Source organism: Diadema antillarum, unplaced genomic scaffold (assembly GCF_040938485.1).
Source record: "Diadema antillarum isolate AM-2024a unplaced genomic scaffold, OU_Dant_1.0 seq00001431_RagTag, whole genome shotgun sequence".
In the NCBI taxonomy this organism is placed as follows: Eukaryota; Metazoa; Echinodermata; class Echinoidea; order Diadematoida; family Diadematidae; genus Diadema; species Diadema antillarum.
The window spans coordinates 324,011-396,099 of record NW_027272182.1 but is presented as its reverse complement, the minus strand read 5'-3'; the positions used below and the strand labels follow the sequence as shown (position 1 = coordinate 396,099).

The following is a 72,089-nucleotide window of genomic DNA, read 5'->3' as shown; positions in this document are numbered from 1 at the left end:
TCTATTCTCCACTACTGCATCCACACTGCAAAAAGTCCGGTGTTAAATAGTGAACACCGAGCTGGTGTTAAATTTTCGGTGCTCATTTATGGTGTTAAATTAACACCCCCGGGTGTCATTTCCAAATTTTAAACTGTTTTTTGAAGAGTTTCTTAGTAACTGCACTTCTTATTGATTTTTAATTTAAACAAGACGATCAAGAATTTTACATTAAAATACTAGATTTTTGAAAAAATGTGAAAATAAATTTACACCAAAGTAACACCAGCTGGTGTGGTCCCTTATTGAAGCTGGACGGGTGTTAAACCATTGATATTAACACCAACAACTATCAAATCAACACCATGTGGTGTCATTTTTTAACTAACACCAGTACAGTGTCAAAATAACACCAGGTGCAGTGTCAAATTAACACCACGAAGTGTCAGGTGAACACTTTTCAACACCATCACATTGCATTTTTAACACCTGTGGGTGTGGTCCTTTATTGAAGTTTGATCGGTGTTAGATTTAACACCCGTGGTGTTAAATCTAACACCCATGTTTTTACAGTGCACTAATAATTGTTTGTCTGACAGTCTCAGGGATACCGGGTGACAGAGCTTTGACATCAGAGAATTAGTTTTACAGGGCCGGTGCAACTATAGGGGGCCCGGCCTCCCCCTTTTGTGATGAAACCCGGAAGTAGCACCAGAAAAATCCGTTGACATGGCTAAAAGTCCTTTTTTTCGGTGGAGGGGGGGGGGGGGGGAGAGGGGGGTTGTCAGCTGATGAAACCCGGAAGTGGCATCAGAAATGTAAACTGCCCCCTCTACTTCTTTTAAAAACGCATGCAGCGCTGGCCGTGTTTTAGTATTATACACTGTAAAAACATCGGTGTTAGATTTAACACCACGGGTGTTAAATCTAACACCGATCAAACTTCAATAAAGGACCACAACCACAGGTGTTGAAAATGCACTGTGATGGTGTGGAAAAGTGTTCACCTGACACTTCGTGGTGTTAATTTGACACTGTACCTGGTGTTATTTTGACACTGTACTGGTGTTAATTCAAAAATGACACCACGTTGTGTTGATTTGATATTTGTTGGTGTTAATATCAATGGTTTAACACCCGTCCAGCTTCAATAAGAGACCACACCAGCTGGTGTTACTGTGGTGTAAATTTATTTTCACATTTTTTCAAAAATCTAGTATTTTAATGTAAAATTCTTGATCGTCTTGTTTAAATAAAAAATCAACAAGAAATGCAGTTACTAAGAAACTCTTCAAAAAACAGTTTAAAATTTGGAAATGACACCCGGAGGTGTTAATTTAACACCATAAATGAGCACCGAAAATTTAACACCAGCTCGGTGTTCACTATTTAACACCGGACTTTTTGCAGTGTGAGAAAGAAAGAAAGAAAGAAAGTTAGAAAAGAGATCATCTTCCAGGAAAACGGAAAACGCATCGTCTCTCGGTTGACCGCCAACATAAAGGTCACACGTCTGGAAGCCATTGAGCCATTCTGTCTAGTAATATGCCTTCTCAAGGCAACCCAAGACGCTCCCTATACATGAAAATGATTCATTAACTATATAGTGTGTTGTCAATTCGCGTTATATAACGCACGTTAGTTTAATACCACGACATCGGAGAAGATTCTGAAGGGAACGATTCGTATTACGGCTATGATGATCAACTGCATGGAGGACTGAGAAAAAATAAATGGAGCAGGAAGAGTGATAATAACAATAATACTGACGATTAATATTATATAATATTTACGATTACAATAATTGATTACAAAGTCATGAAAGCTATACTAGTAATCACATTTATGATAATACATGTGATCATAATGGGCACATTAAGAAGAAGAAGAAAGTAAATGATGTATTTAAAGTAAAGGAAAATTTTCTACACTGGATAAAAGGTTCACTGTAAGATTTCAGATGTGTTATTCTGTTGTTCGTTATCATCTTTGACACGGCAAGCAAATCGACCATCAGGCATAGAAGAACATGCATCTTGAATGGTGTAGCTGTAAGACAGACATATTTCTCCTGTATCCTATATACAGAAGAACATGTTATTGTAAATATTGATCACTTCTTTCATTCATAACTTAAAGGTGAATTCAATTCACACCTCGATTCATTTCCCCCCATGAAAATGACATAATGTAATATGATTATGAAAATAACAACTATCTTGAGTACACAATAGTTATGTGTATGATGACAATTAAAGCTAATAAACGAATTGAAAGAATGTGTTCGTAGTAGCTGTCTCACAGTTTCTAAGAACAAAAGAAAAATGAGGGGTTTTACTGAAAAGCAGTGCTTGTATACGTACTGTGGGCAACTCATTCAATCGAACCATCACATTGGTGATATAACAAGTAAGATACGCGTATCTGTATAAGATAATCGCATTTTCTACGGAGAAACACTGGACTGCAATGGAAGACTTACAGTCATGATGTATTCATGATTCATATTCATGTTCTCTTTTGCCTATCCATCATTATACGTCCCAATCAGCTGCTGGCGGGGTATAGTATTGCAAAGACAGACTGCGCTTGCCATATATCATTTCATGCAAGATCACTATGTTGCTACAACCGCCCCCCCCCCTCCATCCGCCACATCCATTCAGCCGATGTATTCAGCATTCAAGGGAACAACTTTGTAGGAATGCGTCAAAAGCATGGCTTCATTGCTCTTTGGAGGTATTAGTCCGTGAAATTCAAAGCATTCTCTTGGTTCTTCATTATCTGTTTGTTTGTTCATTTATTTCAGTTGCCTTTCGCCTGTGTACCTGAGGGAAACGTATGCGAGGGTTGACAGAAGATGTAATCTGCTCATATCTGACACATCCATGCATGCATAACAGCGAACATACATACGCATTAATACACACATAAGCAAGTGGTGCATACACAAATACACGCGCCCACACACCTAATTTATACACTCAGGCACAGCTAGACGGACGTAGCTCACACACAAACGCACAAAAATACATCATCCCCAAGAAAAGCTACATGAGAGTGTCGCATTTCATCTCGAGGCCATTGTAACAATTACTCACGCCCGGGAATACCTAATTCTACACATCATGAAACGGATCTATTACTGCTGCATCAGTCTTTGTTTTGGCATAAACTGAATGTACGCAGTGTAGAACATAACGGCGACAACATCGCGTTTGTTATAGGTTTCTACGTTGTGCTGATGGGTTTCTCATAGTTAAGGTCAAGTAAAACTTGTTTCTTTGCTGCGCAGTTCTGATGCTTGCCCGCTTCTACACCTTTAATACCAACACGCAACTTGCCAACACGTGAGACTCATTGAAACACTGTGTCTTTAAAGCTCGACAAGTTCGATGTTTAGAAACGTTTAGGCCTCGATGGATATTATGGATTATTTCCGCTTTGAGACGGTGATAATGTGCTACATCACTTCTCAGAGTCTGCTAAGTTCTCGCTCTAGGGAATATACTAAAAGAAAACAAAGCTGCAAAGATGCATCATCTATTGCGCATTTATTTTGAATAGAGTGAGTAAAACGTCTTGTACTGAGGGTATTGTATTAAGAATGGTACCTCAGACGATGCAGCGATATAATTTAGACTCAAGACAACACGGTAAGGCGTCTGATGGTTCGAAATCTCCTCATTTGAAGCAAAAACCAACAAACAAATGGTAGACAAAGCAGAAGAAAGTATAACATGCCATTACATGTGCCAGGTTTCTCGACTGTAAAGCAATAACTAACGGTGCAGTGACTTTGAAAATGCCACTGCTAAAATGTAGCCTCAATGTATTCATCTTTTCTTTCAGACTCTTGGAATCCGTTCGTGTTTTGGACCACTCGTGCGTAAACAGGTGCACTAAACCGCATTTTCACCGCTCTGGGCAAAATGCATCACTAAGGCCGCTGTATTCACAAGTCCCCCTTTATGTATGTGTGTGTGTGCGGAGTATTTTGCACCTCGTACATAGCGACGCGAGCGAGAGTGAGAAAGTGAAGTGTGTGGATCGTGGATAATTCTGACGAACGCATTTCTGCCGATTGCGCCTCGGAGGAATAAGCACGTTGTTATTGTGCTGCGAAGGAACCGGAACAGAACCAGGACTTCTGCCCGATCAAGTCCGGCTGGTCTAGGCCCGTTTGCTCCCCTCTGTTTTGTTCTCGAAATTTGAATAAAGATGGAAATGGACAAATTATTCACGGATAGCAGCCCGATGATGACCATGTCAACATCTGACCATGTATGACTTGCCCGAGAATAATCGCGATTCAAACGTCGACAACTGACATTTTCACTCTTTTTTTTAGCTACATCAGGCACTTTGATCTCCACACGACAACCTCAAGAAGTCATTGGACGTTCAATCCGGGTAATTATAATTCACAAATGTTATTTACTTCGTTGAGACGTTACATTCAAGCAACCAGATGTCTCAGCTGGCACAAATTCTCTCTTTGCCCATGTATCTATAGCAGGTCTTTAATCTTCGCAGAGAATGCACCGTGTTCCAGGAGCAAGAATCCTGTCATTGTTTCACGGAGCACACAGCGTCTTCTCTCGTCTCGCGCCGCGACCCGAGGCGCGGGACTGACGGTCCGTGACCCGTTTAGAAAGGTCGGGTGCGTTACATAGATCACGGAATTGTCGTCAGTAAGTGCACCAAGCTTGGCATTTCCATCCTCTGACATTCGATTCGCCCTTCTATAGAGCCTGAACCCTACTCTGTCCGTATCGTACGCACTGAATCACGGCAATATCTCACTTTTTTTGCGATGCATAAAGTAGCCAAACGCAAATACCCTTGCAAGCCTGTGGCAGCCAGAATAGCTCAGAAAGAAGTGATACGTAGGGCCTACTAATGAAATAAGACAGAGCTCATTATCGGACGAATACGATGATAATGGACTAAACAGTGTAGTAAGTATTCTACATCATGCCCGAGTTGGCTTTATTGACGTGAGTGAAATAAAACACACCTAATGGTAGAGGTTTCACCAAATTATGACCAAAAAGAGAGTATCTAAATTTAAACGTTTAACACTTTTCTTTTTGCCGAACAGTAATATCAAAGCAACAATAATATTCAGATGAGATGATGTGATGACGTAGTTTCACATGTCTTCCACTGACCTTTGCCCTCTGTTGTCAATGGTAACGCTCATGCCGTACTTCTCAAAATTAGTTGTACATCTCAAATTATCAAGTGAATTTATTCATCGATCATAGATTACTATCATAAGCTATGAATGATTCACTATCTGTAGACGATAACAGCAGTAAAATCCCTGTCGGAAAATGTGAATTATCTGGAGTCGGAAAGAACTTGCGTATGAGCGCCAAAACATACTCGTAAAATAAATCATACCGGTGAGCACATCCACATTATAAAACAGACAGACAGACAGACATGCACACACACACACACAAACCCAACCACAATGCTCTACAAAACAAAACAACGTTTGCGATCGTCAAAACTATATGGGGTTCGTTTCATAAAGTAATTGGAGTTTTCGTGCATGGTACCACAGATATACTAACAGCTGAATTGTTGTTTATTCTTGCTGCCATGGTAACTGCACACACTGCAATTTACAATGATCACACTCACACACGCACACACACACACACACACACACAAAGCCTTATAAAACAATTTCTAGGTGTTATGTTCATCTGCAGTCCTGTATTATACACACTGGGGGGAGGGGGTTAGAAATGGGTTAGAGGGTGGTGGGAGATTGTGGCTATCATCAGGTGATGAAGCATTACGAATCATGGTAATTATGTGCTGAAGGAAATAATGATTTTCATATCTGTTTTTTTTTAAATCTATACAAATCGTTATCTCACCTTGCAAGCAAGATGTAAAAATCCATGAGTAACAGTGTCTTAAAGCTCTAGAGAACACTGAGCGCGCCTGCCTTCATGCGAAAGAACCCCAAACAAATATCCAAATCAAACAAACAAACAAACAAACAAAAACCATTCGAACGAACGAACGAATGAGCGAACGAACATAATACATGTATCATAGTTTCCTCGACTAATTCGTAGATATAAAGAGTCCGATTTCAAAACGGGTTAAAGTAATACGTGTAGACACCAGAAAGAGCAAAGTAAAACATTTCCAGTGATACTTCTCTTTTTATCATCTTTTTTTTTTTTTTTGCTTTTCGCAGCTTTAATCGCAAATCTCTCAAATCAAGAAGGATGGGCCAATTCGTGATGCGATCAAAGTCTTATTCATAATAATAAGATCAGCAGTTGCGATCAAATTTAATTTGTAGAGGGAGATAAAGTGAAGAAACTCGCACCTGAACCTTTACCCCTGTGAAAAATATCTTTCTTTCATTTAATATGCCTTATCCGCCTTGGACTACTTAACATAAGAATGCCGGAATTTCGGAGCTTGGGTATTTCTTCCATATTCATCGTGTCACTGCCGGCAACCAGGGACAGCCTGGTGGTAGTGTCGCTGCCCGGAAAGCAGTAGATTACAGGTTCGAGTCCCACTGGTTCCTTTTTCCGACATGTTTGTTAATTCACAGATCAGCAGTCGCGATCTTGAAGGGACGCAGTCCTCACGAAATTAAAAAAAAATTGTTGTTGTTGGTACCTCCAATGAACTACTTTCATCAAAAACAAACTTTCAAATCACCAAATAAGCTCGTACATTTCGGTTAAAAAAGTGTGACTCTGCAAATGAGCAAGTCTTGGCGGAGAGTCATACGTCATCGATGCACAGCTCTTTCCAGCGGTGTTCTGCTCGTCATCCCTAGTTATTTATAAATACATGTTTACTGTTTATTTTATATTAATTGTATATATAAATAAGCTTGAAATATTTTGTTTGAAATAATAAAACCACATAATATTGTCACATTTTATGAAAAAATCAGATATGATCACTTTGACCACTTAGATTGGTTTTCTGAGGCACGGCTGTCAACTTGGAGTAGGGCATCAATGACGTTGCACCTTGTGGCAGGCTCTTACACGATCGCTTGCAGGAATTATTTTTTAAAAATCGCGTACGGAGACAACTTTGGATGTCCACGCGTATAAATTGGTGAAAGGTTATATTTTTTACTCTTCTTAATTATCAGTACAGTGAAAATCTCAGGACTGCTTCCCTTTAACAAATTTAATTTGTAGAGGGAGACAAAGTGAAGAAACTCGCACCTGAACCTTCACCCCTCTGAATAAAATCTTTCTTTCCATTATTATTATTCAAATCATTCTGGGGCGACATGACTACAGTTTATTCATACTACAGCTGATAGCGATGACTTTAGTGCTACGGGCTGATTGGTTATTACTTGGCTGTTGCCATGATATGGTAGCTGCATACACTTATTGCAACTTTGAAAAATAACTAGCCATCTCTTTCTAAGATATGCCCTGGACACGTGACTAAGTGGATGGCCGCCATATTCTCTCACCTCGTGCCTGCAAAACGCCTAAAGGAGCGCGAATGGCCGGAGCATCTCGGAGCACGTGTTCAGGTTAAGATGTATAGTTCTCCGCATTGCTGAACATGACATGTACGATCCTTCCGTTTTCCCGCATTTATTTTGGGCTAGCTTGCTGAAAAAAAAAACAACAACAACAAACTATCATCCATCTTCTATTTTTTAACTCTAAAAATCGTCAGTGTCATTATTTCTTGAAAGCGAGATTAATCGGTGATAAAAACAATTATGACACAAAAGATAAGTACATGACGGGCTCTATTTCCAGGGTATAATAACCTTAATATGTTAAGGTTTGAAAATAAAATCATGCGCTTACAGACTAACACACCTGACGGGTGGTTTTGAATGCGGGAGCAAATTCTTATGTGTGTGTGTATATGGTGTGTGTGTGTGTGTGTGTGTGTGTGTGTGTGTGTGTGGATGTGTGTGGGTGTTTATGCGTGTGTGTATGTGCGTGTGTGTGTGTTCATGGGTGTACTTTTACGACGCCATTTTGATTTTCCCGTATAAGAATGAATACATAATAGCTGTTTCTATAAAAACGCATTACCTTGATTTCTTATATCTCTGATTTCATCTCAATGGTCCTCCATAGGGAATTGTAAAGAACAACAGCAGGTGCCGTAAAACTTGGTAAAAATGCACAATGTTTGCAAAGTAGTTGCATTTAGGCCAAATACATTCTAATCTAATCTATTTTATCGACTAAGAAATGCAAATCAAGTTCAGCAAAGCGTGGATTCTTCGGCATTCACATGAATTGAAGTGAAGGGTGGATCGTAATGCTTGATTTTATCTTAGAAAAGAGCATGGAAAGCATAACAGAAGATAACAAAATATACGATAGACAAGAGGAAATATTCCTGTTATAGCAACTGCATGGTTCAGGTGCGGAAAATAAAGGAAGTTTGATAGCGTATAGTAACTAAAATTTGTGTTGTGTTCCTTTAAGTCGATGCTTAGTCTATTAGGCTGCAAGGTAGATCAATCATGCATCCAAAATGTCATAAATGATCAATAAGCCTTAAGTACAGCTTTCTTCGTGCCAAATCAGCAGTAGTTGGATAAACAAACGCAAAGAGAGTATTTGATAATTCATTTTTTTCCCATTTTCATCACAAGAGAATACGGTATACAAAAGATAAATCCATTGTACTCGGGAGTGAACGTGATTAATTTTGTTTTTGTCTGCTGGTTGCGTGACTGTCTTTCAGTCTTTGCTTTGAGAAACAAAGCAAAAACTAACTAATTATATTGTTCATATGTCAGAGTAGGAAAATGTATCTTTGATGGAGCAGTGTTAAAGACACTTGTGCCTTATTCTTTGTCATACATGTCATACATACAGTTCCTATACAGACATTTTAAAAATATATTTTCCATTCTGTTCCACAATCATCTTGTAATCTACCGATCAAAAATGAGCCACGTAACTCTTTTTTAATCCCCACAAAATGCTAATAACTGATGGATAGAGAAACGACTGAGAAGATAGATTACAAATTCTATTCAATAGTAAAGAAATTGCCAGTGCTGTCTCTTTACTGTTTCCAACTCATGAAGAGTGTTTGACATGGGTTGAAGGCGATGCGTGCATTGTAAATTTTGTATTATCTGATTATGTTAGACTTATTTGATATGTACCGTATGTCCCCGAAAAAAAAATCACAACGGGACCCTCCGCAATGATAACTTTAAAAATAGTGAATCAATCCAAGTACACTTGCAGGGTATGAAAGTATAACGTATTACCCACATCTTATGGAAAACCCCATCCAATTTGCTTCAGTGGCCAAAGAGAAATGAGGAGTTTTGTAGAGCAAATCAAGAATCCCTTCCCTCCAAGTTTTATCCATTATGTTCACACATTATGCCGTTCCAAGATCATCCAAGTGCTCAGACTTGGAAGAATCAGACCCATGACATGCGTTACAACGATTCACATTTCTCCGTAACCACTCCACGAAATCGAATTGATTTTTCTGCATAATAAAGCTAAGATGCTATATTCTAAGACACTGAAGTAGCATTTAGACGATTAAATCACATTGGAAGTTATCAATTTGGACAGTTCGATTGTTTGGTTTTTTTTTTTGTGTGTGTTTTTTAGGGGGGGGGGGCATACTGTACAGTGCCCGTAGGGTGGATAGGTTTAGGACAATATGCATGGAATTCATGAAACCTTGCGAATTTCTTCAAATGCTGTGGCTCAGAAGGTAAATTTGTTATTCTCTGTAATTATGCTGCGGTACTATACACCCCCTGAAAGCAAACTTTTTAACTCGTAAAAAAAGACTCAAAGGCTAGTTTTCAATGTCCGTATTTTTCATTTCTTTTCTATCTATTAAAAAAGTCACGATGTTAGCGTTAAAAGAAGAAGAAAGGAAGAACAAAGGAATCGAACATTTAATGTACCCAGAATACTGCCGATAAAACTGGAGAGCCGGTATGTCATTAGTTAGGGAAATGGATTGAAGAATGCAATATATATATATATATATATATATATATATATATATATATATATATATATATATATGTATATATACATATATATATATATATATATATACGTATATATTATATATGCATTCATTTATATCTATTCATTTTGTTGCATTAATAATCATGTACATGACAGACCTTGCGATTCCATGTTATAAAGGTTACCGAGTTATGCATGAGGCATGCATATTACTATGCTTGTGTGTTAGTGTATGTTCCTTTATTCTGTACAATTAAAGGGTTTGTCCTGTAGCATCGAACTTGTAGAACACGATACCCCTTGATGCATAATTATGATCTTTTATGTTTATTTACCGTTCTCTCTCACTTCGTCATTTTCGTAACTTCTGATAATAACAAAATGAGATTTTCTTTTTGTCTTCGGATAGCACTACGTACATAAGATCTACGGTCATGGAGAATTATGTGCTCATTTCAAGCTCGTTTGGAGAGTGTTTTTTTTTTCTTCTCTTCCTATTCAGTGCTGTTCTAGTCATCTTTACCTTTAGCAAGATGTGGTTGTCACGGTAACAGGCAGGTGATGCGCCTCCAGCATCCTCCCTGCCCATGGTGTCAGGTTGTGGCTTTACAACAACACACACAACGTGACCGATCGAGCAATGGGAAGAAGCGAAGTAGCTTTCTGAGCGTACGTGTGTTACAATACATGTTACTGTGAAAACACGGTATGACTTTGAATAGACATGGTTGCCATTACGCTCGATATACGTGATTATGCCCTCGTTCGGGCATCGTGTGTTTGTCCATACTTCTTTGTTCTGCGACAACCGTGGTTCCCTCTAATCACTTACATTAAGCCATTATTTTCTTTACGACTACTTTATAGCTACAGCAAAAAAAGAAAAACGCGAACAAAAAGAAAAGAAAAAAAGGAAGGAGCGCTGCTTGCGTTGTGTGTACGAACGTTCTTTCTCTTAACTTTCAAACCAAATTATTGATCAAACTTTTCTTTTTCCTTCCCCACTTTCCTTAATAAAAAAATCAAGAGCAACAACAAGTGACAACAAAAATGCCTGTATGGTGACACAGGGACTCTGTCCATGCTTGAAACAATTTTCTTTCTTTCTTTCTTTCGTTTTTTTTTTTTTTTTTTTTTTTTGCAGCTCCCTATCGTTTGGAGATCAGCGAAAAGAACTCTTTGTGCAATGTCTGCCAATACACTGCCTTTAATGAGATTACGTTTTGAATATAAGATACTGGTGTATTTTTACAATTTTGTATTATGTTATACACACATTGTGGTAGGGGAATAAAGGCAAAGCTGAGCTAACCTGCTCACTATTGCTTTGAAATGTTCAGAAAGCAACAACAGTTACAAAGCGGTGAAGAGGCGTGTACATGGAGTGGCGCAATTAACGACTCCACGAGGGTATGCTACATTATACCAAGGAGGTTCAAAAGAATGATATGGAGTCACAACTGTTTCATTTCCTTTGTAGTCCATGGGCCAAGACCCGAAAAATGGGTTGTTGGTACCATCTGAGGTGGCACAACCTGTTTGGTGTCAGTTTGTTTGTCGGGCATTATGCTTATCAAGCTATGATAGCATTTCCAAATGAGTAGCTTAGTCATAATAAATGAATTTTTAACCAATTTGGTCTCGTTTTTATATCCCTAAACTTCTGAATCGAAACTAAACCGCTATACAAAGAAGAGCACTGCCTTCTGTATGTCCACAGGTGTTCTGTTGTAAACGCGGTGCGCTAAGTCTTTATTCAAGGCAGCGAAGGGAATATCCAAAGGGTTATGATGTCCACAGCTGTCACGCGGTGCGCTTAGTCTTTATCTAGACCAATGTACCGTTATCATATCTAAAGTTCCTCATAAAAGGGATTATCTATACTGTTTTTATACTACCCTATCAACAAATACATCAGTTTTAAACAAAAATCACTCTGTTCATTTACAATATTATTCATTATAATGTATCGTAGTGTACCGGTACATTGTTTTTGCATTATCGTATATTGTTGGAGGGAAATAAAGCGACATTGGCGTGGTATCAGCGTTTTCACCGTAGCGTTTTCGCCGGAAAATGATAAATAATTGAAAGATACGGAAAATTCACGAGGAATTGCTTTTGTTGTTCTTGTTGTTTTTAGATAAAAGGATATACACTGTATCATACGCTTTGGATATTCCCTTCGTCGTCTAGAATAAAGACTAAGCGCCGTGGACATCATAATCTTTGGATATTCCCTTCGCTGCCTTGAATAAAGACTAAGCGCACCGCGTTTACAATAGAACACCTGTGAACATACCACAGAGCTGCATTTTACAGCTCTAAGGAACATACAGAAGACAGTGCTCTTCTTTGTATAGCGGTTAGTTCCGATTCAGAAGTATAGGGATATAACAACGAGACCAAAATTGGTTAAAAATTCATTTACTACGACTAAGCTACTCATTTGGAAATGCTATCATAGCTTGATAAGCATATCTATGCCCGACAAACAAAATGACACCAAAAAGGTTTTGCCACCTCAGATGGTACCAATATCTGGCCTGGCCCATGGACTATTGCTAGATGTTCGAAGCCGCCGCTCAAAAATATTCGAAGCATGTGCCAAACAGGATCTGCCGCGCAGATACGAAGACGACTGTGTCTCATTGCATAATCACCAGCCACTTTCAAAGGAAGATATGTCTTTGTGATGGTAATTACTTTTCGCTGTCCCTTCTTATAAAAGGTAGGTGGTACAGTCACGAGGATGCACAAACAGAAATTGAGCAAAAAATGCTGAAATAAAGATGAAAATTACTCGACTGGGCATACCCGGGCACTAATCTGTTATATCTATCAACAAAGAATTATACTTGAAGATTATTACATGTTAGTTCAATTTTGGAAATAAAGCGGAAAAATTTTCAGGGAACCATCTGAGTTGAGATCTACTGTAGATCACCTGATGGACCGTGTTATTTGTGTCAGGGATATGTATACATACGATTCCACGATCCGCTACAGATTAGAGAGATATGAAAGAAAATATCGCCCTTCTTTGTACCCTGCGAGGAAATCTCCACTAGTCCAAGTTTGTGGATGGACTAAGACGAATATACAGAAACAATTTAGTCCACTGAGCAGCACGAAGTGAATATCTTTTTCCGTCAAGGAGGTACATGTATGTGTATGATACCTTCTCGATCCATTCGCACATTTGCGCATATATAACACGTAAGCAGGGTGAGTGACTCGTGTTTGGCTACCACATTTTGAAGGCAAATCATCAGAGTCGAGAATTCCTCGTTCGATTTTAATTGAACTTCTGAGAAGAAGCTGCCCTGAGCTATGTAAGCGACTTAAATCTATTCATGGATAAACTGTGCTCTGTTGTGAGTAATTCTCCTGATCTAGATGCGATTAGACTTGGCGTGGGTAGACAGAAAAAAAAAACAACACGAGGTGAATCAGTGGCCTCGATATAGTAATAATTTAATATTCCCTCACTGTTTTTTTTAATATAAGTTGCTATTACATTCCACGACTTGCAAGTACACTGTGATAGTGCATGATTGTATAAAGTAGAGACTAGTTTTGTCCACTTCATCTTGATGCTGGCCTTAATAATTTGAGTATGATTTGAAACAAACCAAATAGCAGAATTTCCATCAGGATTGGACATGACCAACAGTAATAAACTTGTTACATTTTATCGCCGGCACAGTCCTAGAACCGCACGAACTGTAGTTCGCAGCTGCCTCTCCTAATAATCTTGTTTCTTTTCCTACGCTACCTTGCGAGTTCCAGATGACTATAGCATTGTAAGTGTCGCTTGTGTGTATGCTTGGTTTGACATTTCTCTATATACCGAAAGGTTACACTCGTCTTAATTCGCAACCCGAAAGAACATTTGCTGTGTAAGCGTGAAACGTGATTACGTGTTGAAGGGGTGACAAATGAAATTGCTCGGGGCAACTGTATCGTACCTGTCATATTTCTCACCCCTAGATGACGTCCCCGGGTACTGGGCATGCTGCAAGTACCTGTGCTCATTTCCCCTCCATTTTCCCTCACCTCTTCCCATTATGTTGCTCTGTCCAAAGTTTAGCTTGTTTCCATCGGTAATTTCCTCATGGTCAAACGAGCAGATGTTTCGAGTGACAAAATCGCCAGCAGCAAATACAAATGAATACACAGGCTGTCGTTACTGTTGTAAATGGGCAACTGGTTTGTTAGAAGAAAGAAGAAAAAGAGTGTTATATTTATGTAGCACTTATGTAACCAAAAAATGAAGCTCCATTAGTCATGACAAATCATTTGCCATCTGTATGTATAAAGTCCTTGGTTCTCTTTCTCCCTGTCTGTCTGTCTGTTTGTCTTTGGTTTTTTTTTTTCTCTCTCTCTTTCTTCATCCATGCAAAGTTAGGACTTGTTTATCAAAATTGACCAAATCCTTTGTGGGAACTTAATACTCTTAAGGCTCACCTCAAGATATTTCTTGCAGTAAAATTGTAAGGAGAGAAAATAACAGATTGTGCAGATAGTACAACAAATGGAGGTCAAGTTATAGCGAGATGTATTATCCGCTTCTGTAAAATGCAAGACCCTGGATACATATAAGACTTTTTCTTTCGCAAAGCGCACTACATATGCAAAACTAAGATGGTATAAGGCTCGAGGGGACATACTTCTCCATGTTACACCCACAGACATTGCAGTGAGAGAAGTGTATCTGTCATGGCCGCCATCAGACATTGCTGAAGTTGTAGCGATGTGCACGCCCTAGGTATTATTGGTTGATGGATCATTGTGTCAGCAACTAAAGAGAGCTTGATATCCAGTGCTACATTTTAGGGTACGAATCCCACTTTAAACCTTAGCAGTGGCGGATCCAGGGAGGAGCGCATCGGGCGCCACCCTTTATTTTTTGTTAAAACAAAAAAAAAAAAAAAAAAAGAAAAAAGGGGGCGCTTGCGCCCCCTTTAATTTTGTGAAGGCGCCCCCTCTTTACGGAATTCCTGGGTCTGCCCCTGTTAAGGGTACTGTTTACCACTTTGGAGCAGTGATTTGAAAAAAAAAAAAAAACATGTTCGAGTTATCACATTTTGATGCATATTATGTGTAGGTCAGTTTTATCACAAAAGATCCTACTTTATAAAAAAAATTGCAATAAAGCCTACTGGAGATATTATCATTTTTATCAATAAACCATAACTGGAGATCATTATCATAATTATTGCATATAATATAGAAATATCTGTAAAATTGCTACTTTGGGAACACTATAATTCATATCATGTTTTATCATCACCTGTATAATTTGCCATGATAATAATTTCATTTGGGCTATAGTAAATTGTTACTTCCATTTTATAATTTCCCCATCATTATTGCTGTCGTTCTTATCGTAATCGTTTTCGTTGTAGAAAGCTTCAAAAGCTACCATGGTATAATTACTCTTCGTTTTGCTTTTCGTACCAATGAAAATAAAAAGATCTTTAGCGCAAATACCTAAACATCATCATCAACAACAACAACAAAAGCAACAACAACAACAACAACAACAACAACAACAACAACAAGTCTCATTTCTTTTTCCCCTTCTCTCTTCAGTGACCACCATGGCTTCACAATTACATGCAAAGCAATTAGCTTCACACTTTATAGGGAGTATCCGCTCTCATTGTTCCTATAAATGAACGAAGTTAATAACATGAGAGTCATGCTAATTGGTGTCAAACCTGTGGAAAGCAAACTTTACTCCTTCATCTGTTCATTCAAAATCAATGACCAGTAATGAAGTGAATTGATTGCCATGAGGGTACTCCTTGCAAGATGATATTACGAAAAATAAACGATAAAAATCCTTCACGTGTAGGATGTTTTCATGGCAACTTGTCCTGGCATTAGAACCATTAATCGTTTTAGAAGTTATAAAAAAGAAATCTTTTCTGAAAATCATATTCAGCGAATGAATTTCATTCAGTTAGGCAGTGATGCTATGTTGTATAATTATATAAATGTTAGTATTCATCAACGTTTATACACGAGTCTACGTTGTATCATTTCGTTTGAGTATTGATTATTCACAGGTTATTCATACATCCAGCTATCATGTAGAATCTGCTTTATATTTAGTCTTTCCTTATCTTCTCACAGACTGTGATACACAGAGTTGCTGAACCTTGCTGATCTATGTTATTCATGGAACATCAGATCTTATAACTCTGGTGTAACTCTTTGGAATTTTTTGTCATGTTAACATAAGTCATATCTACATACTCCATGACGTTGCCTAAAGAAAACTGATTTTTTTTTAACCTCTGTTTTGAAAAGCGTTCATGAATTGATCCAACGTTTGTTTTTCTTTTTTTGCCAACTTGAAGTTGATCAGATTATTCAAGAGATCGTCAGTCCCTGTTTTACTCGTTTCCGGTTTTCAGCTCGGCTAAGGATTGCTTGAGTGACTCATTGCTTCTCGTTCTGTCTCATTCAAAGATGCTAAACCACACGTCTTCTCTTTCTTTGGGCCTGGCGAACGCAAGCGTGAAAATGGAGTTCGAAATGTAGCGGAAAAGGGTGGAAAACCGCTGCAATTTTATCCCCAGGTCTCCCGGCTGAACGCGAAGTCGACTGAGGTTTCAGACAATGAAGCCATTGTCTGAATTCGCGTTGTCATGGTTGTACATGGCCTATTAATACACCTTCACGTTGAAACATAATCACCTGCCAAAGTACTGCGAACCTCTGTCCTCGGGAGAAGGCAACTATACTTTGAACTCCATATACCTGTGGCTCCGTCACACTTTCCCCCGAGGCTATTAAAGTCAAAGAAAAATGGGCGGTGAACTCGCTCCTTTTTAGGGAAGTAGGCCAACATTTTTTTTCTCCATAACTGTCAATAATCAATGTCTTTATGTTCTGCACACTGATGCCACGATATGAAATGATTTGATTAAAGCAAATCACTGTTTTGTTTGAATCGCAATAACATGTTGGCTATTTTGAATACCGGTCATTACCCTGCAATGTCGATTGTTAACCATAGTAATAACATGAAAATGTGAAAAGAATGCTCAGTCCAGGGGAAGGTGTATTCCAATGTCTCTTCTAATCACATTAGTCTTTAGTAACTATTTGCTGATGATGTCACTGACAGAATCTTGGTTTGGAAGTTCTTTTCTTTCTGGGCGCATCCATGTAATCTGAAAAACAAAAATAGTAAAAAAAAATCATAGAATAAAATGGCACGTGCTAAGACATTCATTGGCCGCATACGAAATGTTGAGGGTATCATGAACCAAACACAAGTCAACATGCATTTGCATCGCATAGTTCCTTTGATGTAAACTCCCACTAATCAATTTCCTGAAATGATTATGGTATAGAGATTTGTGTGTAAGCAAATTTTTTGATCATACATCTGTATTAAACACGCAAAAATCTATGATTTCACTCTGCACTGCTCTGTCTACCAGAGTTAACTTGAAAGTAATGACATACAAGTAGTCGGAGTGGATTTTTTGTTGTCTAGGTAATATTCTTGAGATTTTTCTTAAGCCTGATACAGAGGCAAATTATTTCATAGTTTTATAAGATACTCTCCACGCGAAGCATCAATGCGCACATACTGGCGATAATCAGTAGAGTTACACGCGCCAGTCTATTGCGTCTAGAAATATACCTGACATATTAATAATACAATCCTCTTGATTTATTCATTGATATTTTCCAGCTTTAGATGGACTATTAGACGGACTATACAATAACCGCTTTGGCGTCAATGCAGTGCAGAGTACATGTCTTATTTGTTTTGTCGCTCTCTTGATAAAAAAATGAATTGACTGGGTGTTGTTTCCTTTATCAAAATATGAATGTATCAACTACAAGCATGTCGCACTGATACCAGTACAACTTATTCCAATATACATCACTGGCCGAGACAGTAATATAGATTTTGTTGCCATGCATAGTCATGATAATTTCATGCATTGCCTGGTGGAGCGAAGAGGGGATATGTTTCGTTTCCGCTCGTACACCAGCCTTCAGTTCAGTTTCTTTATGCTAAAAAGTCGTTAATCTCCACGACATGTTTCATTTATTCATAATCTGCATGACTCATGAAAGCCGATAATTGAATAATTATCGTCACCACATCGTAGCATGCACGACGAGCCACTGCACTGCACAGGGCAGCCTCGTCAGTGACGTCACAGCACTGTCTGGTATACCCCACCGATCTCTGTCTGCGAGAGTTGGATACATAAAGATCATACTGTATACCCATCGTTAAACCAGGGAGGTGGAAGCAAATCTTCCACCTCCCTGGTAGTAGTTTTCCAAAGAGTAGTCTCCATCTCTCTTATACACCTCCCTGGTTAAACCTTGTAAATCTATGGTTGAATCTATGTCTATGGGGGAGAGAGGGATGTTGTGGGGGAGCGATCGTATACGAGGATTAAGCACCGGGTGATGTCCGCTATATTTCGAATGTTCGTTAATCCGAAAATGAAATAACGAATTGTTATTTCGCAGGTTCGCTTTTCCAATACACACAAATTCCTTGTACCAGGATATGAATCCAAAATAAGACGAAGAAGAAGAAGAAGAAGAAGAAGAAGAAGAAGAAGAAGAAGAAGAAGAAGAAGAAGAAAATAAAAGGTGCGTACTTCCGATCCTTCGCTTTCGGAACAATGAACCTTCGGAATAACGAGCTGTTTCTGCAAGCACCATGCAGCACTCGATCTCTTTTGTAGTATTGTATGATGCATTCATTTTTACACCTATACCAAAGTGAGATACCTAATACTCGGAAAATGCTAATGTTGTCTGGGTAATTAATTGTACATCCGTATATTACAAGAATTACAATTATCATTTTGCTCTGAGTTTGTAATAATGAAGTAGCTGTGTACTTGTTCATTTCCTGTTACAACACGTTCAGCCTTTGTTTGAATTGTTTGTGGCATAACCATTTTTTACCGTTGATTGAATGTGCCTTTACGCCAGAACATTGTTCAGATTCTGGCGGATTTCGATTTAGAACACTGCCTGCGTCACACTCCGTCTTCTTCGAGACCAATACCTTTCTTGGGTGCCACCTTCGTTCTGGTAGCTGGATAAAGATCCAATGTCATTTCATCCATACCTCTTTTCTTGTCAGCGACAAGCAGAAGCATACCGGATTTGATTGATGGGGGGCTGAGGAGTTGAACGCGAAATTCAGGGAACGTCGAACATTCGTGACGGGCGAAATACGAACCTGAACAGGAACGCTTTATTCTTGAAGTTGTATTGAATCCTCGACGAGCGGATGCACGAAATGTCGATGGTTTATAGATGAGGGAAGCAACATCACCGAGGAGACGCGAGAAGATTGGAGAGCGGAGACAGAGACAGGGAAAAATTAGAGGAGATAGTTAAAGGGATGGTATAGTTTTGGTTCAGATGGGGCATCAGGTTTCCAACGTTTTTTGCTGCTGATTTTTTGAGATAATGAGAAACCTCTAAGGTAAAATAAAAGAGGATGTAATTTCAAGAGGATTTCAAAGTTCATATGATGAAAATTAGTTTTGAAATGGCTGACATATCCAAAACAAAGCGATCCTAATAAAAGGTAGGACCAACCTTTGATCAGGATCGCTTTGTTTTACTTTGTTTTAGAATATCTCAGCCATTTCAAAATCGATTTACATCAAATAAACCTTGAATTCCTCTTAGAATAATTATGCTCTTTATAACATTTCGTAAAGTAGTTTCTAAGTATCTCACAAAAAGTTAATAGCTGAATCCTCACCTCAACCAATACTATACTATCCCTTTAACTGTTGCGAGGGGCATTGCGACTGGTAAAATGGAAATACTGCAGAAAACATGGGGGATACAGACCAACGTGTAATGAATTGCAGAAATTTGTGTTATTGAAAGCACAAAATGAGGGACGTCATCTCAAGTAAGTAATTGTGTAATTTCAAGACAAGATTTAAATTGATATTTTTTAAAAAAAAAAATCTCTTTTGGACGTGCTTTTGAAAATGGTATTCAAGTATAATGACCTTCTAAATGAAATTCTTCCATAAATTTCTACATCTGCGCAATGAAACACGAAGCATTTGCTACGATTTGATATATGATATTATGATTTATGGTATAAAGTATTGATAATCATTTTCATGATTATATTTCATACACTGGGTCTCCTTCCAAGAATACATCGCTGTGTATATGTCTCTTCCCATCGACGCATTCCCATGGTATTCCAAGTTTTCCCTGTCGAGGAATTCCACAGGGTTCGCGTCATAATCCCAGGAAAAACAAACCTCTCGGGGGAAATTTTCCCAGAGGTTTTCACCTGTCGTACTTCGTGTGGTCTTGAGGCTTCGCGACTTGTGATTGCAAACGCGGCCTTATACTCACGATGATGCGCTGCCAAAATCCTATGGGGGATAAAGGTCATGTTCGGGATTCAGGACCATCTCTAACCCAGCTTACGTGAGGTTGGATTATGACAGAATCAGCATTAAAAAAAAGTAAGAAGCAGAAGAAGACGACACAATTCATTCGTGTCGGAATGACATGGATGAAGAAAAGTGCATCCCGGTAAATATGGGCTAGCTTTATAAGGATTTGTCCTCCCTAATATGTGCCTAATATCAGTTTATGTAATTCTACTCTGAGAGATTCATGAGAAAGTTTCTTTAGTTGATACACTCACTTATATGACGTTAGCAAATGTTTTTAGAAGAGAAGTTACTTCATACTGCAAAAGGTCGAGGGTTGGAGTATAAACACAGGCTTGCTGGTAAACTGTTTCCGCGCATGCTTATGAAAGAACATACAATTTCTGCATTCATGTCACAGTATTAATTTCGTCCATATTACCCATTCGCATTGAAGCGCGTATGAAGTTTTGTGATTTCGTACTCATTTGATGGGGGAAATGCTTTGTATTCTCTGAGAAACTAAATCAGATATTTTCAGGAATGACAAGGAGGTCATCGGTATTTATTTTGTTCGCGACGACATTCCATTGGAAGCTTTAAATACATGTAAGTTTGTTTTGATCGTCATTTCTAGAATAAACAAAACGGCAAAAAAATCTCCACAGCGAAATTCTCTGTTGTTTGTTTCCGGAAATCTTAAGGACTGCAGGACTTGGATTTAAACCCGAAATATTCTGAGCTTCAGAGATTTTTCACATACGACATGACTGGGTTTGGTGGCTTACTATGGGTTCGTGTACGTGATCACGAATGTTTCACATGTAAAATTCCCACAGGGATATAAAAAAATAAGTGATTTGGCGAGTGCACCCTCATCCTTAGAGGGGGGGGGGGGGGCGTGTGAGTTGGTTCCCATCTCCTTTGAGGAGATGGTTAGCTGGAACTCCGACGGTGTACTGCTGGCAAAATTAAAGTCTAAGCACGAAGAGATCGGAGAGAAAGGTGGGCAAGGTGAAAGCCAAGTAAAGTGGTCGTCGCGAGACACGTGCTTGAAACAGGTGTCATTTACAAACCCCCCTCGGGGATTCGTCGAGTGGCGAATAACGGTGTCAGATCGCAGGCCGACGCACTGAACTTTTTGTGTGTTTTGAGTCTCGATTGGCACAGAAAAGCCCGTAGCGTTGTAGTTTAGCGTTTGTGTTAGTTTACGGATTATAACGAATCTTCGGAATTACAGACCTTCGGAAGAATGAATCTCAGGAATAACGAACCTTTGGAATAACGAACCTTCGGAATAACAAACCTTTGGAATAACGAACCTTTGTCTTTTTTCCCCCCAATGCCGGATTAACGAACATCATAAATATCAAACCCTCGGAATGACGAATTGTAATCAAGGCAAGTGTGTCTATGGCAATAGACAAACGACATCATTATGATTTTGTCATTTGACTCCTCTTGATTATAAATGATGAAAATCACAATAGCGGATATTTATAGTATAAAACTGTTCAATTCTTTATAATTCATAAAAATCATCATCATCATCATCATCATCATCACCAACACCACATAAACGTCCATCAAAACTTGCCAACACCATGACCTTGTGCCTTGCCATGTGGCGTAAAAAAACAAGCAGTCAGTTTGCTGATGAGGCGGCAGAGTGGACTTTACAATACAATAGTCATGTAACATAATACTTCAAGTAGGAAGGATGTGGTGTGCGTCTGGTGTGCATACAACGTTAGTTGGATAACGAGTATATTATGGTCCAGAAACATGTAGACACATGCACACACAAGCGCGCACGAATTACCTCTCCGTAATAACTTCCCTCTTCAAGCTATTCAGGTTAGCATTTCCAATGTCAGTGCTGTCGTTATACTGGCGGATTTCGTATTACGGATTTCATATCCCTCACCATCTCTTTCTCTCTCTCTATCTAGTATAACCTATATATTTCTCCCTAATAAGGTCAATGACCTCGCTGTCCGCATACTTCATCAGTATTATTATTTACCTCATTTCTCGTGCGGTATCCATGGTTTCACGATAGAGATTGAAGGGACGGGAACGTATTTCCGGTACCGGCATTTATATGTCATGGCAGCGACAAACTTTGCTCTTGTATTGTGAAGTCAATTTGAATATGACGTGGAGTTCCCCTTTTAAGTATCATTAAAACAAAAGAATATGTACCACGTCGTTGTAACAAGAAGAAGAAGACGAACAAAAATGAACGAACGAATGAATGAATAATGCCACAATCTCAGGGATTGACTCTTCCGAAATCTTGAGTGGAAATTAAATTCATATTAAAGATGGCTTTGTTATAAAAAGAATTGAGAATTAAACCTATTAGGAATAACGATAATCAAATTCAGATATAAAATGAGAATGTTAATTGAATAAGTTATATCAAATAAATTGATTAAGTCAACTATGATTGAAAATCCTATAGCATTTTACATGACAGTCTCTTGAACATTGAGTGTTATCAGGGGCAACTATGCATTTCATGCACTTATGTTTGTATGTTATGCAGATAAACAACTTTCTGATCAGCTTGCTTGAAAACGAATATTAAGAAAATCCATTTTGGTAGATAACTCAGTCACTATTACCAATTCATGACATATCAAAGTCATTACAACTGAAGAATGATTGCGTAGGAAAAATGTCATTCATTATAATTTTTTATTCAAGGAGCACCAATAGAATTTGCAGAGAACTTTTGAGGACGTAATTGAGCCCTCTGAGGCGATCAGATTAGAAAGTCAACAACTTCGCACGCGTGATTAAATTCTACGTTTATCTGTTTTTCTTCCACAAGAAAAGAATAAGATTAAGACGATTACAAGTCATCTTGAGTGCAAATTAGTTGACTGCAAGGTGAATATAAATGGTAATTAATAAGTTAAAAGCATGTATGGTCTCAAATCAAACTTACTGAATTGCATGTCTATATGCTCAGAGAATTTAGAAAAATGAAGCTTAAATTAAAAAAAAAAAGAAATTGAGGAGTCTAGTAAAAAGCTGTGCTGGTATATTGTGGCTAACTCAACTGATTGTGTGTCTTTATCTGATGTCACTTTTTTCATGAATGCAAGCGAGACCTTATGTGACCGTGCACCTCAAAACGAACATAAAGTCGCACACACTGATTTTGCGTGAGGACAGAAAATAAGTGAAATGGGTCAACCTAGCCAAACTTGACTTTTTCATATTTTCTGAAAGAGCAGGTCTTCTTTTACATTATGCTAAAATTTGGTATCATAAAACGGGCTGGAAAGTGTGTTTTTTTAGCAGTTTATCTCAAACATTTTTGGTAGAATAGTGTCATTAGGTGTGTCTTTAGAATCACTTTTTCATTTCTGAAAAACCTTGTCCACACTCTTCACTTTCAACTCTAATAACTTTTGAAAGGATATTGCTAGTGCTGTGAAAGTTGGCATCAATTATGAGCAGAATGTGTTAATGAGGCATGCTTAATTTAAGTTTAATTTAATAATCCCTTCATTGTTACTCTGGTGGTTTACTTCCTGTTTTTTGCCCCATTCATCGCATAGCCAGCACGGTTTGGTAAAGATTAAGCGCTTGAATAGACACTGCACTTCAGAGCCTCTTTTCTCAGTTCACACTTTTCCTGAGTTTGTGCTTTCTTTCCAATAGTTAGATAGGTTAGGAGAGTCCATTTGATTTGAGTTATACATCATTTTAAAGCTTAAAGTCTGTTCTTTCAGAATATGGTCTTAACTAAAAATTCATGTCTGGCGACTTTTTGTTTGTTTTGAGGTGCAGGGTCACTTATATTCTATAGCTGCACTGTCGAGTTAAGCCCAATTTTCAGATTTTGCTGGACGTCTTGCCGTTCTCTTTTTGTTGGAATTCACTCTGTCTGTGTCTGCTTGCCAACGCCGTAAATGGAGTGGTACATTCAAACTAACATTGCCTTTGTCGGATATTACCCTCGACAGTTGCTAAGATGAAGGAGGGCAAAATCGTGACGTCATTTCTGTGCCAAGGAGACCATTTTTTTTTCTAAATTTGTCCCTCTTTGCCCTCAAGTCGTCCGCGAGCAAAATAATACACGTATGTATGCTATTCCTGTAAGACCTTGTTTAACATTATAGATTTACTGACTGACAGATGTAGATTACTCTTGAGGGAAACTCCTTTTAAGCTGCCTATTTTGTTTCAGCAAGAGTTATATGTATTGAGTTGTGTGTGTGTGTGTGTGTGTGTGTGTGTGTATGCACATGTTAGGGTGTGTGTCATATGGAATAATTTTATTGTTTAACTAAATGAAACACTGCGCAGGTCGGATCACGTGTTTCCGTAAACATGTTGTTATGATATCAAATCATTTAGCCTTGATTAGCGGAGCTGTAAAAGGGATGCGCGGGGATTGGTGTCCAGTATCAAAGGATTTTACAAAATATAATGCAACCTATTTTTTTTTCTTTTTCATTCTATTTTTCTTTTTGACGAAGTTGCTTGTTCATTTCCTTTGACCCTTATCAAAACATAATAAACCCATGTAGAAAGTACACCGCATGATAAACATCCATATAGACATTGGTAAACAACCAGAACCGGAAAACATCTATTTTTTATTTAAGAAAATAATGGGTGCCCAATTTTCCATTTTAGAGATTTTAAAGTGTTTCCTTTTATATTTCAAAAAAATTGTGGGGATCATTAGAATGTTCTCCACTTTGACATTTGCATCTGTACGTATAAAATTGTGTGCACGAGATCATAAAATCTATTCATGAAGCTGCTATTCGAGTCGTTTCTTTTTTTAATTACCAAAGAGCCTTTCAAATATTGAGGGGAAAAATTATTGCCAATTTGACTAATATGATATTCTCTAAACAATGCAAAAAAAAAAAAAAAAAGGTTGACCACATCAGTATACAAATACAGCCAACAAAATGAGGAATATAGATTCGGGCTCATCATTACAAAACTAACGTTATATAGCTGGTCGATATGCTTTGTATATAAAATGTCATTTTCGGCAGTCCTTGGCAGCGGTGGTGCGAAAGAATTTGACATGAAAGAAGATCCAACTGAGTTTCAAGAGCACTATTTAAATCACTTTAATGGATTTCGTTTGACTCTTATTTCCCGTGCCAAAAGCTGACCATCCTATAACGTATCAAGCCACATTATGACCAGTTTTACGATTGGAAACCAAATCTTCAATTAGCACACAAATGGTAACAGTCTTTTGATTGGTGTGAAAGGATGCAAAACTGAATCATAGTTACAATGAATGTCTTTAAAGGGGATGGCTAGTAACCGATCAGTGGGAATCAGTGGGAATGCTGAGGGATGATTGTTCCTATCCTTGTGGGATTCATTTAAGAGTACATTATATATCTACTGTTGTGTGAAAATTATTTGCTTCAGAACGGTCTCATATTCAAGTAATGTGCAGATTAATGCCCCGTCACTGACCAGGCACGCTAACCTGGAAACATTAAACTGCACATTACTTGAATATGAGACCATTCTGAAGCAAATAATTTTCACACATTGAATCCCACAAGGATTGGAACAATCATCCTCCAGCATTCCCACTGATTCCCACTGATCAGTTACTAGTCATCCCCTTTAAAGTCAGAATTTGTATTCAAATCTCAATCCTTTTTCTCCACGATATTAGAGAATTCCACATAGCCGTAACGAATGGCAAATCCGCTCCCTCCTATATGGGGAAGGCCGCTCCCTTCAACCAGGTACAAGTGTACATTTCACAGATGCTCTGTGTATTATTAATCGAACTCACCCTTTCTTTTTTTTTAGTTTTGTATTCATTTTGCGTGGAACGTAATTGAATATTTCAGTGAAATTAGTAAAAAGCATGATAATGATATACAGAACGTAGGAAGTTTTATTAGGATATTCAAACAAAGTTAAATTGATTTCAGATTGTATGTATTCACGATAATTCTCTATAGGTGAAGTGATGATGTCATCCTTAAGGTCTCTATGCACTTGCACACAAATGTTTTCAATAAGTCTCTCCCTCTTTGAAATGAAAAAAAAAATAACGAAAAAGAATAAATTATGAGAGTGACGTTGAATCATTTTAGAAATTCTTCTTACAATCACGACAATGTGATAATAGCTCTAAGGGATGATTAGATGATTAGTTATTTATATCATAAAAAGCCGACTTCTTTTTTTATATTTCAGTGGTTGTTGTGCCTGTTTTTTGTGGGGGGAGGGTGGGATTTTTTTTTTTTGGCTACATTTTCTTTTCATTGTAATAGCGTGCATGAAAATATCTGTATGGAAATGAACATGTAACGAATTTGATTGCATTATGTAATTACGTGTGTATATACCTTTTATGACGAAATTTTGTTGAAAATAGTCATATTAATGTGTAAGGCCTTTTTGTACAATGTTAATGAAATTGCAGAGATTTGATGTAGCCTATTATATACTTGTAAAGAAAGTACCATACAAAGAATAAGTCAATCAAAATAAAACAAGTCAAATAAAAGATAAACTCACGTAGACGAGAGATTCGGGAAACGATGACACCATGCCCCCAGTAAATATCGCCGTTTCGTTTGTTTGTTCGTTTGTTTGTTTGTTTGTTTGTTTGTTTGTTTGTTTGTTTGTTTGTTTTTAATGAAATGGGGTGTTCTCGCCTTTTTAAAAATTTCATTGCCAAGTCTTTTCGGTGCGGTAGCATGATATTAATTTCCCATAGGGAAAAAGAAAACCTACTAAAGATGAGGTGGCACGTCATTATTTTTTAAAAGTAAGATTGACCGTCAAACATCGAGTGAGTACGTACAAAAGCCACTGGCAGTTTAAACAATACGACGCCATATTATTAGCTTATCAAGCCCCAGAAACCACGTTACTTGCTTCACCCTTATATGGACATCAGCATTGATGGTAAATGAAGGATTGCCAAGAACCTTGTTTTGTCTAATCAAATTTTCAAAGCGCGCCGGAGCAATTCTCACCGCTGTTATGCCGTCTTCCCCACATCAGTCCAGGGAACGCGTTATTCCCGTGCCACCTGTATTCATTTCACCCCCTCCCCCATTCCAACTTGACCCCATTATCATGACATTTCGTCCTCCGTAGCTGGAAAAGGACCGGAAGATTGCGGAATAAACACGAATAATAAATAGGAATAGGTCTCAATCATGATTCGCGTAGGAGGAAAATGGCACGCTCCTCCAAAGTTGTAGTAATGACCCGCCTGGCGGAGCGCAAAATGTCCCACAGTCGAGTCTTAACCTTTATGTTTCTGACGGCATTTACATAGAAATCGATGCTGATCTAATTCATTGCCTAATCATTTTGCCCCTAGACGTGTGCTGGTTTCTGAAGGGTCGATTTGTCATTAAATTTGTTTTTGACAGGAAATGACTTGAGTTAGCATACAGGGACAGCGTTATTAAATGAACCGAGAAGAATGAGGGGGGGGGGGGGGTGAGAAAGCGAAACCCTGTACTGTCGGGCAAGAAGGCCGGATTGAAGGCGATGAGCAAGATGGTGACTGAAAAAAAAGATGAAAAAATAGGAAATTCAAAGGCGGAAATACAGGAATTCTAATAAAAGGAAACTCAAGGTATTATTGGGACAATACAAGGGTTTTTTGGTTTTGTTTTGTTTTTTCATAGAGCGAGAAAACAAATCCCAGTACATTCAAGAGTGTGACTTCAATGTGAGACACGTATTTTTTGTATTCGTTTGTTTTTGAATAATAGAATCATGTTTTATAACAAATTAAAAAAAAATCCATAGCTCGAAACGTTTTCATAATAAAGAAACACATCGACACTTAATCGTATTGTACTTTTTTAATTCTGCACTTTAGAAAGTTACTCATGGAAAATCATGACATGGCTTTAGTCGCTCACATCATTTCTTGAATACATCAAAGCTCAGTATAATTTTTTTTTTATTACAAGCGAATTAACAAAAAAAGGTGATAGATCATTATTCTACAAATCTCTCATTTTTTCCGTGTATTCATAAAAATATTTTAGTCATGCTGTTGCTGTAGGATAATCTGTCACTCTGAAAGTTATATTATCGCTTCAAAGTTGTTACTAGACACCAAAAATTATTTTGATTCTGATGACACGGTTTTTCTATACGTTCATGTGAAAAGGAGAAATTAATTGAAGATCTTAGTACAGTTAGATAGGGGCTTCTTAATGGTGATGACATCAGTTTCTTCAAAGTTTGCATGTGATCCTCTGCTATCTAGTACCGCTGTTGGTGAATATATATTTGGGAAACTTAAAAGGGATAGTATATAGTTCTGGCTGAGATGGGGGTTGAGGTTTTATCTTTTTTGCAAGATAATCAGAAACTATTTACATGGAATAATCGTTAGGGAGTATACGATTCTAAAAGGAATTAAAAAGTTGATCAATTATTTGATGAAAATCGGTTTTCAGTGCCTGAAAGAAATGCAAAATAAAAATAAATGGTCCTGATGAAAGTGAGGGTGGTTCCCACCTTTTATTACGACCTCCTTTTTTTTTCTTTGTTTTTTTTATATTTTTTGAATAAAAAAGAGAGGATTTTTAAAGCGTTTTGAGCACTTGTCAACTTGTTTCTTTGCTTTGACTGCACGGTACATCTTGCGGTTGCCCCAAAGTGGAATGGAAACGATCAATTAAAATGCGTCTTGTTTGAATACAAAGGATACAAATGTTTTGACTTCTTCGTCTCCTCATTACCCATGTTAAAACCTATTAATCTTGTTGGTTTTTACCCAAAGACCTCCACTCGAGACGTCAATAATCTGCACATAAATCGTTAGTGTCACTTGGGAGTTTGGTGCTTGGGGAGCGCATTGTGCGTTGAACGTGTTTCAAAGCTCGCCAAGTCCTATACATCCGGGCACGCACGTTGTAACTTCACGCTTTGCTCCTTGTCTGTTATATAGTATGCATGGTCTTTGTCAAAACCGTAGGATAAATCCGCATTTAACGAGTATTAATGCTATCACGTGGTCTGCTGGGGGAAATAGAATACCGACAGTTGGACTTGGATGACGTCCTATGTTGACCGAAAAAAAAAAGAATGTCTCGTTCTGACACCGTTATTTGATATTAGCTACAGCTACACGTCAGTAGCACAGTTATGTCCGCTTTTAGATCCTTGTAATGATGCTGAAATTAACAGAAAAAAAATGAAGGCAAATTCAATGCAGACATTATAGTAAAGAGCAGTTACTTTTTCCCCTTCATTTATAAACCAACAGAACGGTGTGTCCGGTTTCTTTTCATTCTTTTTTTTTCCTGGGAGAAAGGGGTTTTCTCTCTTTGTTTTTTTTTTATGCGAGTTTTTCAATGTTATAGGAATTTACAGAAAATGTTAGTAGGTATAGGCCTAGATTAGCCAATGGTGGCTGCCCTGATGATATTCTGTTCTGGAACCAAGTAACCTAGCCTCAAAACAAACATCTCATTGCGATAGTCGGGCGCTATGAATAAATGAATTTGCGATATCTATTTTCGCCGTCGCTGTTTGCCGACTTGGAGATGATCACCGTGTTTTGTGTGCCTGGATATAAACACTCCGCGCTAGAGCCGTTAATTAATAATGAGTCTCCACCGATTGAATTATTCCACTCGGGAGTCTATTGTGACGCTCTTTTCTCTCCCAGGACTTCTATTGTGACGTAACTTCTTGAAGAAATTGATCGAGAAGATGCCAGGCCCGTTATCTATCTAGCAAGCACAGAGCGATCTCAGCGGTTGCCAGGGGCAACAGTCGCCTCTCACAAAGTGCGCGCTATCAATACATGAGTTCAAAGGGAAGAGCGCGCCCGCGCACGCGTGAAGACATGCAGCACCAACACTCGGGCGTGAAGTGTAAAAGTCTAGTCTCATGCCACTGTACGCAAAACCAGCCTTCCCACACATCCGCACAGCTCCTCAAATAACGAGAACGGACATTACTGGGAACCGTACAAAACCCAACATTTTGAAGGAATTTACGCTGTAAAGTCAACTAAAGAAATGGACGTATAACAAGGTAACATTGGATTTGATGATGCTTCTAATCTTGTCTCTTCTCATTTGCTTGGCATCTTGAGCCTTTTTCTCGTTAGAGATTGACAAGTAACGATGCATGTTTGTGATGGAGTTACGGGACGTCGCCCGGAGTAGAAGCTGTTCTAGATGATGGTGACAGTCGCAGCATTGTGACTGGGATGATGATGATGGTGATGGAGTTTGCAGTATTCCTAATACTGATTTCCATAGTTGTGTGATTTTTACACTGTCGATCCATCGGTATCATGATTAATGCTTTTGTTTGTTTGCAAGAGGTAGACGTTTTCTATGTTTCGCTTTTCGGTCGATGTGAATATCATATTATTCACACTGCCGTAATCAGTTGTCTATCCTCATTCTCATATCAGACTTCGTTCGTTTAACAACAAATGAAAGATCTCTAGCTGAACAGGGTAATTACAAAAAAAAACAACAACAAAACACATCGTTATTTGTGAAGAACCATGAGACAGTGTGTGGAATCTGAGCTTACTGATAGCATTGTGAAGGATAGAAGTTCAACGCGTGACCCAATTTGTGCGTGCGTTATAAATACATTCTACATGGCAACAGTGTAATGTCAACCCACACATGATTGTGAGCGCGTTACATTGTAATACTATATGTTCAAAAGCAATAAACAACAATCTTTGTAATAATCCAATAATGATATAATCATAGTACGTCAACATATACCCCGAAGGTGTAACTTCGAAATAGATTAAATGCATCCGTGTGTTATTCTTTTTTTTTTGCTTTTTTTTTTGAGAGGGAGAGAGAGAGAGACTGTTGACTGTTATGATTATATGGGTATTATGCTATCAGCAAACACACCCATATACATTATATACATTACCCAATTCTTGTTTTTTTTTTCTTTTTATTGGTGGTATCAAAACACTGTTCTGACACACAATCGTGACCACAGCGTGTGTATCGAAATATTTTCGGTCTGTTCGCGATCTATCGTTCAAGATATACTGCCATGTACAGTAGGCCTATCCGTCAAAATTCTCTCAACTCTTAAGTTTAAGGATAAGTGTTCCTGAAATGAATCTACTCAATCGAAATATTCATATCTTTTTTCTTCTTTTGTGTGTGTGTGTGTGTGGGGGGGGGTGTTTGTCTGTATGTTTGTTTGGTTGGTTGGTTGTTTTTTGCAGCGAGAGGATATGGCTATATAGAAGAAGAAAGAAGAAATACTGTGGTATGACAGTATCCATTTTATTGTGAATGATATGGAACAACCGGCTCACACAATCATTTTATTTATCGTTCCTTGTATTTTCAGCGGAATAGCTCGTGCACTAGAAAGAAAACAAAAACAAAAACATGTAATTTGAGTTCGTCTGTATAAGATGTGAATGTTATGTATGTCATGCTATTGTTTTATCGAAATTCCATTTGTATCTGTCATTGAAATGTTAGTGCAAGTAGCAATAGGATACGATGATGCTTGCGTACATGCTTGAATGTGGCAAACACTGTACATGCATGCTTTGTGAAAGTCTTATGACAATTTATGTCATATCGTTTCATTTATATTTCATAGTGTAATGTTTTCCGTTCGAAAGTTGTCAATGTTATCACATGAAAAGTGTGGCCGTGATAATGGCGCCTGCATTTATTTTATTACAAGCTGCTGAACTTGCTTATTTTTTGTTGTTGTATCTATTCATGAAGTCGTTTGATATAGATATTATTATCGTTATTAGGACGTCCCTTGAGAACGAGTCGGGGACGGTGTTACAATAACCTTGAATGGAGTAGAATGAAAACGTTCTGATGCTTTTACCAGAACCCATAAGTATAGTCGAGATGCATTAATCACTCGCAACCAAGCCAACGAAGTAGTGGAGAAGATGCTTTATCTTATCATGTACAATACGGAACGAGACACAAGCACCGAACAGCGTAGTCTGATGATTTTATGTCATTGAGCTATAGAATAATTTACCATCAACCAACCTAGCAAAATGGAGATGATCCTGTATCGCCATAGCAACGTTTGCAAGCAACGAGGTACCTCCTTGGTATACAATACTTAGTGCGACAAGAAATGCAATCAAGCACCAAGCAAAGGAATTTGATGATGATTTTTTTTTTTTCAAGTAGAGACCAATTGTTACGAATACCTTTAATCGTCACCACTTTCCCAATTGTATTTACAGGACAATGCAATCAAGTAACATAGCCATCAAACCAGTCCCGAGCCGATGGGGCGGGGCCAGACGAAGACATCCATGGCGGCATCGGGTTGGACTAGGGGGGCGAGACAGGAGCGCGAGGGGCTCGTTCGACCGGCCCTGGTTGACCAGGACGGCGGTGCTGCTGGCCGTTTTCCTCATCTCAACCCTCCTGTACATCACATCTAGCGGGGAGACAGGAATCTCTAACACATATGAAACAGGTGAGGCCCTTAACAAGGGGGGGGGGTAAGAATGTTACGTGGTATTGTAAGAGTTTGGGGTTGAGGTGGTAGGTGAGGGATGCTATGTAGTGAAAATGGACGAGGGGTGACAGAGAAACGTATTCCAGAAATTTAATGAAGGGAGGAAAAAAAGACGAAGGATGGTACCTGGTAGAGTTAACGAGAAGATCCTGAGAAGAGGAGTGAACTAAGCAAAGGAAAGACGAGAAACGGAAATTAGAATGAAGGCTGGGGAGGGGGAGGGGAGGCGAATTTGACACTTGAAGGAAGACGAGGAAGAGCGAGAAGGAGACTTCACCGGTGAATTGAGACAAGGGTACAATAAATGGAACTTGGGGGAGGGGAAAGAGAGATGATTAGAAAAGAGAGCTGGTAACTTGGATTGGGATGAAGACATTCCACGTACTCGTTATGTTGTGATCATGACATTCACAACGCCTACTGATGAGTGCATGTCGTCACTCGTGTCTAGATGGAAAGGAAATAAAGGAGGTTATCTTCCTTCTCTCTTACTTCATCTGTGAAAAAAAAAAGTAGCGACAGCGACACGAACTTTTCTTGATGCTGATGTCATTACGTCCTAACCCTTCGTTTGTAGCTGTCAATTCCTATAGCTTCATGAGAGTGAATCCCCCCTCCTTTCCTCCTCCTCCTCCTCCTCCTCCTCCTCTTCCTCTTCCTCCTCCTTAGCATCCATGATACCTGATACACTTTGAGCATTATGCCTCCTCAATGTGACGCACTCAATGGTTGGATTCACGTCTGCTGAGGAGCAGCACAAAACAACCCAGAATTAACAGTACAAACCGTAATGGAGGTGGGGAATATAATTGATAAATTCATCCGGTCCTCTCCTCACGTCACCTGCTTGCAGACGCCGCAACAGCCGCACCATGCAAACTGAAGGCTGGTCCATAATCACATTATATGTCGCACCAGAAAATGCAGGGCGCGGGAACAAAATGATACGGGAGAAAATAATGTGGTGTTAACGCCAGCTCTCAACATCTTGAAACATCACCATCTGAGTGGTAACAAATCATAACTGCATTGGTTTGCAAACTAGGGCAAGCCAACATCACGTTGATGATGTAACTGTTTTACTCTACCTTGCCAAAACAAAAAAGTCGTTCCAAGCTTGAAAAAAAAAAAGACCCACACACACCCTTATGATTATTTGTATCGTGATCACTTCACACACTATTATACTACCACGATAAGTACACGCGGTATACGTCATGCCAAAGAGCATTTGCAGCGATGATTGATTCTGGGGGCAAAATTCATTCTGACTTTGCAGAACAAGCGTAATACGCCCCGAGACTCTTCGAAAGAAACTAGACATTAACTGCGAGCCAATTAGACGAGAATAAGGGATTGTAAGGAATGAAGTCCCACATTTTCAGCATAAATAATGTGAATTCATCTTCGAAGGGTCCCTCGAGGATTGTCTGTTCGCTGGCTAGCAAGAAAGCAATTAAATTCACGCAGATTCAGCAAGGCTTCGTAATCGAGTTTTAGCAAGACAAGCGAACGAAGAACATTAACTAACATCTGAGTAGCTATAGAGATGAGATGAGATAGTTAGGAAATGCTTATTCGAAGATCTTGCTCAGATACACACTGCCAGGAGGGAAGTTTTTTGAGCTGGAAGTTAAGCGGCAAAGCGGATTTCTTTTCTGGAAATTTCCCTAACTTTTCAGTTACAATCAACAGATCAGTGAAGTTTTTGGCTAACCTGACGGCATGTCGCCATTGTTCTTTTGGTCATTCTTTAATTATTTTACGTTACGCCATCTTGCCTGCTCTATAACTTCACAGTGCCTTTCAGAAATGATTGTAGCTGTTACATACACATCAAACTAAAGAAGCAGAAGCAGAATGTGATGAACAATAACTGCCAGTGTGTAGATAATAAAATTTGTCTCTGATGCTGACGGCCAATCATCGACAGAAAAGCCAGAAGCCATTGGCCTTCGTCGCCATGTTTGTGCGTATGTCGCGTCTGACCCATTTCATCAACGCCTGATCTAAATATTTCGCAAGGTTGCCATTGTGAACCTTAATGCAACTGCACGAAAATATGAGTTAAAGAATAATTTATGTGTCTCCAGATGACGGATGCAACAATGAAAACTTTTTTATGAATAGATCTGATTTGAATCGAGGTGCATGATGAGGAACGGAACAGGAATAAAATATTTGGGCAGGAATTTGTGCTCGCAGCAATACGTACATGTGCACAGGGACAAAATGGAAGCAAAATTCTCCCGCTGTATCTTACACACAGGACCACCTTCCATTACGCCCCCGTCGATCAATACTTTTCTCAATTATTTAGGATTAGATGGACAACCCTCTTCGCTCCTTTACCTCAATGCAATCTGAGGCTACTGGCCTGACGGCGAGTGCCATTATGTAAAGCTTGGGCCTATGTCCAGCGAGTAGTTTCGGCCTGTTGTGTGATGCGTGCCTGCCTGAAGGGTTCTTCTCCGTGTAAAACATGTTAAAGTTGCAGAGCGAAGACAGACAAAGGAATCCAACGGAGCTTTGTCCTTCGATTTTGGGGCTTTGCTCCTTTCCTAATCCATCCGGATGAATGGGTCCGGAGGTTTCGAACCTATTCTTCTTCTTGTGGCTTTGTTATAGATCGACGGAGTCGAATAGGTAATGAAGGGTTTCGGCAACTCCGCTCTCTATTGACTTGTAGTAGGATCGTCCCCGTTCCCTGTTCTAACTCGGAGGGAGCCGAATAGGCCTGGGTGTGAGTTCCCCACAATGAGACTTAACCTTGCGAAGTCCTAGAAGCCACTTCATGGATCAGGGAGGACGGACTTGTCTGATAGTGTGGCGACTGTCGATTGCTCGCCCTCACTGGGGAATTTCGGGTAAGCAGTAGGGAGGTTCTCCCTCCTTTCTGCTGAGAGGATAACAACCCTCCTTTTAATCCTCGCTAAGCCTTGTTTATAGATCGGACTTCGCATGTAACCGTGGACCGTTACCTCAGTTGTGATCAACACTCGGGAAGCCGTCCTAATGCGGAGGTGAGAATCTCGGTATGTGGCTTCCCCTGTGTAGTCCATCTTGCTTAGATGCTATAAACGCTCCTTGTTTTCGTTACGGGTGACCTTTATTCTAAAAACAGAGGAGCAAAACAAAAACCTATCAACACGCACAAAGGCTGATTTATCCAAACAGATTGGCGATGAAGTGCTCTGTAAGAAAATTAACTAAGTTTGAGAACGTTTTTGCCAATTTATAGAGGAGTCCAACCCCAACTCAGCTTGCTCTGTTGTCATATTTCACGAACGTTCATCAATTTGGCATGTAAACTTTACATTATATATCGAACGTCTGAGACGTACGGATTGTCCTTCTCTTTAGGATTCGTTAGCAGTGCATTTCTTGTTTCTTGTTTTCTTGTTTTCCCCCTTTTCAAAGATTTTTTTCCCGTATTGCATCACTTATATAAATGTAGAAGAGAGGGAAATCAGGTTTCCCTTGGGGCAGAGCGTGTGGTATAAACACGTCGACTGCGTTGTCAAATAATAATGTTATGGCGTCTCGGAGTGATGAAGAGTCACGCATGCTCAAAAGAGTTGATTAAGGTCTCCAGCTCCCAACGTGGGCTGCAATGAACAATGAAGCGATGATGATGATGACAAGTAAGCTCTACATGTGATTTATTATCTTAGTTATTTTTTTGTTTTCCTTCTCCTCCGTTTGTTGTTTCTTGATATGCGTTTATTGATTGTGTTTTCGCCAATAGAAGCAGCAATACTCGATAAACTGTTAGGAATGACGGGTATGAACGACAGTTCGGAGGAAAATGTCGGTCGCGCTCGAGCCGTGGCAAACCAGAAATAACTGCATTAATGTGACAGATGTTTCAAATTCTGTGTAGATAAGTAGGGCATGCGAAAAGAACCAGCAATTTTTATTCCTCAGCTATCAGACATCAACGTAGTAGAGGAATTTCAGCTTTAGAAGGGCAGTGGAGAACCAAGGAATTGTCACAGAACATTGATAACTCCTTGGTAGAACCGTAGCCAATATGATAGCTTGAGATATTTGCTCCAACAATAAATCGGGTTATTCTGGCGCTGCACAGTTCATGTGAACCTTCATTATTTATTTTTGCATTTTGTTGGGATGAATTTTGATACTGCCCTATAACGAAGAGAATAGGGAATGAAGATGGGGGGGGGGGGGGGTGTCCAGATTTTACGGAGGTAGTATCCAGTGATGTTTTATACAAGTATATGTACAGTATCCAACTTTACACACATTATGTTTCAGTACATATCACCTCTGTGCAAGGCCTCAAACTGTCGAATAGATCGGAGCTACTAGCCCGTTGGAGGATTCCTCTATTCGTTTTCCAAGTATAGCATCATCTTTGAATAATATTTCATTACTGCGACATAACTAGCTTTGTAATTCATTGTGATGTGTTTGATTCGATTTAAGCATTATTTTTTTATCACTCTATGACACTGTTTTATCTATGTAATTTACTGATGGTATGTTTTTGATAATTATTAATTGGACCTCTTTTAAATTCAGCGCCTGCAGAAAATGCTTGCAACACAATTAATGGAAAGTGATTTCAGATCACATCATAATCATAACCACGACATGGGGTAGTGACAGTATCAGAGTGCATGCCTCACATCATGTGTCAAGACAGCTTTACGGAAATAGAATAAAAAGCACATCGATGGAACCTGAGAGGTTTAATCAAAAATTGGGTGTTGCCTAAGAACGCCAGGAAAATTTACACTTCCACACTGCCTCCACCAAACAGTAATGATATCATCAGAGTAATCGGATGTTGTGATATAATCACCTCAGTCACTATGAGATAGTCTCCCATTGACCATGTTGACACATTTATACACAAATCATCACCAAATTCTGTTTTTATGACATGAAATCACAAGAAAAAAAAAACCCGTGCACTCTACAAAGTACTAGAAAACGACGGACCAGAAATAGCGTCGGACCATGTGTTGACATTAAAAGAAAGATCATGAATATCATGCTTTTTCCCTTCAGCGCTTGTTCAGTAGAAAACTGGTGATTATAGATTTTGTGCGAGGAGATAACAAAGCCAGAAAATCAATAAATATCGTCTAGCTGATATTGATGTAATTTCATGCGTGCATTATTGTTGTCAAGCCTTTTCCAGGTAAAGTATTGATGGCGTTTTCTCTATTATATGTTTTTATTGTTATTCTTCCCTTTCTTAGACAACAGTTCGCACAAATATAAAATCAGTGTTCTTCCTTGAACAGAAGATTGATAGACACCTACAGGCAGCCTTGCTTATAAGTCGACCTCGCATAAGTCGGCAGTCCAAATAGATTCAACTTAGGCAAGGTTTACTGTATATTTTTTTTTTTTCAGATGATGCAAATATTGCTGTCTTTGGATGATTGATATTGTAGGTTTATGCGAGCGGATATCATCTTTCATGACTTCGATCTGCGAAGCACTGCCGGTAGTGTTTTATAACAAAAATGCATTCTTTTTCTTTATCGTTATGTCACAGACTCCCACTCGGGCAGACATTTGCTGTCAAACGCCTCTCACAACAAGCCTGCCTGGGAACAGTGCGAATATGAGAAGGCAAACTTGCCCGGGCTGTGGGTGGCATTCTACGCTTTTGCCGTCCTCGTCTTGTTCATCGGTAAGTTAAAAAAAGAAAGAAAGAACAAAACAGAACAAAAAATAATTTTGTTGTCTTTAATTGGTATACAATTTTCTGTTCAACTGCACTGTATTTAAACGAAATCCTCCATCCCACAACTGCCTGTATACCAAATAAAAATATGTCGAAAGAAATGGAGGGTGATACAATCGATATTGTACGCAGTTGTAGGTAAGCCTATATCAAGTGCAGTGATTACAATCAGAATATTTAACAAATTCCAATAAAAAGGGGTATGCATTCAGAAAGCTAAGAAAAAAAAAAGAGAGAAACAAACGGAAGAAAGTGAACGACATTGATTAAAGATAATTACGTTCAGACAATATAAGAATGTCGATAATAGGAATTTGAATCTTGGCAACCCAAGCACAAACAAACAAAGAAGGGGTTTGTAACCACTTTTGTGTTTAAATCAGGAGTCGGCCAATTTCTATTGCATTACACGAATGCGTTACTTCAGTCTCGCTGCTTTGCTTTTTAAACGGCATTGCCGATGGACAACGTAAGAAAGAAGGGGATATTGCCAGATTGCTGTTTTCTTTATAACCAGGACAACTCGACTCACATCCAGTCTTTTGTAGTAAAGACACTAAATTCTCATTCATCCTTCAGTCCCTTTAACTCCCTGGGATAGGCACGTTAAGATTTCGTAAGCAGTTTATATTCCCCTCCTTTCTTTCAAGCGCTTCACAGTGAATAATCAGAGCCGCGCTTTTTCTGAGGAGGCCTCGAGGCACATTTAGTTGTACTTCTATTCATCATTGCGTCATTTGTCTGAATAGGGTGACATTTCTTGATCTTTTCAATCTTTTCAACAAAGATTAAAGATGACAAATGCCTTTATTCACTACGCGCAATCGCATCCAGATACATATACACGACGTGTGTAAACAACAACTATCAGCGTAGCCTTTCGGGAATCTTTGAAAATAATCTTAAGTAGGTATTTACAACTACGCCTCTGATTGAATAGAATTACAGCGGGGTCTCTCACTATAGCTCCCTCACCTCGGTCCATCTAACCTTGGTTGTCATGGTGACGGATTACCCTCTCTCTCTCCTCCAGCTATCGCCATCATCTGCGATGACTTCTTCGTGCCATCTCTGGAGGCGATTTCGGAGAAGCTGGAGCTCTCCGAGGACGTCGCCGGGGCCACTTTCATGGCCGCCGGGTCGTCGGCCCCGGAGCTGTTCACCTCCGTGGTCGGGGTCGCCTTCGAGAGCGATGTCGGCGTCGGGACCATCGTGGGCTCGGCCATGTTCAACATCCTGATCATCATCGCGCTCACAGCTGCTTTGGCAGGAAAGGTCAGTAATGAATGTTCAACTTGGAGTAAATAATGTCGATTTCGTGATAGCACTAGGGAGGCAATAATGAGAGGTGTTGTTGAAGGTTTCGTTTCTCCGAACGATGCATGTTGCTCACTTTTCTCGCTCTTCGTCGTACATACCCTACTTAGAGACTAGACGTGATGACCTCCCTGTACACACTGGTCTTCATAGCCAGCCCTCATTTGCCATTCGTTTACTATTTGAGCCTTTAGGCATCTTGTTTCGTGACGTAATTAAGAAAAACAAATTACAACAACAACTGAACATGCATCCGATGTAACCTTATTAGATAATAGCGCGATTAAAAATGAAATAGCAACATTATGATATTATTGATATCATGAATACTGAAAAATCAATATACTGCTATGCACTCTTGTATTCCATTTCATATCTTGATGTAACAATAATCAATAATCTCATTAGACGTGTTAGCACCTCCATTTCGTTGCGTATCCTTACGTGAAACGTAGACCATTAACGTAGAATAAATTATTGTCATGTTGTTACAGCAATTAATGTGATTCTTGTGTTAGTAAAAGTTTTCACTTAGTCTGTTTACTTTGCAGTCTCTTGCTTGAACAACAGTTCATTCATTCCCATGCATTCTTATTCCTCATCACTGCGAGAAGGAAAATGTACGAGTAACGAATTAGTAATATTTGTACGCTGTCTGTCTTTTTCGCTCATTCATTTCCGCCATTTCTACCACTCGCATCTAGGTCTTGCATCTTGACTGGCGCCCCCTAGCGAGGGACAGCATTTTCTATCTGCTTTCCATTGCGTGTTACATCATCTTTTCGTGGGATGTCTACATCACATGGTGGGAGGCATTATTGCTCCTCATCCTCTACATCATCTATCTCGTCCTCATGAAGTTCAACCCTAAGATCATGGCAGCGACAGATCACATAACCTGGTGAGTGTAAACCATAGCTCGGTACAGTACACATCCGCGGCATGAAATCGTAGAGGGCGCTCAACTCTTTAAGTGCCGTATTTAAAGAGCTCGTTTTTCATTGTCTAGCACCAGAGGGCCGTTGTATGCTCATAATTGTAATCATTAAACAAGTGAATAATTGGTGTCTATTGACGTCGATAAAAGGGCAATTTGTCAATCAGTTGCAGTAAAGTAAAAATAGTCTTTCTTTTCTCTCTCTCTCTCTCTCTCTCTCTCTCTCTCTTTTTTTTTTGTTTGGTCCAGAAGATTTTTGAAAAGATTCTCTCCTATTTTAACCCGAATAACTCTTGTATCAAATGGATGTTTACATAACATGTCCACTTTATTCCATCTCCCACCTGAAGAAGGCAAGATGTAGCCTAACTGTGTGATATAACTGCTTTGAGTAAATTTGAATCGCCAGAAACTGATTGTATGTCAAATCTCCGGGATGAACGCTTGAATGCATATAGATGAGGGTGACGAATCATAGATTAAAATAAAAGGGGTACGTAGTTACCCACCCCCATTTCGTCAAGTCAAGCCTTTTGATATCCTATGAGTTTGAGGTTAAGTGTAAAGCGTATCGGACGGGGCTTGTACAAAGTTATGACCTTGTTTGATTCATATTAATGAACTCTACCTCTCCCGTTTCCATGGCAGCGGAGGATTCTGTCAGAATGACGTGGCCCCCTTGGACGAGGAGGCAGCGGCGGAGCAGACTCCGGAGGCAGTCACAGCACAACCAGCTGAGGGGAACACCGCCGAGACAACGGCGGAGCAGAAGGGAAACGCCCTACCCCGCAAGCTTCCACCTCTACAACATACAGCAAACGCGGATGTGGTACGTTCATCAGTCCATTCACTTACACACGTCAAGACCTCCGTGCTTAAATTAAGACTGCGTAGAATGCATAATTGCAATGATAGAAAACAACAGGATTTAATTGATGGCATTTAACTTCACTCTCAGCAATATTGGAAATACACTTTTTTCGTCTTCCATTAATTTCCATTACATGGGTTGCAATATATCGAAGGTTTACCGTGGTTACATTGCGTAATAATCCATTCATAACATAATGACATTACTTTTGTTCTAAAGAGAATGACGAGAATTTCATTCAGAACAGTGATTACCTCTGGACTACAGTATGTTAAACTATATGATGAAGTAGTATGTAAGTATGATTAAGGCAAGCATGCAGTGGCCTAGTTTGTCTCATGTGATTTGGTTTTCAACGATTAAATCTCACTGTCGTAATACTAATGTTTGCAATTACCTTTTTTTCCCCGTGCAGGACAGGAAAATATCCGTGCTTTCCAGTGCCTCCACCACACTCGCCGTTCCCAACGCCAACAACAAGCACATTTTCCACCACGTTAAACATGGCGAGCTGTCATCCAACTTCGTAAGTCCCATGCGAACTTAGTCTCTATCAGTGCGTTCTATGTTTATTTTTCATTAACTTTCTCCAACGAGAAACACAATCAATAGAAGTAAGAAGTTATCATCGTTCTTCTCCGTCAATGGCTCAAAGGTGTCACGAGACTGAGTGATGTGTTTGTACCATAAACGGCAAACAAGTAAATGCAAATACTCTGTGAAACATTTTGCATTGATAGAAAAAAGAGCAAGACAAAATATAGGGGGAAAAAAACTCTTTTTGAAGCGACATGACTAGAAGATGATAATGATATTGGCTATTCCTTCCAGGGTTAGATGAAGTATAAATGTGCAATACCATGGACATTGTTTTAGTGGCTACCCCTATAGAATAGGTATACGTGTTCATGTCCAGGATGATCTTTACGCTTGTGCGAGACTCAACTTTATCTTGGTGGATTTTGTGTTTCACGTCGTTCGGCATTCAGAAAATATTTTGTAGCAATTTGTAAATTACATAGAGGATAATGTATTTATGATGAAGGAGATATGTGACTCTCGCAGAAAGCTATTTTTTTTTTAAATTTGATTTTTATTAGTAGAATGCATACATTTAAATTAATGTTATTTTGTTTTTCTCATTTTCCATTCACCCGCTGTTATCTTTCACCTTTGCACGTTCATTTCTATATTTCTTTACCCCTGATCACTGCCGTATGCACTTTGCTTGTAACTCTCGTTTCCTACCATACACATTCATATTTCGTTCATCTTCAATGCACTCCCTGTACCTTTATGCATTATTTCACCTGCTGTTGTGTGCTGTGGATTCTCACGCTCGCCCATCTATGCCAATATCTTACGCTTGCGCAATGATGTCTTGGTGCAGACATCATCAAGCTATGACCTAAGGAAGCTAGCGCGCGATAGCGACAGCCGCGCGAGCTCCAGGCCAAACAGTAGCCTCTCGAAGCCACCCGTCGGCTCGCGGCCGGCCTCCCAATCCTCCTTTGTCAACGGGACCAGCAAGCCCGTGTGGAATAGCAATAATGGAGATGTGAACTCTAACAGCATTCCCATGACGAAGACGAATGGGAGCGTGAGCCAGCAGAACTTGAACGCGGCGCCCAACGCCAACGGGCGGGCGAACATCAAGAACGACCTGATCGTCGGCGACGTAGAGAGTTTGGGCGGCGAGAGCCAGGTCGAGTACGGGAGCCAAACGCAGCTCCTCAGCGTGCCCAACGGCGGGCTGCGCGACTCCGATTCGGGCATCCACAGCGCGCAGCGCACACCTGTCATTCCTGACACCACTGACCCACCCTCTGACCCTTCCTCTGACCCTAACGACCCAAAGAGACGGATGTCACTCATCGATGGACACCACCACCACCATCATCATCACCATGAGGATGGCAAGGCGGAAGAGAATGGTCACGCCCAGGTAAGAACCCCTCACCCTTTTCTTTAACTTTAACCTTAAGTAATATTAACGAAACAGAAGAAAGAAAAAAATGCACATACTCACCAACAAACACTCACCAACAAACACTCACGCACACCATCATAAGTCTACATGCGTAGTGGGGTACAGAGAACAAAAGAGTGCAATGATCCCCTTTATTTCGTCATGCTTGTCGGATAAAAACACAATAAGAGAAAACAATACAGTTCCCCAGCAATCGATGTGTGTGTGTGCGTACACACACAATCTATATCCAACATACACACACACAGGCATGCCGGGGGTTTTTTCCACTTAAGGCTGCGACTCCCTACTTAACAATGATTGAAAGTTATAGTAATCTTTTCTTACTGAGATAATGACTTATTGAAATGATAAATAAACGAAATCCAACCAACGCAGAAAGGAAGAGAAAAGAAAACAAAACTGATATTTTATGAAATATTCATTCTTATTTATTCATTAGTTCATGTATTCATTCACTTATAAATCAATCAATCAATCGATCCTATCCATTTTCATTCATACTTTGAGGAATGTTGATGACTTCCAACATGATGCTTTTATCATGCTTGTATTATCGTACATTTACACATTATTTTGTCATCCTCATGATCAGGACGGGGAGAAGAAGGAGGAGGAGGAGGAAGAGGAAGAGGAGCCCACTCTCCGACCCATCCCATGTTTTCCCGCCATCAACATGTACTACCCCGACAAGGAGATCCTGGCTGACACCTGCGGCTGCCTGCGCTACGCCCTCAAGTGGGTCCTTTTCATCATCAGCTTCCCATTCATGTGCTGCTTCACGTGGACCATCCCCAACTGCAGCCTGCCGCACCTCAGGTACGTGGGTCAGCGAACGCCGCTCTTAAAGGGATCATGTAGTTTTGATTGAGACCTAATTTCAGGTTTCTAACTTTTTTTGTGAGATGATGAGAAACCTCTTATGAAATATGAAAGAGCGTGTAATTCCATGAGGAATTCAACGTTTAGTTGATGAAAATTGGTTTTGAAATGGATGAGATACTACTATCCAAAACAGAGCGATTTTAATAAAATGTGGGACCCACACTTTATTACGATCGCTTTGTTTTACTTTGTTTTTGGATGTTTCAGTCATTCCGAACCTGATTTTCATCAAATAAACTTTGAATTCCTCTTACAATGGTATGTTCTGTACTATATCATAAGTGTTTTCTTGGTATCTCACAAACAGTTAAAAGCCCAATTCTCATCTCCACCAATACTGAATCATCCCTTTAAGACCTTTTGACACCTCCAGCTACATGGGGTCATCCCACGAGACCGACGCTCACGAGTCATACAGCCCCCGAGTTCGACATTGAAAACAGGTCCATGACTCATACAGCTCACGAGTCATACAGCCCATGAGTTCGACACGAGGTAAAAGCAGCCCATGAGTTCGACAGAAACAATACGGGGCTTAACGTGTCGATCTCGTGGGCCTTGTTTGCTAAGTGTCGAACTCATGGGCTGTTAGACTTGTGAGCTGTATCACTCGTGGGCTGTACAACTCACGAGTTCTATGACTCGTGGGTTGTATGACTCGTGGGTGTCTCGTGACGTGCACCTATAATTATGGCTAAGGTCTTTATTGACACTGTTCTGCCAGAGGTCTCTGCCATTATTGGTTCTCTAACCTTGCCAGGTTCGAGAGAGACATGGCTGGTGAAAATTTTCTATTATCTTGTCCACGTAAGCACTGGACTGGATTCGAACTCGGGTCCTCCGATCGGGAGTCTAGATTCTCATCCACTATGTCACAGTACCCCAAAATAGTATGATGATGTTATTCCATCTCTTCTTGTAGTCTTGTAGCCTAATCTGTACAACGACTTTACACTTGCTGTCTTCTGCGTCAAGGCTTGTTATGTCCGCACAGGAAAGAAGATTATCAATGGACTCCTCTTTTTTTTTTCTGTCTTTTTTATGTGTTTTCAGAGTTGGGGGAAAATGAAAATTATCATACTTGAGTAATTTTTCCATGACCTATGACCTCTTCCTTTCTTTTCCGTCCATCTTCAGGAAGTATTACATCGCATCCTTCCTTCTGTCCATCTTCTGGATCGCCGCGCTCAGCTTCGGAATGGTCACTCTGGTCATCAAGATGGGCTGCATCCTCAATGTCAACGAATTCACCATGGGCCTGGTCATTGTCGCCATCGGCACCAGTGTTCCGGTGAGTTTTTTTTTTCACTACCAAGTCGATGTCGGTGAGGGTTCCTATTTTAACCCGTTTCTCCGATGCTGCACTGTGTTGCCATCTACATTATTCTTATTTTGAAAAATGCCTTGGTGACCTTCTAACTTAAAATGAACTGAAGCTAGTGTTTAATGTGGTACAATGTTACAGTATAATATAGCTACCCCGTCTTTTCCTATAACCAGAGCAGGGGAATCCTTCCAGAGGTATAGACCTGGGGCCCGTTTAATAAAACTTGTCATCAGTGGCAAGTTGTCATAGATGTGACAAGCTACTGAAATCCTTGCATCTTATTGGACGAGGGCAAATTCACCTGCTTACGTAATCTAACTTGTTTTTTTTTTTATGTAAAATAAGTTCCCCTGGATCTTTTCGAAAGTATAGCGTTCTTTCACGGCCACATAATATAATCCGCTCAGGCGCTGTCAATGATACTGCTCACTACAACTCTATGCTCGCGCTCAGAACTGGATCATAGAATGCCCCATAAACTCAATGTTTGCTTTATTTCAATGTTATGATAATGATAATGGTAAGGATAATGATAGCAATGATGATCAATATCATTATTTTCATTATTATCGTTATAATTACCAAGATTGATTGTGTATTGTTGTTACTATGGTTGACGTTTATAATTCATAACTTTATTCCGTTGTTGTCGACTTCCAGGATGCGCTGAGTTCCATATTGGTTGCTCGGGATGGTTACGGGGATATGGCCGTCTCCAACGCCATCGGATCCAACGTTTTCGACATCAACCTCGGACTCGGCCTTCCTTTCCTCATCCGAGTCCTCGTCAAAGGCGAGAACATGGCTCTTCTGGGCCCCGAGGATATGGTGAGCTGTTTGTTCCTTTGTGTGTCTGTTTGTTTGTCTGTTTGTTCGGGTGTTTGTCGAAAATCTGTGGATCACTTGTATAAGGGCGTTCACTCCATTCACCTTTTGAAAAAAAAAAATGTTGTTCTCATTTTAATGATCAGTACATATACATTATTTTGTAGCCTATCGTGTGACAAAATTGGCAAAACCTTTCCCGATTGGTGATTTTTTTTTTCCAGTGTATTTTTTTTTCAAATATTCTTCTCTCCACATTGTTCAGTTGTTGGTGTCATTACTCTACGGTAAGAATTTTATTTGTATCTTCTTTTCGTATACCACCAGATAAGATACGAGGATGGATGGTATGGCCCGATGCCTCCACACGCCAAGTTCGGCTTCATTCTCATCCTCGTTCTCTTCCTCACCATCGTCACCTTCACGGCCGTTCGATTTCGCCTCAACGCCGTCGTCGGTGTCTCCTTCGCCGCCATGTACGTCCTCTTCCTCGTCTACGCCTTCATCCAGGAGCTCTTGTGTGAGGGGAGTTGCTGACGGACGCTTCAGCGACGATACATCATTGTAAATCAGCCAACATCTATCCATTTGAATCAATGTCTTAAACACACCAAACATTTTTCTTAGCGAAATCGACAACTGAAGTGCACAGTGACTTTCACAGCAAAGAAAATTATGAAGCTGCCGTAATTTATGTGACTAAAAAACAATAATGATCAACGAAAATTGCTGAATTTAACCCGATGTTTGCTAGAACTGAAGACATGTGTTAGAATATCATCAAAGCCATATACATTACAGTGCTGCACAGATGGAATTTTCCTTCGACGGAATGTTCAATAGTAATCATGACATGTTTTATCGTGCACTTTAATCAACCCGATGAACTTGTATTCAACGATTTCCTCACACAAAAATAACAAAAACAAATCTTCATGTGTCGCAGTTGGCTACCAGCAGTTTCCTGTTGGACTCGTTTGCTTAATGGGAAATTTACATTATGATATATTTGTCTGCTATTTGTGAAATGCAAAAAGAAAAAACATGAAGCAAAGACGATGCAATAAAGAATGTCATCAGGGTATCAATAGCCATATTTGTTATGTAAAGAGGCAAAAAAAAAAAAGAGAAGAGACAAGGACAGAACTTGGGGATAACAATGAATTACAGAACATAAAGTAAAATTCGCCAGTTTTTGTTGTAAATCACATGCGCTTGCAATCTTGAGAGATATGAGCTTGAGAGATAAAGATGAGATGAGGAGAGAATTCTGAGAGAGAAGATTAGTAGATGAATAGTTAGATAGGTAAGAGATATGTTTGAAAGCAGGGAGAGAGAGAGAGAGAGAAAGAGATGAATGAGAGAATTGGTAGATATATTTGGCTGTCAATCTTCATTGCAGAAAGTTCATTTTCACAGATCGCTATCAAGGAAGTTTGCAAATTTTGGAGAGAGTAGATTCTCACACACTTAAAAAAAAAAAAACTTAAACAATGCAATGGCAGTGCGGCTTTGTTTTCATTATTCTTTTTGTTTTCCATAGCCTGGGCAGTATTATCACTGGGCGTAAATACTTAGAATTTCAAAAGGATGAAAGTGGTTCAGACGTTGGCCACTTTCTGTGATACTTCTTGCCATTTTAACATAATTTTTATAAGAGCGAAAAAAAAAGACCGTCCAGTATTTTCTTTTTCTCCGTAGCTAGTTTGTTTCGCCTACGGCCTTAGAGATGGCTGTGCTATTTGAGGGTATGTGACCAATTAGATTGGGGGTTTTCAGCATACACTTATGCACACACACACACCCAATCGTCACAAATTTGTTGAATCGCAGAAAATGTGTTGCATGTGTCATGGCAATGAAAAAAAAAAGTAAGTTGAGCCGAGTCCATGTATAGTGTGCCTTAAACACAATAGCAACGAAAAACGAAAACCAATGGCTTGCAGTATAGTATTTCATATCCCTGTCTTTTTTTTTCATCTTTTGATCATTATTTTTTTTCTCCTCAGTCTGTTTAGGTTGATGTGGTGAAATATTTCCTCAAGTATTCACGTGAGGAACGTGATACGCGTTTGACATTATCGTGAGTCAAGGATAACTGCCTCTCGTTTTGAATAATGGAGCAGTACAGCAATATCATTATCAGCTAGCATTGCACACTATCATGGGAGGATGTTGTTGTGTGTGAGACACGAGTGTACATAGAATTGTGTTAGCGATGCAGCTGTGAATTTTAGCGGTGGGAGATTTTTTTTTTTCGGAAGCGAGTTTCTCGGCGCACATAAAGCTAGATGGAGGAATAAAGAACCTTGTGGGTTTCTTTGCTTTTCTGAGTAGCATTGTTTCTTCGAGAGAAGCTCCGTTCCCGCATTTCCAACGAAAGAAAAAAAGTGTGTGAATTATTATTTGTAGAGAGACGTGTATCATACGAAGTTTATCTTGTACAGGCAAAAATGAACTGGACCGTTATACATATTAATTATTTTCAAGATTGTATATTATGGTATCTTACAATTTTCGCACAAACGTTGCCTACTTCTATTCGGTATGTGCAGACACACAGTGCTATGAGCACCGGTATTTGAGGAGCCTTGTAACTTATTTTCTAATAAACATGTGATGCTAAAATATACAGAGTCGTATCTTCTTCCGTGATTTCTGGAATGTCGTGCCGCCATGTCTATATCCGTGTCATGTGACATTTAAGCAGACAGTCTTGTCACATTTTTTTTTTTGTCTTTAAAAACGAAACTGAAACAAAGTTCATGCTGTATTCACCAGCAGTTATTTCGGCACACAAATTTTCGAGCGATTCGCTCTTTCTCAAGAGTTGATACTGAGAGAACAATAACAATGTTGGTGAACAGCATGAACTTTGTATCAGTTTTGTTTTTGATTATATTATCACGCCAACACGTGGACAACATACTCAATATATATATATATCTTATTATGTTGTGATAAAAACCTAAAATGGCATTAAAACGCTTTATCCTGGCGAGGAAAGCGCATGTTTTAAAAACATATTATTTTAATGCCATTTTAGGTTTTTATCACACACACACACACACACACACACATATATATATATAACTATAATGATAATAATAACTAATAATTATGTAATATAATATAATAATATAATAATAATAATGTATAATAATATAATTAATACATAATATATGATATTGATATATAATTAATATAAAAATGTGATAATATAATATAATATCATATCATAATAATTATAATAACTATACATACATATGTCCCGACGTGTGAGTATCAATATTTTGCTAGAATTGAATATGCATATATTTCACTCAGGTTTGTATAAGGGAAAATGGTCATGGTATTTCTCTGTAGGACATTACACCACGCACAGCAAGCAATCAACACGTTATAAACCATCGTTTCAATACTGGACACACTGTTCTTCGGCAGACTTTGTCTGATTTATTTCCACATTACAAAACAAAAACGATAACAGAAGAGAAACTGTACATCACTGGAGCGAGTTATCGAAATCGTGTCAACAAACGGATACAAATTATTACTGTTATGTACACGCATATAATGATTATTATTCTGCCAGAGTTGTATTATTTTGTAACAATGAGGTGAAAGGAAAGAGGGCGCCAGTGATCGAGTATATATCTTTTTTTTTCTGGAAAATAATAAATAATTCCTCAGACAAAGGTCACCTTTTAGATGCAGTACTAAACATGAATATATAATCCAGCTTTAATTCTTCACACAAAACCGATAACATGGGCTATAAGCATTTTTTTTTTTACAAATAAATACAACACATACTGACGATATTTTAGAAAAATATCACAATTACAACATACAAATAGAACTGCACTTGTATATACAACAACGACGCTCTGACGCAAGTCTTCAAAAGATATTAGAGATCTATGTATGCGTGACATGATAAAGAAATAGAAGCAGAAAAAGAAATAATTATATCCCTAGTTATGATAGCGCTGTGCAATATTTACAAAAGGTACAAAATGTACTATATAATGTAGAAGCTGTACCTGTCTTCCCGCGTCCTCAAAATGGGACGAAGGCCAATGTTCAGTTTACAATATTTCACAGCTTGATAAATTTAGAAAGCCGCCCTGACTACGGTAACCTGCGGACAACTTCTGCTCAAGTTGAGCAAACCACTTCTGACGCATTCATAATGTCACGCATACTAGTATTTTCCGTAATAAAGGTTACTATGAAAATCCCAAAGCTTTTGTTGAAACTAACTTACATACGCTGTGAATACAGCACTATGAAACCAGTTTAGCGTGTCCAACTTTCAATTCTCCAGTTCACAGTATGAGGGCAATCAAATAAATTAGACGCCATGACAATACCTTGATGCTTAATAACACTTGATAATACCAAAATCATCTGTCATTTAATATCGGAGAATGTAACACATGATTTAATATGTAAAGATGACAGTGCTCTTCTTTCAAAATACTCAAAACAGAAACCCTGGGGATGAGGTTGCCTTGAATACACTGAATGCATTTCAAGGGTGTCTCAAATCTTCTTAAATTCTGACTGAGCAGTATAACAACCCTAATAGACATATTCCACTATAGTCCTTCTTTACAGTTATGTCTCCTTTGTCGCATACACTATTGATTCGCCCCAATGGTTGTAACGCAGACGACACAAGGAGGCGGTAAAGCACTTCAACAAACTGTACCATTTTTTTTTCGCCGACATGATCAGATGGTTAACGTATTCTTCTATCTTATAACGTTTTGTTATGTCTACTGTTGTTTTGTGAACTATGATCTTCGTTAGATTGTGAATGTTCTTAAGTAACAAGGTGTTAATCAAACAATTGCTAAATGAATTGATAAATAAATAAACAAAACATGTCTGTCATTATAACGTCAGCTGCCCGGAACATTAATTTGACGTTAAACCCGCAAAAGGTCAGGGCAAAAATTACCGCATTACGAGAATAAGTTACTCTTCCTCTCTCCTTTACAGCCGTCCTTGTTGTTCGCACAAATTACAGCTAGATAAAAGAATGATTTGATCTGGGCTGCTGCCATCAAAAAATACATTCTTCCTATCATAACGCAAACATGTGGCGGAATAATGATCCGGATTTAGTACCGTCTGAGGCATTTAGTAAGAGATAGCAGATCAGTCTCTCACTACATACAGTACTGAGCATTAAATAGAGAACGGTTACGTAATTTCGCATCATTGTCCCCACGTGATCAATATGCATGCTAATGATTACTTCAAAAATTCAAGCAATGCACATTCATGATACCAGTGAAATAAAGAACCATCTTATTATTATCAGAATTATCAGAATTTGAGCAATGATGACGACACTGGTATCAAGTTATCAAATTACACTAAACACAATCGAAAAAGTAAGAATTCGGGTAGAATTTTAGAATATGACTACAAACGCTGGTATTATCAGTGTGAAGAGTAGGAATGTATAGAGATATTAATGTATTTTATTTTAGCCTTTTGGTTACACACATTACCATTTTCGTGATTTCGTGTCTATTGGAAAGGAAGCCAACTTCTTCAAAATCCTTTCCATTCTATTTTTCATTCTATCGGACGGTTTGCTTACGTGGATTTTAGGACCTTATGCAAAACTTATCAACAAACAAGGCTGTATTTAATTATTCCATTAATCATTCCTAAAAAAGTGAAATTGGTGTGCATCGAACAGGGGCTTGTGTATCTGAACTCGACATGAGAATCAAACCAAAGTAGGAGTTTTGCCGGTCAATGCTGTAGTAAGCATGTAATCTTCCAGCTGAAAAGGACGGTCGAACGCCCAGTTCGTCAAACTTTTCCAAGTAAAACACACCCGCTATGTGTTTGGAGTCTCTTGCATGAGTGCCATTCCTATATATTTACAAGAGAAAACAAACAAACAAAACAAACTGATGAGCAAAAACAAGATCATACAGGGTTAGAAGACTGACTCAAGGGTGAAACGTAGTTCTCGTTGGGTCTGCAGAGGTATATATTGTGCTCCTGCGATAATTGATCCTGTCGCATTTTTTTTTCCAAGGACTTAGGGTTAGGATAAGGGTTGTGGTAGGGTTTAAGGTTTAGTTTGATGTGAGGAATACGATAGGGGTTGGGGTTATGGTTGTGGGTAGAATTTATGTCATGAATTTATGTTGGCTTATAAGCATACAGACTCAAGGAAACAATTGACGCAGGAACAAAAATATGTCATGGAACGGTTTGCAGAACTGTCGATTTTTGCTCTAAAATGCACACATAATAATTATGCAACAATGAAGAAGGTATTAGTATTAGTACTAGTCTCAGAGCATTACCAATCGATTATTGATGACCGGACAAATCATGTATTTTGTGCATCTAGAGGACATTGTATACTATGAAAGCACAGTTTGACAGTCACACGTAATTATTAACTACCCCCGACAAAAATAAATATGACCTTTGCAATGTCGATTCAGCTGTATAGTTATTTGGAGCAGAGGATGTCTATTTTATTCTTTCCTTCTTTTGATAAGGAAAATCGAAGATTGTACTGGCCAGTGAGAGGCTATAAGTGCTATAAAATGGTGATGCCATCACTTGGCCATCTTGATTTCACTGCACAATTAAAAAAAACATAACTTTGTGAAAACATGTGCTTATCTGCGATGTCGTGACATTCTTAGCCTCTGTGCAGTGTTCAGAGTTCTTTCAATGCTTTTGCCAATTAAGTACAGTTAACATTACAGTTCCAGTAGCTATTTATTGGAACTGTAATGTTTGACCTAATTCATCATACTTTACTGCACGATATCTCCGATTACATAAACATGTATATATATGTATATGTATATGTATATGTATATGTATATATACTGTATACCTGTGTATGTATGTATATATATATATATATATATATACTATATATGTATATATAATCAGTGACACTCCACTCAAGAGAAGGTCTGCAATGATCTTTATCTGCACATGCTCAGATTGTAACTGCATGTGAACTGGCTTATTGCCGAAAAGGTGACCACTGAAGTTTACTTACTGTGTAGCCTCGCTCTTGATCAGATCAACATCCGTCCCCGTCCCACACATCCCTTTCCGCACGATGCGGTGGCCCACATAAAGTTGCGGACTGTTGCTGTCACCTACGGTGACCTGGCTATAGATGAAATAGTACCCAGACACTGGTACGATTAGTTTCGTGTCTTGCCTCATATGCATTCCGCGCTTGTGTGCCCCATATTCCTCAGATGACCACCGGAACCATTCGCCTGCAGCGAAAGAAATGTAACACAGGATATAGTTATACTCCAAAAAGAAAGAGTATACAATTACAAGTGCATCAGTTAAGATATGATAAAAATCGGATAAAATTAGGGAAGTTATAAAATTGTGCTAATTTTTGCAAAACGGTTCTGGAACAGGTATGATGAATATGATTGAACTGATGATGATATGACCTCATAATTTCCATTGATCGTGTACAAAATATAAACGGTAAAAGTTCAATATTTCTGCAATCAAAGTATGAAATAAAATATCACTCCTGACGGAATAATTCCATAAAAATAACTAATCTACATAATGAGGATTTGAGACTGGGAAATACATACGTTTGAACTAAAACCGGGAAATTTCAAGATTATGTGCACAAACTACAATATGTATAGCAAGTTGTGAGGGAATGACATCATCAACTAACTTTTCTGGATATTCATATTGGCTGTTCGAGAAGTGTTTTATGAAAATTAGCAAAGCCTAAATACAGTCGGGACAAAAAGGAATGATTAAGAAATGCATGTTCATGACACTTCATTCCTGACAGACAGATAATGATGCTATAATACTGATTTGACTCCGTGATTGAGATTACATTGCCAGATTACCACGATGGGATCAAAGGAAAATAAAGTTGATGTTCGCAACACTTGACAAATACTTTATATTAATGATATTCTTTGTCTGAATTTCATTCAATATCAGGTTCTTTTTCACAATAATATTAATTCAAAAAATCAGCAGCTGTTCTTCTTACTTGTGCTTCTTCTCCTTATCATTATTATTATTATTATTATTATTATTACTATTATCACTATTATTTATTCGGCAATTCTGAATCACATTCTTTGCTTGAACATACAATATATGCTTTTTATTCAAACAAACTATGTATAAAAAAGGAAAACTGTGCGTAAATCGCAGAAAAAAACTACACACACATACTTTTTTGTAACCTTTATTAAATTTCTATAATTTCACATAACAAAGTATTCATCTTGAATGTATGCAACAATATTCAATCAACAATGATTAATCAAACAAAACAAACACACACACACACACAATAAAAATATATGACCCATTTTGTGGAATGTGTAGAATTATGAGCTTACTTGCTCCGTAGTTTGAAGGGCCCGAAACCGACTCGGCAGTTGGAACCAAATGCGACGTTATGTGTCCAGGCTCGACATGTCCTGATGGAAAATAGAAAGAAATAAAAACCTAAGTTACATAACAAAAAAAAAAAACCAAACAGCAACGACTTAATGAAAGAAGAGAGAAAGAGAGTTAAAAGAACAGACACACTGGGAAAGAGAGATATTATATATTTGTATGATTATTATTGAATTTCTATTATTATTACCAATATTGTTATTGGAAGGGGTAGGCCCTATTATCTCTATCTTAAGTAATTATCACATTAACAATATTATCATTGCTGTTATTTTTATCATAATCATTGTCATTTATATCATCAAAATTATCATAAATAGTATTGCCATTATCACTATCGGTAATGTATCACCACCAAAATTCTCTTTAAAAGATAACAATAACCATAGAATAGTCTCAAGGTGATTTGTCTTTTCCCATGAATGCTGCATTGGGTTTTAAAAAATGTCATACTTTCACAATTGGTACGGTGATTTCACCAATGGAAAAACAAAAGCAGACTTTACCTCTAGAAGGCATTTGGTGGCGCCGAACACCGTGTCTGGACATGTGACCGCCAGCAGATCTCCTCCCTGTATTAAAAAAAAATAGATAAAAGAGATCAAAAGTAAATTTTAGATAAGCGCTACTTCGGAAACATTCCAGCTTGCAACAACAATAGCAACAAGAACAACAGCAGCAACAACACCGACAACTGCAATAACTATATAACTACTACTACTAGTACTACTACTACTACTACTAGTACTACTGCTACTACAACAACAACAACAACAACTACTACTACTACTACTATACTACTACTACTACTAGCAGTGGTAGTAGTAGTAGTAGTAGTAGTAATTATGATATTGATTTCACTGTGTAAGTGTTTCACTACGAATTTATAATTGTTTAGAGACTCTCCAACTAAGGGTTGTCTTTAGTTTAACTTACTATAGTGTGATACTTCCATGAAGCTTTTTTTTTTTATTTCAAAATAACTTAATGAACTGCAAACCTGAGCCACCCGGTCATAATCCCAAAGTAACGTTAAATTTACGTGAAATGGCATGAAATAAAGATACGACAGAGAGAATCTGAACATTTTCTTTAGTAAATTTAGATGCACAGCACCTTATAATGTTTATGATCATTATGATTCATTGTAAAAAGAGCAAACTCCATTCTGATTAAGTTGGGATAGCTGCGACTGAAGCTGCTAAAAACGAGGACAAAAATAACAACATTAACAGCAACAACAACAACAGCAACCCTCATCGAAAATAATAGGAAAATACAGAATCATTTTAATCATGACTTCAAAAATATTTATTTGTTTTGTTACAAATGATATATCAAAGGAAAGATTTTATCTTGCTCTACCAGATGACAAAACTTACTTTAAGATGTTTAAAATGGCGCTTAATTGTTTTGACCAAAAAAAAAAAATCAAAATTAAGAAAAGAAATGTTCTTGGGTAGTTACAAAATTTTGTCTAGAGATAATTTCAATTTTAATTCTACCTCTTTTGCCGTGATCCACTTCGTTATCATGAATTCCTTCGTCAGGGTCTGTCTCCATGTAGTCGTAGTCCTGTGTGCAGGAATAAAAAAGATCCAACATTGAGGGACAGTACTGTTGAGGGAGATTTAATAGAATAACATCACGAAAGGTGTATCTCTTCCAACTCTCTAGATATTTTCTACGCTATACCACAGGGGTGTCCTTCTTGATCTGAAGAAAATGTCGTTTTTGCCTTGGGAGTCTGTGGCATTTCTTTGTTAGCAGCTCTGTTGCTGCTCTGTTTCTTTATCAAAATAGCGGAACATTATTTTCTCTCTCTTCCTTTCTTTAAAACAACAACAACATACGACACAAGTACGATTTCGATATGTTTGTGCTGCCCAACACATACATGATGATCCCTTTTAAGCATTGATCTCGCAGGTCTTTTTTTTTTCATATATATATATAACTGTATATAGATAAAAGATGCTGCACCCTAGGGAGCTCACATTGACTCATTTACGTCAAAAATATACAAGACAACGTAGCTTTATTACCTCTAAAACCCATAAGAAACTGATGTGTGAAATTCACCATACCAGTATCTTTATTATTAGCCCTTGGGCCTACCCCTGAGTCTCGATCGGGGCCAGCGGGGCAACTTATAATAACTTTGTGTTAGCTTATCACTACAAACAATTATTATTGGAAATTGGTGAAAATTTGACTCCCTGTAACAATCTGGCGAACGGAAGGATGATCAGGCCTCGTATCTTTTTTTTTTTTTTTTTTTGGGGGGGGGGGGGCGCTTTTTATAGCCTTTATTCAGACAAATCAAATGAAATTGTTATATTGTAATGACACAATAACTATAATACAATGTTTAACGGAAAACAAAAGGTTGTGTGCAAAGTAGTATAGATGAAACATACAACAATTGTACACATTTGACATGATTCATGAATGTGCAATAAACACCTCATACAGAAATGGAATATACATAATTCTAAGACACTCAGTCTTCCTACTCGAGGAACGGAGTCACCAGTCTGAATCTAGTGAGAAGTTATCCATAATAGCGCCCTCACATGGCAATGTCGAGAGTGGATCTACATTGCGCCCACGGACTTTTGTGAATCAACACCCGACACTTTTCAAGACAGCTACTCGGTATCATTTCTTGGTTTTCACAGCGAAACAAAATACTGAAATAAATGCATGTACGATTCGGAGAGATCTGGGATTGAAATTATGTTTTTTTTTTCTGAATTTATGAGATTACTTGTAACACTTGATAAAACCTTTACATGGAAATGGAATGCCCACTCTACGTTCAAACTACCTTTCACGAGATTCTGAAAACTGAATCAGAAGAAATAGAATTATTGAAGTTCCTTATCAAAGTTAGACTGTAAGAAATTATCAACACATGAACTTTGTTAAAGGCCTACTCTGTACTTTACTATCTAGCTATTTCAATATTCTTCAAAATGCTGTCCTTTGTGCATGAATTAGACTCCAAGAGCATGTTCAATCTGCAATTTTTTTTGAGCACTTTTTTTTTTCACTTCAAACTCCTCGGTTTAATGAACACCCACCATCCCGAATAACCATCTTGAAAAATCCAAAATCTTCATAGCTCAAAATACAATAGAACATCAAACACTGATGTCAAACATCATAATCAATATTGACTGAACACTTGACGGTGAGACATTCTAGATCAAGCGACATGAGCGTCCTTCAAAGGCGGATACCTAAACAAGACGCCACAACCGCCACCAACCACCATCATCACGACCATTATATAGGCTTTTACATGTTTTCTAAAGCACGTATTGCATGGAATGAATATTTTGCCGATTTACTTTGGATTTTGTTACAGTACGGTGCATTGACAATGGACTGCAGTATTCAGTTGAACGAATCAATTAAAACATGTTCCGACGTTTTCGTTTCTGCCTGAGATTTATCAACTTTTGTGCGTACAGCTTAGAGCCTTATGTTTATTAATTTATAAATCCCTTCAATCCTTGTACGTCATCCTTAAAAACAACAACTTTTCGTACCTCTGCTTTCACGTCACAACCCTATTGTCGTCGAGTTGATATTCAACTCCAAATTGTTTTCCCAAGCCAAAAGTACGCAGATAAAAGAATCATGACGGGGTGCGAATGAGCTGCAGAGAACCGCTGATTCAATGTATAATAATTACATCAAGTCAAACTATTACTATACGGCTAATGGTGGCTTGGAACGTGTTCCTTTGCTGCTTACACTTTACAGCCATGTGTATAATGTTCATGTCAATGTTTCACATTTTGAGCCAGTATTAACTTCTTGGACCAATTCTGGAGCGGCAAGTCCCATACCTATACCCACGCATCTAGACACGGGTTCAAACATTGTATGTGCCTCCATGTCACGTATACAACGATCTCAAGTTGCCGTACCTTTGTCCTCCGCTTTGAACGTGACAATAGTGTACTATTTGCATTGCCACCTTGAAACTCACAGAGGGAAAGGCAATAGTTCCCTTATCCCATTACCCCCCCCCCCCCCTCCTCCTCCTCCTCCTCCCTCACACCCCTCGGCCTAACCCGGACATGGCTTCGTTTTTCGAACTCCTCCCCCCTAAACTGAATCGTTGCACATTGTGTTCTGTGTTGCTACCTGGATAAAACATTTGACAATTGGCTCACCTGGTTTCCGGGTCTGTACGATGCTACCTCACTGGAGTCCCAAGGGTCCATTGGGCCGGCGTCCGCAACGACCACACTCAGCTCCGATTGCAGGTCGTATATTTGATTCTGCATACAGGCCATTTTGGCGTACAGGAGAGCGAAGCCCCCGCAGACGGCTATCGCTAGTATGAAGTAGGCCAGAGTACGTCCTGCCCCGCTCGCTCCGCTCCCGCGATTTCTTCCGACGAAGTACGGGAGTCGCCCGTTTGAGGCCGTCGTCTGGAATTGGATGGACTTGTGGCAAGGAATATCCACGATCGCTGAACATTGTGGCGGGATCAGTGACGCTGTGTCCTGCTTGGATTCCATAGTGGATTTATCGTCTTCAGTGTCTATTCTCACGATCAGGATAAGCTGAAAATTGACGCGGGAAAGAAAGGATTTTGTTGTTGTTGTTTTATACGTAATATTCGTAACGAGAGGAAAGTGTGTCGTCTGCTGAAAACTTGCTTCACTCTGAGTGCACAATTTGGAATAATTCAGCCTCGATGTTCTGCTTCTCAACACAATGGCTGGAAATCAGAAAGACCTGGCGAATATTTCAACAAACATGCAAACAGGTGAGTGACAGTGTCCTTAAAAAATCACATCTATCCCGATTAAGTTGTAACAACAGCCACTCCTGCATCCTAAACAAGACGGCGCCGCTGTTTTACGCCTATCTCTGGCCAGCGATCCGCCGTGGTTGATGGTGAGAGCCTGTATGGTCCCAGCGTAGGAGCAGAATTTAGCTATGTTTGATCATAGCTGCAATCAAATAGAACTTTACTACGTATGTCTAATGTCTATCATCGTAGGCGTGTTTTGTTTCTTTTTGTTTTTTAAGCCAGGGCCCCTGAACGCGCACAGTCTCCGCTCTCGTTGAGCGTGCGAACTTTGACACGATTTCACGCTCATGTTTGGAACACTCTGCACCAATGCAGTGAGCAATCACACGCATCAGTCAACAGAACGAAAAGATTGTTACTGAACTGGTAGAAGTCTATGCGTGCAACGAGCGAATTTGCCGCTCGTTAAATGGTGCATGATACCACGAAGTTGATGACACAAAATGATACACAACCCATTTCATCTTGCCTGCCTGCTACACCATTATCTGCTCTGCCAATATATTATCAATCATGTAGAAACAACTTCCGGAGAAATAAAACTCAGAAGCTCTTATCTTGTTTCGCGATATTTGCAAAAAGAAATAGTGAACAAGCTAAGCGGGAGGTCTCTCAAAGTTTCTACATCAGTGGTCTCTTTCACACAAAATATTCCAAAAACCATTGCCTTCTATATATGTGTGTGTCCATTAGGACAGCTCAAACCTTGATGAAATGGTTAAAGGGAAATTGCCCTGTGACATTACAAGTGTTGTAGAGTTCCATGAAGAGAATTAGGTGACGTATGAAATCAACCGGAACATTGATAATCCACCGCGTTTAACAGACTGTTCTATATTTTCAGTTTCTTGGAGTATCTCTGGTAGTTTCAGTTCTAATATCAATTATTTTTGTAATGAATATGATTATGTTGCTCCGTCGGAAATCAATGCAGAATATCACACAAAATGTTTAAAGAAAACCCTTCAGATTCAGAAAAAAAAATGCACAAAAAGTGTCCAAAAAAAAAGCAGGATTATAGAACGGAACTTATCAAAGTGGTTTGAAGAATTCATAATGCATCAGGATATTCCGGATACATCATTCATGCTTGGTGAGAGCAAATGAAAAAAAAAAAAACCAACAACAACAACCAGATGCCCTTCCGGTTTGAAACACAATGAGTGAAATACATGTATCTACTTTGTTTCCTGGAATTAGGACTAGAGTACGCAATGCACTCGAAGAGGTGCCGGTTCCACGCGTGACTGGTAGACGTTGCCATGGTTACGCTTCCCTGATATGTCGATGTTATGCCAAGGTAGTGTTGGTTTATATACTGTCAGTAATGATTTAGCCCGTAGACTCCCCATGGTCATAAATCCCCATGCCATGCAGCAAACAGATGCAAACTGGCGGAAGATCAACGTGTCATTTGCTCGTCTTCGTTATATGCTGCGATTAACAGACAGAGAGATGGGGGGAGGGTGGGTGGTAGCAGAAAGATTGGACGTAGGCCTCTCTTTTTGCATTAAAAAAACCCCGAAGAAGCGTCTCGGCTATCGCCGTTTGTGCGTATATAATTCTTTACGCAGCATTTGTTTTGTTCATGCATTTCGCCGCACCCACTTGCCTTCAGATCAGAACTTAACCTCAACCGAAAGAGTGAAGTGATTGAACTACAATCACAGAATAAAACACTTCTTTTCCAAAATCATAATTCAAATGGCAACCTCCATTACGTCACATTTCCTCTCACGAAATTACTTCTATTACCTCTTACGTCACAGTACCTCGGCTACGTAAGATCATACTAATGAGCATGAAAATATTGCCTTCAAGTAATCTGTAGTATGCAGTTATGTAAATGAGTGAATACACAAAGTGTCACGAATTAAAGGTGGCCATGTAGGTGTTGAAAAACCTGAAGCCATTAAAATGATTTACATCTTCAATTAATTTTGTCTCGTCGGTCCCAATGTCCGTCTGTGATCAAGAATGTTTTTTCTTACTTTTTTTCCTGTAAATCCTCCTGCATGATAGAATGTAGTCTGCTTTGAATAAAGAAGAATACTTAAGAATTAGGTTTATAAGTAGCGTAATGTATACCTTTAAACAAAGATAGATGAACAGAATGTCAATGCAGTTCTCTTCTCCCCGCAGAGGTGAACAGTTATGATATGCACACCCCCGTGAAAAAAATAGAAGACAATGATGAATGCATTATGATTTTAAAATCATTGAACTATTAGCTCCATGATTTAACCCCCGGAGCTGAACGCGTTGTGTCAACACGCTCCTGAACTCACCGCAAAATTATCACGTGATATTGGTTTTCTCCCCACTGAACTCTTATTTTACATGTGAATCCACGCATTGACGCCTTAAACCTCCCCGTCTGGAGGGGCTTATCAAGCAGTGAAATCTAAAAACCTGATCGATTAGACTTGATACGATGTCTGCCTATTTTTTACTTTCATGTAGCTTTGTGTATAGACGATAATGGTTTGTTTGCTTGTTTGTTTGTTTGTTTGTTTGTTTGTTTTTATGCATTCATTTTTGGAGGTGGTGGAAAGGAGATGTGGGGGGGGGGGGGGCTCGATTCTTTTTTTTTCAAACGACATGATTAGTTGAATTTGCATTCACTCCCAAGGAGAGTATGAGATTTTATCTATTTTCTTGGCTGTAGAGTGTTATTGCCAATCGTACTTGTTCCGCTGGATAAAGAATGAAATACAACTGAATGAAATTAGTTACGGTAGAGTCCCGCTGAGGATGTTGCAACTTTCTTCTGTCGTCCCCTTTTTATCAGTCATATAACTTAATGAGTTTGATGTTATGGTTCATCGCCGGCTGTGGTTAAGAGGATACGACCGATGATTCTCAATTGTGAGGTCTCCTGGTTCGAGTCCTCTGTGAGCAGCACTTGTGTTCTTGATCCCCGTGTCGAAAATAAGATAAAAATGACGATCAAAAGAGCGCAGTCCATTAACTTCATTCAGATGCATGTTAATACTATCCCTCTGCTTCATTAACAAAGTGCTCTTTCACTGCGCCAGAAAATACAAAATGTAATATGTGCAATTCACTTTAAGGTTCATCTCTATTAGATCGTGATGTCACTCTACCCTTACGTCATAAACTCTTGAAGCCTTCTGTAAGCATCTTCTTCTTCATTAGAACGGATTGTCCGAAGTTCTGTATATATTTTTGCAGTCACTGAATGTGGGTTCAGTGAATATACTCCGACTAAGTAGAGTAGATTGCCTAGTAAAAATGATCACAGATGAAGTATCTTTTTTTTCGGTCGTGGGTGTATGCAACCAGAGCTGTCTTGCGTGCGTGCTTCTACAATATCATACATTCTTTAAGTCAACAAAGAAATGACTAATCGGATAAGAATCATGGTCCCCATCACGCAATGGAGCGGCTAAACAAGGTCTCATTGGCCAAGTTCTGAGAAATGCCTCAATTTCTTCTGAGGGTGTTAACAATAGGCCTACTTCCCCTCGCTCTTAAAAGAAAAAAAAAATGTACACTGACTTTATCCAGAAGCCATCTTATTGTCCCCACCCACCCCGCTAAACATACAACGAGATTTACCATAAATCCTTGTATTTTATGTATCCTAAAAAGTACTGTGATAACGATTTGCGTATTTCTAAAATATCGTGATGAGTCAATGATTCGAAGTTTAACCTTATAAAATTGGGCGTATACCTAAACACCCCTTTTATTGCAATTACGTGCTCTTGTTATATACACTATCTAAAGATCTAAATTGTTCCACAATACATCCACTTATAGGCTATACTGGCTTTGGCATATAAACACCGTAACGTGGCTTGGCGTGCTGGTTTACTGCTTGATGGGTTATTTGCTAATATGCTAGATGGAATGATACTAAAGATAGTCATGATTATGATTGATAACGATAATAGCAATAGTAAGAAGAAGTAGAAGTAGTAGTAGTACCATAGTAGTAGCAGTAGTAGTAATGATGATGATGATGATGATGAATGATACTACCGCTGCTACTACTACTACTAATAATGATAATGATAATAATAACAACAATAATAATGTAGATTCATTTAGGATACAGTCTTCAATTGAAGCACTGCTCAAAATGCTCTGCTCTTATCGCCTGGAAAACCGTCTTTACACCTCGATTGAGAGGGACATCGTGTTTTTTTTTTTCTTTCTTCATGTTTTGTCTTGCTTCTTCGATGCCCGTGACATTTTTGCCCTTTACATGTAATTGACCTGTAAGGAAAGCTTCTTGTAGACGTATCGACGTACAATGTATATCAGGTGGGGGAAAATAGTGTGCCTTGGAGCATTGTTTCGGGATAGAATAATCGTCCCTTTCAAGCAGTGCGTTCTCGATTGCTGGAGTCTCAATTAAACGGTGGCCACTGTAGATCTTGGCTGACTATGCACGATGCAACCTCTACCATCTACTGCCACGACACTCTGTATTATGTGCACATGTTATTGAACCCAAAGACAATGATAACCTGAACAAACGTTCCCGAACGAGTTGACACAACACGTTGGTCCATTTCAAAGGACATATGTTTAGCTATTGCCAGTATAGTTCGGTCAGGGAGATGGTTTGATTAAGGAGAACTCTTTGGTTCGATGCTTCGTCCTAAAGGTCAAAGAGCATGATTTTTAACATTTACTAAGCAGCCATTGCGGTAGCCAGCCGTTCCAGGTACCGATCGTGTAAGCTCAATGGTGTTTTCTATTGACAAAAGCATGTAAAATCGGGGACAGCCCCGTTTGAGTCCCTTCCTTTCGACTATGAATATTCATGAGAAACATGAATATGCATTGTTTTTGCAGTTACGCCCACATGAATGTAAACATGATACGAGGAACGACGCGGGTATTTTAAATACTGTGACGTATTACGACAGACTGACAACAATGTACCTGGCATGTACTGTACGTTCTCTCAGAACAACAAGCCAAGGTGATTAATGTGTTTCTCCCCCCACCCCCCCCCCTCTCTCTCTCTCTTCTCTATCTCTACCCCACCCCGCTGTCTCGTTCAGTGCTGTAAAAGTCGAAGTGACTTCGCGTGCCTGCGCAAAAGTAAATCATAATCATTAAGAGTGGAATAAAAATATGCGGCTATCATGATGGGCAGTCACCCTTTTAAAGCTATGTCAGGTGGCGGATAAACCACGCAGCAAATGAGTAGAAAATAGGAGAGGTATAGATAGAACGGGTGAGAGAAAGAGACCGACCGACCGACCGACAGACAGACAGACAGACAAACAGACAATAGAGTGGCCGGGGGGGGGGGGGGGGGGTAGGCCGGGCGAGAGAGAAGCAAAAAGACCGTGTACATGTAAAGTTATTATCCCACTTGTTCATTCAAAATTGCAACTTGTTCGTTCAATTTAGCATTTCGATCAATTGAATTCGCACATGTGTCTTTCGCCGAATTCGTGAAACGGGCATTCAAATTGGCACGTGCTCTTCAGTTATTTAAATTCGCCAGCACTGGCGGAAAATGGTATTTCAGTCATTCATTTTCGCGTATGGGCAGTCAAATTCCAAACATGTTCACTCAAATTGGCGTAATGTTGTTTCTATTTTGAAAAGATGAGAACCGTAATTCATACGTATTTAAATTTGAATTTTTTGTTTCATCCATACACTGTTAAGTATATAGTAAAGGTATCTTTGATCCTAAATAACTCAAGTTTGTTGTTCTGTAACACCCCTCTTCTTTCATACATGATATCAGAACTATACATGCACTAGTACCATAGATTCAGTTCACTTTCTCATGTCCAGTCATGGCAGCACAAGTTAGATTCAGGTGTATCTCTCAAGAAGACAGGGAATCATATAGAAGCATTTGAGGGTGATAACCTTGACAAATTGATTGCTAGGAGCTGATCCAAGAACATTATTCCTAATGATGATTAACGCAATATAGCACCCACCAAATGAAAATAATAAAACATGCACATGAAAGGAATCAAGATGTAAATTGAAACCTCCTTCTCCCTATTAATGTCAAAACAAACTTAAGATTAATATGTCTGTGAATGAAATAATGCTATCGAACATTATAAACACTTACACTTATTTTGAAAGTACTGTTGCAAAGATGATATCAGAATAAAGAATGAATACGAAAATAAGAACAGTTATGATTCTTGCAAACAATACCTATGATGAATGAAAATAAATAAAGGAATAAGAGCAGCATAAACGTGTCTGCTAAATTGACTGCGGTAAATGCGAAATTGGATGCCCAAGAATGAATTCGAATGAACGAGCGCAGCGTATACGTGATCACGTGACTATATCATGCTAAATTGAATGAACGATTTGCGAAATGGTGCTTGTATTACGAATTTGAACTGAAAAAGTGCTGATTCGAATGATGTTAAAGATAATTTGAATGCTCCAAAATGAATTTGAATGAAAAGATTATAAAATTGAAATACCGAACATGCCATCTAGGCTAATTATTGTGCTAAATTGAATGCAGCAATTAGGAATTGGACTGACAAAAGTGCGAAATTGGCCGGGAAAACCTATAATACACACGCTGGAATAGGGACCTATTTTCGTAAATGATACGTTAACACACAGTGGGAGAAAAGTAAATTATGTTTAGTTAATGAAGACCTGCATGTCAGGAAGTACTGTAAGGTCAAAACTACGGTACCTCCAGTCTGAGCCACATTTAGTCGGTGTTTTTTAGTAACTAATACAAGAAAAAAAAACTCCCAAAAGATTTGGAATAATCACGCAGAAATCACTTCCAAAGCACGTATAAATTCAATGTAGCAAAAAAAAAAGTTTTATTGTAACAGAGAAAAAGAGGAGGGAAAATCAAACTTTTACGATCACATTTAATGAAGAAAAAAAATACGCTGACTTTATCATTCGCAGAAAGTTACCCAAACTTATTCGAATACAGAAGGGGCATATCAGAGTATAACATCGCCTACCTTTTTAAAGACCAGTTGACGAAGACCGTGTTGTATGGAAGATGATTCAATTGAAATAAAACGACTGAGTTCCTTCAAAGTGCGAGTAGTTCTCAGTTCGGTTGTGTTGGAGAGTGTTTGAGAGGAACACCCTTGGGTTTATATATGCGTAGCAGCGGGGATCATCGTTGTATCTTTCGTTTGCGATGAGTACATCTCTTTCAAAACTGAGCTCATACGCCATGTCGTTACGCTGAATTGCGAATGACTAATGTTACCAGAAATAGAACCGTTACCACAGCGTAGGAAGCGAGAATCTCCCGAATTGAAAGCTGTCTGAATGGAATATCAAGTGCACGTTCTAAAATTGGTTTCACTGCTCGAGAGTGACAGGTGAAGTGCTTGCCGAGTATGGAGAGCCCAAGAACGTAGTTTACAAACCGGCTGTAGGTTGGAGCAGTTCGTCCCGAGAATTGCGTCACACGCTTCGCACACGCCGGGTGAACGGGCAGTGTGTTGGTATATCGGGATTCCCTGGGTAGGCGCACGACGCGATAGATCGCCAGCCAAGAGCGCGAAGACCCCGAGGCGCGGGGAATCCCCAATCTCCACAACCGGGGAACCACGCCTCGCGCATCCACTCCCCAACAATTTCTCCTGGCATGATAAACTCAACAAAGAAAGAAAGAAACAAAGAAACAAAGAAACAAAGAAAGCGAAAAGCAAAAACCAAAATCAAAATGATGATGCATTCACTACGTGTTTTCTATTGGTTAAGATACAACCCCGGTTCATTTTATTCCCTTTTCTTTTCTTTTTTTTTTAAACCCGCAAATAAGGGCTTACTCCGAGGGATTATCTTGTAGATAGAGGAAAATTTGATCAGTGATATGCATTAATACGTCTTATTTTAGTAAAGACTGCACTATTCCTTACCTCCCTAGAGCATCATACCTATACGCCTTATAAGCGTACGATTGGTGAAATATTATAATATTTAAATTTACCTCATTAAACATGCGGTACCATTATGCAGAGCAAAAGTAGGGGTGTTTTTAATGACTTTGGTTCACCGCAAAAGGCCCAAGCCCTAACTATCCTATCTCATGCCATTAAAACTCTCATTTCTATTGCTTTTGCAAGAGATAATGGACTATTGTGGTGGTAAGTCTCGCCTATATGAATGCACCCCAGTCCATCGATACTGAAGCGCCAATCCGTGTTAGACTACGTCATCCTTCCAGACTTCCACACATAGCTTTCTTTCTCGTGCATAACTTTTTATGTGACCGCCCTTGCAGCTCAAAACCACAAAAAGTAGGACAACTCGAATTTTACATACAGAGCAATTAAGCGCTAAGCCTTTAAATAATATAATTATAACTTGTTGAAATTGGGCCATCCCATTCAAAAAAGTGATTGAATTAAGAGAGAGTCAGGAGAAGTTTCATAAAAAAGAGAGAAAAGGGTAAAGGTTACGATTTTACTCAGGCGTGCTGTGCCGAAGTATCAATAAAAGCATGTTCTACTTCACGCTGAAATCAGTGCTTTGCAAATATCTTATATCTATAAATAAATAGATAAATAGATAAATAAATAACACATAAATAAATAAATAAATAACTCTCTACAATATATATATATATATACATATATATATATATATATTTATATTTATCAATAATCCAGCAAAATTGTTAATATCTAAATTTTAACAGCTTCTTGTAGATTAAGAAAAGGGTACTCTCGTAAGTACATTAAGATAAACATAAATCGGTCAACCAAAATAACACATTTTGTTCCATTACAGAGAATTTACGACTTTTTGTTGGTGTTGGACTGAACAGTCATATAATAAATTATATATTATATATTATATTGTGTATTATATAATATCTGTATATTATATTATATATATATATATATATATATATATATATGATGTTTCCGCAGAATAATAATTTCAACCTACCGATAAAAAACCTAGATCTCCTAAATCTTGCATAGAAAAAATAGGAAGCAGAAGAAAAAGGAAAAGAAACCGGATAGGTAACTCCATCACATCATTTCTGCACTCTTTTTATTGAATTCGTGGTCATCACAAAAATAGGTCATTATGACTTTATTGTCGTTCATACTCGTCTTGGATTAACCGTTATGAAGCCCAGCTACGCATTAAATCTGGTTTTGTCAAAGCCAAAAAGAAAACTGACTACATTCTATTTTAATTTATAGTAAGTGTAAATGCAAATTTAATTTCTATGTAAATGTTGCATGCAAATCAATTTTACAACTGTCAACAAAGCGTATAGCCTGAAGCAAGTGGATGAACAAGATTTTATTCACGAATTTCCCTCGCAAAATCTATATAGGCCTATTTCTATTTCTTTCTGTCATATGTACCAAACATTTTACCCTCAAATATCACATATTTCGAAGATTTGTCAAATTTGACAAGAAGGTCGTTCCTTCATGAGAACAAATCCAATTACTGAATCAGCATAAATGGGAAACGTGAAGTACAGAGAACACTTTTTGTGTGACTGTATAACATGTTACTTATAATTATTTCACCCAGTTTTACTTACAGATTTTATAGACTATCTCAGTGTATAAAACATACCTATATGTGCACCGAGGCTTTCCATCTGTTTGCTTTAAGTTCTGAGAAAAACAACAACAACAACGCGACAATAAGATAAATGCCTAGGATCAATGCTGTACATTAAATAGCTTTGCTGGCAGACACGTAACATTCGATTGGTCTATTAGACCCCGTTTACAGTGCGGGGCTGGGCCGAGCCGCGGCCGAGCCGTGGCCGAGCCTCGTACTGTAAACGGGATCTTAGATATTTGTGACGTCGCTTGTTATTGCGAAAGGCATGGACTATACCCCGCGTTAATGATGGCAATTGACAATGTTTCAACCTCCATGTTTCAACATTAAACATTTGTTAATCCCCATGCTGTCAATAAGTCTCAGGTAGTTTGTCTTCAGAACGCTCCGTGTTTCAGCCCTATTTCCGGGAGCTTAGAAACATAATTATGTTGGCAATGTGCTACAACATTTGATTAGGGTATTGTGATATTCATAGACTTATAAGTTATCGAATGTCTGGGCAAATTGTTGATACATTGACCATTGTTCTGTTGGCGATGTCTGATCGGTCGATTTGTCTGAATTCCGCAATTCTTGAGCGACGCATCATTGCGGAGAACCCGCAAAAAATGGTGAAAACGTCAATATTTTTATGCTGAAATATGTCATGCGCTTCAATGGAATATCTTGGGAATACGCGAATGACACACTGTGGCATAGTGGATCAGTCCCTTGCCTTTCAATCTGAGGTCCCAAGTTCGAATCTCGTCAAGTGCTCATAAGTCCTCAACTCTCCAAACCGTACACACCCAAAAAGAAGATGTTAACAAAAAACATCTGTCAAATTTAGAAAGCAACATAAATTAGGCCGGCCATTCATTCAAGCTTTGCTTGATATGGCGGCCATCTACATTTTCTATAGCTGTCACAATCGATATATGTTCCCTATGTATGGTCAACTTCCTGTAATAAACCATTGTATAACTCTCTCTCTCTCTCTCTCTCTCTCACACACACACACACACAAACACACACTCACATAGGTATATATATATATATATATATATATATATATATATAAATTAAGAATTTCATATGATTTTCAAGTAGCACGTTCCCTGAATTCGAGATGTGAGCAGGACTGTGACTTGTTATAGTTTCTACTCTTTTACATAATCTAATTAAATACATATACCCAGTATTATATCCTTGTGTATTGTTCGAGAGATTCACAGTAATGAAGGAGCATGCAGATGAGGATAATAAACAGCGCTAAGTTTAGATTTTGTATGGTCAATTGCCCATGTACGTGAATGAACTGGAGAATATACAGGCAAACCGGAGGGAAAGAAATGTCAAGTATTGCAACAACGAGATAACTGAATACTGTTTCACTTCCATGTTTATTGCACACAGCAGAAGATACTGTGGAGATCCAGGAATAGAAAGTGATATATGATATAAAAAAATTTTATTAGAACTGATATTCTGTTGTCGGTATAACAGCCCCAATGTTACATCATCGGTTTAAAGTGATCCACATGCATTCAGTTTCCCTTTGCCGATCACGTTTCACGTTAGCGTATGGATATAATTATGATTGATTATAAATATCCTGCAAATGAATACTATATTAATCATAAGCATGATAAGGGATTTGTCTCGTAGTTTCATGGGCCATTCAGAGTACATTTATAAGAAGGCAATTAAACGCAGGCATCCATTTCCGCTTTCCCCTGACGTTCAATCACAATTGAATGCTGATGGGATTTCTTCTGAAGTAAAGAACGAATGAAACATGTCTTGGAGCAGAAAAAAAAAATCCACACTGAGGGTCTATTGCAACACGGACTACTCTCTCCTTTTATTTGAAAACCTTTGTTCCGACCCCTATTGTCTTATACGGCTGTGCTTTGAGAATCTTTTGAATTATATGCGTAATGTGTTGGCACATCAATTCACTGAATGGCATTTATTGGGACAAGTTTACGAAACAGGATGATATGACTGAAAACTGACTGTAGAGTACTCGCGGCTCGTACAGATATACCTTATATCCGTCTCTGTCATACATTCCCTTTGTGTTGTCCTCCTCGGCAAAATGCTTTACTGAAAATACTCGACGTTCAAGTTGTTTATTTTGAGTTCTGGTTCTTCAGTTAAGAATAAGAGAGAATTACTAGATACCATCTCGCCAAGAGGCCGTTATCCCAGGCAAGCAAACTGCTCATCAATAACGGTTTCCTCCACTAGTATACCTTCCGATAAAAATGTATATTCGTGTACCACGTTACTACATTTATATCTTTTAGTTGTAGTAGTAGTAGTAGTAGTAATAGTACTAGTAATAGTAATAGTAATAATAATAATAATAATAATAATAATAATAATAATACTGATAATAATTATTGTCTGTCTATTATCATGGATA

The 72,089-nt window shown here is 38.7% G+C and overlaps 2 protein-coding genes across 2 annotated transcripts; one reads left to right on the top strand and one right to left on the bottom strand.

Annotated features, from left to right (window-relative positions):
• The first annotated feature begins 32,646 nt into the window (after positions 1 to 32,646).
• On the top strand, positions 32,647 to 47,476 carry LOC139709400 (sodium/potassium/calcium exchanger 1-like). Its single transcript, XM_071621366.1, has 11 exons — positions 32,647 to 32,881; positions 38,457 to 38,594; positions 39,682 to 39,923; positions 40,670 to 40,866; positions 41,551 to 41,731; positions 42,189 to 42,299; positions 43,164 to 43,718; positions 44,359 to 44,582; positions 45,786 to 45,939; positions 46,636 to 46,803; positions 47,128 to 47,476. The coding sequence occupies exons 1-11, from the start codon at positions 32,647 to 32,649 to the stop codon at positions 47,335 to 47,337; spliced, it is 2,415 nt and encodes an 804-aa protein (XP_071477467.1). The 3' UTR covers positions 47,338 to 47,476.
• Positions 47,477 to 51,485: 4,009 nt separating this feature from the next.
• On the bottom strand, positions 51,486 to 60,195 carry LOC139709391 (uncharacterized). Its single transcript, XM_071621359.1, has 6 exons — positions 59,466 to 60,195; positions 56,781 to 56,850; positions 55,782 to 55,847; positions 55,215 to 55,295; positions 53,864 to 54,092; positions 51,486 to 52,701 (listed from the first exon to the last, which is right to left on the bottom strand). The coding sequence occupies exons 1-6, from the start codon at positions 59,814 to 59,816 to the stop codon at positions 52,491 to 52,493; spliced, it is 1,008 nt and encodes a 335-aa protein (XP_071477460.1). The 5' UTR covers positions 59,817 to 60,195; the 3' UTR covers positions 51,486 to 52,490.
• Between the last annotated feature and the right edge of the window lie 11,894 nt (positions 60,196 to 72,089).

What these genes read in the sequence shown, in the direction of transcription:
- LOC139709400 (XM_071621366.1), top strand. Translation starts at nt 32,647, where the DNA reads ATGCAATCAAGTAACATAGCCATCAAACCAGTCCCGAGCCGATGGGGC. An exon ending in ATACAGCAAACGCGGATGTG is followed by an intron (nt 41,732 to 42,188) that starts GTACGTTCATCA and finishes TTCCCCGTGCAG; the next exon opens with GACAGGAAAATATCCGTGCT. An exon ending in GCGAGCTGTCATCCAACTTC is followed by an intron (nt 42,300 to 43,163) that starts GTAAGTCCCATG and finishes GTCTTGGTGCAG; the next exon opens with ACATCATCAAGCTATGACCT.
- LOC139709391 (XM_071621359.1), bottom strand. Translation starts at nt 59,816, where the DNA reads ATGGAATCCAAGCAGGACACAGCGTCACTGATCCCGCCACAATGTTCA. An exon ending in AGTGGATCACGGCAAAAGAG is followed by an intron (nt 55,848 to 56,780) that starts GTAGAATTAAAA and finishes TTTTTAATACAG; the next exon opens with GGAGGAGATCTGCTGGCGGT. An exon ending in CCACCAAATGCCTTCTAGAG is followed by an intron (nt 55,296 to 55,781) that starts GTAAAGTCTGCT and finishes ATTTTCCATCAG; the next exon opens with GACATGTCGAGCCTGGACAC.